Genomic DNA, 60,948 nt, shown 5'->3' on the forward strand with positions numbered 1-60,948 from the left:
AAAGAGACGACACTGGTTGTCCTCTTTGATACAAAAGAGTAGAAAAATCCCCTCTGAGTCAAGCGCCATGTCATTCCTCATTGTCCAAGAATCATCGCAAAATCCAAGGGCCCAGTTCCGACAGTTCCCCACATCCACCTCCCAGTAATGCTGACCACAGATAAATGCCTGGGCTCCCCATGCCAGAAAGTATTTTGATCTTGTTGCCTTAGTGACAACGTCAGGATGATCGCGACTGAAGAGCCAACGTCTCAGATCTTCAAACAGCGGCATGTGACAGGTCGTTGTTTCATTTTCAAAAAAAATGGGCACTGCAGGAGGAAGGAAACAGTCACATTAACATGGAGTGTTACCAATTCCTGGTGGACGTGGGCTTTATATCGTGTCTGGGTTTCTAGCTTTCCATGGAAACAAGGGCCAGGGCAGTGAGGAAGCTCTAGAAATCTACTGTATGCCAGGGCCTGTCTTCATAATGAGCAAATCATTAATGAGACAAAATAGAAGACATTTATGAATTTTCTTAAAATGTATAAAGAAGAGGGATATTGCTAAGCTCTGGTTTTTTTCCTCTGAAACTTTTAAAATTGGGACACCATTAGTAATTCACAGTAACAGAAAGCAGTAGCCAACTTCTCTTCTCAGAAAATAAGAAAACTCTAAATAATAGTAATTCCTAAAGAGTGGTCACTTTGCCTCATATTTAAGTATTTTTTACCAATATATATCAAGATAAAATAACTGGAAAGAAAAATCCATGTCTTTTACAAGTAGAATGTTTGTGAGAATTTTCAGCAAATGTAATTTTTGAGAAGAAAATTATGCAATAAGTGGTTAGCTTACTTTGTGGGGTTGTGTAGAAGTATTCATTTTCTGTTCTTAACACTATTGATTTATACAAAGTATTTTTGTATTATGTGAATAAAGGATGTACCGTGTAAAGCGCCTTTATTGTGAAACATTCTAGAAAACAAAACTCTCTGCTCATCTCACAGCCAGTAATCACCACATAACCCGAAACCTGGAATATACTGAATGTTCGTGCAGATTTACATGTTTCATACAGTTAACACCAAGTCTCAGCATGATGCACACATCAACTATCTTTTCCTATTGCTTACTTCCAGGTAGCTTATCATAAACTATCATACTGGGTTTTTCTCCAGATATTATTTGTTGGTCCACATATATCATTTTTCCACAAAGGCAAATTGGGTTACAAAATGCCCAGATATGAAATCATCAATTGTACAATGGAGCAACATAACCCATAGACACTAGCTGAGGAGAACGTACGGCTATCCCACCAAAGGGCGGTCTATTACCAAGAAAATGGTTGAGTCTCTCTATCAGCCCCGTGATGGGCCATGAACTGAGCCGTGGATCCACAGGTTGGGGCATGTGCAGCTGCACTGACTCACTCCTACAAAAAAGAACAGTCAGTTACTCTTTCTGAGTTCATTTTCATGACAATGGTGATATTTAATCTACGTCCCAGTGAAGATGCTTCATTAAAATCCTCATAGTTAGCATCGTAAATAGTTATGAATGTAACTCCACAAACTAGGAAACTTAACAAATATCCATTTATTTTATGAAGAGCAAACTAAACCCAATTCTACCTCCTAACACTTTGATCCTGGCATAATATTTCAGGATCTGGTTCTTCACAGCCAAGCAGGGGTTCTGCAAAATGGCTCGAAACTCAGGACATTACAGAAGGGCACTTTGATTTTTAATCCACACTGGTCACCACCGAGATGCTGTGTCCATATAAGCACAGCAAGGGGGTGAGGAGCTTAGCCCGGGCAGAGATTCTGCTCCCAGGTCCCAGCTTCCGTAAGTGCCACAGACAGCCTTTCCACGTGAAGCTGGAGTCAGCCACGTGCTACGTGGGAGCCCAAACCCTACATGGTCCTCCCCCCGCCCACCCCGTGGCTTTCTCTCCCTTCTCCCACTTTATGCTTCTCGGAAACACCTATTTCTCCCACATAAGCCTGTCACAGCTTTGGGCCACATCCTCAATGTGTTCTTACGTTTCTAAGCATTAAAATCGCAAATGGCGCTTTGTCTACACGCAGCTTGTGCACAGAACTGCCAACCGCACGGGCTTCCACAGAGCCCTGTCCAGCTCCACCTTACACAAAATGACAAACGCGTCTCTACCTTATGAGACATGGAAAAATAAATATATTATAAAATGGGTTCTATTATCATAATAAATTATGCTCCTATTTCAGCACCAATAGCCTGATTACTCTTAAACAATTCTCAAACTTTTAATATAGGCGTAAACTTACCTTTTTAAAGTGTTTTCAAAATGCTGCAAGAGAAACAGAAAAAAAAAAAAAAAACCTCAGTATATGCCGCAAGATTCGCAGTAGAGACCTCATTACTTATTCCCAAGAGTGGGTAAGCCCCAATTCCAGCAAATTGTATCATGTACACGGAAACAGAAAGAGAAAATGAACTGTATAGATTCTGAAATTTCTCATTTTTGCCAGGTCCACATACAAATCCAGAGTCTTCAAACAAGCTTCTCGGGGCTGTCCATCAGTAAGTGAGTGTATATGACAACTTGAGAAGGAGGTATTCTCTAGGATTGTTTTTAACCTGCTTTTTCAGACTTGGGTTCTTATGTATGGCAAGAATACCCTTTGGACTTCTGCATCACCGAGACAGGTAAAACCGCTCCCACAGCATCACAAAGCATCACTGCCAACGCGTGACGCGTGACGGTAGACGAAGAGATTGTGGACGTTCTCCAGGCAGCCCCGTGACTCTCCTCAGTCCTTACCTGGAGCAGCTCCACGTCTGGTTCATGACACGTTTTCTTGAGGTCCTCATACATTCCACTTAGGACTTTTCCCTTTTGGTCCATGCTGTCCTCACTTGCTCTGAGTTGTTGTAAAATCTCGTTGCTTTCTTTCTCCATTCTCTCTAAATAACGTCTCTCTTCCTCGTAAAGCAAGTGGTACACCTTCCGATATTCAGCACGGATCATCTCCCTCCGCAGAGACACATAACCCTGCGGTGAGTGGGTTGTTTAGATCACAGAGCAGGCTCTCCCTGCTTATCATCTACTGTTTCTCCTCTGACATTTAGCAATTTGGTGCTTTCTTGAAAACAGAAATTTAGGGACATCTTTCTGCCCTCTGATCCCCTTTTCTGCTCATTTGGTTATTTTTTGGCACTAGAAGTGAAAACTTGACTCTAACTCCTTCCCCCAAATATCTATGTTTTCTTAATAATAGGTACTTGTGACTTAATAATTGTCCTGCCTAATATGCTAAGAATCCTCATTACTAAATCCATTTCATCTCTTGTATGCCCAGATATTTTAGCTACAGACTAACTCGCTTTCTGAAAATAATAGCAAACATTACTTCCTAGAATAAGATAAGACCTTTCTAAAATGTTTGCTTCCATATCCACAAACTGCAAGCAGACCAGAACCTTGTGTGTATGAGTGCAGCTTAACTCATCCTGCCCAAGGCTCTACACCCCCTTTCTTAGCTGACTTCCACATGTCCTTAGAGACATTGGTCAACAGACAACCACCTTCCAGTATTAATTCCTCTCTTCTCACTTTTTTTCACTTTATCTTTCCCTATTGTCCTCCCAACATTTAAACGTGGTTTGTTCATGCACATAGTTTTGAAATTAAAACAAACGTACTCGGTTGACCCGATGTCTTGGCTTTTGTGGTGTCATTGTTACTCCAAAAAAGCCTACTTCTTGTTCACAGGTATACATTCACTGGACTTGTTTATGGAACTCTCAATCATTCTTCCAATCAGTGAAATCTCTCTTTTATTCCTGTTTTAATGAGATTGCTCTTTATCTCCCCAGAACCTTCTTTGCTGAATCCACATGAGTTGTTACATGCACGTTACAAAGTTCTTTATATTTCATCAGTCCTTCTTGCTATAAACCCTGCATACCCTGGGCTTCAAGGAAATCCCTGTCTCCTGGTTTCTTTCTAACAATTTGCCTTCTCCAGCTACTCTTTCCCAGCTGGAGTTACTAATACAGGGATTTCCCAAGTTATCTTTCCATGTGAAAACTTTTTAATTTTCCTTCCAAAAATTCCCATGTGAAAACCCTCTGCTCCAATGCCTAAAATTTTCCAACAATTGTGAAATGCCCCTGTCCCATCCCAATCTTTCACATAGACTCCAACCTTACGCATCCAACTGCCTACTGCACATTTCTTCTAGGATATCTCACAGGAACTTACAGTGGCACATTTCTCAAACTAACATTATCTTAACCCAAACCAGCCATACCTTCTCCATTTCTAACCTTGGTGATGTTCCCATTTCAAATCAAAACCTGTCTCATTTTTAAATTTTACCCATTTAACATTCCACACTCACATCACATTTTCTGGCATTTCTCTACCATAAAGGCTATCCCTTGAATCCCTCTACTTCCTGTTATCTGTGGTCAACTCATTCCTGATCTTTCCTTTCAGGATTCCTGAACAGTCTCATATTTGCTTTCTTGATGTTCATTTTGAGGTCTTCCAGTCAGTATTGTCTTCACCTTGCAATCTAAATGAGCTTTCTAGAAAAGAATTGCGATAATACCTCTTCTTTGCCTAAACCCCTTTAGAAGCTTTTAATTGTATTCAATATGCTTCAACTTCTAAACATATATTAGATGAACCTTCAACAAAATGGTACCTAATTATCTGTGCCTTTTTCTGTGTTTCACTTGTATCCTTCTCATTACACCAATCATATTGACCTTCTGTATTTTAAATGAGTTTTTATTCATTTTACATGCAGTCCATCCACTTAACATGCTTACTTCAACTATGCTTCTCATAAATAGGTCACACTTGATTTTTAGATCTGACTTCAAATATCTCTACTATCACTCACTTTCCTTGATTGTCTGCACAATGGAGAAGTACAAGCACGTGTGGGGAAAACCTAAGTTTAGTTTGAGATGTGTATAATTACCTCTTCCTAAAAGCTATTTCCCTGAATAATCATATACCTTGATTTCTGACCTCATGCAGGTGTCTGGCCAAAGTGACCTTCCACATTGTCTTTTCTGATCGTCATATTGAAAATTCAATTTTGTCAAAGCTACTTTCCTTATTTATTTTACTACTGTATTTTTCTTAAAAACCCTTATCATGATGATTCATACTCTAAGTTTTCTATTTTGACTTGTTAAATACCTTTCCCAACTGCCTCATGAGCTCCTTGAGTGCAAAGAAATCTGTTGCTTTTGTCTATTTCTATATTGGCCTGGAACAGTTACTGAGATACAGTAGGCACTGAATATTTCAAAGGAAAAATATCCTTAAGGATACCTTTAAGTAATGAAGATAATTTTGTTATATCACCTTGTCATTCATACAGCTCCATTTTGATTCCTTCAAGGTTCTTTAACAGTGTTTGTTTATATTTCCATTAGGAAATCTTTACTTCCTCAGAAATATGGATAAACTTTGTTTCACGTCTCCTATTAGTAGAGTTTGATCCATATTTTTGAATCCACAAATGATAAATCTACCTTCCTCTCTCATTCATTAGGTCACATTTTGAAGTAACCAATGTTACATTTCCAGCCATCTCTCAACACTGCATCTCTTATTTGTTAACCAATATGAACTTTATAGGACCTCAACATCTTCAGGATTCTTCTAGTTCTAGGCTTCAACCTTCACATATTTATCTTCTTGATATCCTCATGAATTTACAATTTCAAATTGTCCAATCATTGGAATAATCAGATAATATCTTCTAGACAAAGATTTTTTTTTTTTTTTTACTTTTAAGAAACCCCATATTTATCTCATGTACCAATTACTGTCTCTCATGATGATAGTGATTTTCCTATACCTGTTGATGTGTTATGGTGTTATGCAGGAAATAAAATCTTTTAGCTGGATGTTTTGATTTTAGGAAGAAACTAACAAAATGACATACTTCCCTGTACGTGGTTAGGTGGAACTAGTTTGCTATTGATTACCCACTCATGGAAGACTATTAACATTATTATTTTAGCTCAAATTTTTATTGTATAATCACTGTGTTAAAAGCAGGTACTAAAAGGAATCCCTTACTTATGTCCCCTGTTCTGAAGTTCCTGTTTTCTCTTTTTTGATTTCTCCAATTTTCTTGTGTCTTTTCCCGCACAGACCTCATTTCTTACAGGAGCTTTTGCTACAAAAAGACCATGAATGTGAGCATAAGAAAAGCTGTTATTGAAATTTTCATCTCCTAACAGATGGAGAGGGGCAGGGAATGCAAGATACATGATTACTGAGAGGGTAAAGTGTCAGTACCTTTCATTGCTAAGCCCAATGTCAAATATGGAGGACTTTTATAACCACAGAATAAAGCTACAGTTGGAAAGGGTGTCTCACCATGGAGGAAACTGGCCCTCAAACTTTATGTCATTAATACAATTTTAATTAATTGAAAACTGTCTCAGATTTTAACTATCCTGTTCCTAGTTATTATCTCCTAATATCTTATTATTTTAACGAAGAGACAGTGTTTCTAAGTCGACTCCATTAGTTGAGGCTTTGTACAATCATGGTTATCATGGACAATAATCATTCCTGAAACTAACATATTTGTCCACCTTGGTCTTACATTGAATTGTCACAGTTTCTGTTCAGTATGATGCACAAATAAAAATTATCTTTATTTCCTAGCCTCTCAAATATCAGATCCCCCAGACTCTTAGCCATTACTTACCCGGTATTCCTCAGCAGTCCAGTCAGTGCAACAATGTCTGTGGGCCTCACGTTCCTTCAACTTACAGCACAGCAAACAGAGCAAGTCCTTCATAACCTCACAGAAGAAGTTCTTTGTTTTCATGTGTATCTCACACATCTGTTTTGCAGAGCTCGGTAAATGGTAAGGTCTTGCCCATCTGACAAGGAATACATGAGTATTCAAAACAATGTTGGTTTTAGAGTTCATTTGATGGGATGTTTCCCTGAACACAGGGTAGTAAGGAGGATGATAGGCTTCCTCCTGGAAGATAGAAAGATAAGGCATACAAAAGCTGTGCTCACAGCCTATAGTGACTGGGTCTATGAAGTACTTCACACATATGGAGCAAAGTGAATTAATTCTGGAAGATGTTGGAATCCATATTTATTAAGAGAGAAAAGAAAGTGAAAATTAGTTTGTCATGGGCTTTGAAAGAAGTGCATATTCAAAACTTTTAAAAATCCCAAGAGGCATAAGAATTATTTTCTTTGTGTATGTATGAATATCCTAGTATATACAGCAGGACATGCTATGTATTACATATACCAGATGATGAGGAACAGAGTCCTCATGATGTAACTTATTGATTTGTCAAACACGGCCTTCCTACCAGAGTTTCAACTCCCTTGTACAATTTCAGTTTTGTTTATTCATGTCCTCTTTTCTAAATGGACCTGAGAATGTAGTACAGATCCAATCACCAGCCACAGAGAGTGGGTCAGATTTCACCTAATGCAATCATCCTTATCCCTTTGCCAGGGATTCATTATAGGCCACTTGACTCTGTTTAGCTGATGAGATTTGAAGGAAATGCTATTAGAAGGATTTTGTAAAATGTTTATTGGCTCCTGAGAAGAAACATTAAGAAGAGTCAACTGTTTCATGTTCCTCTGGATGGTGTTTGAATGTGATGCATGAGACTGTCATTTTGTGACCACAGTGTGCACGTGCCTAGAGACCAAAGCATACACCCTGAGGATGACAGAGAAATGGAAGACCTGGGTGTGTGACAGTGTCATCAGGGCATGAAAGTAAGTAACTCTAGGATCGACCATCAATGCATGTAAGAAAAATTAAGGAAATAGAAAAATAACTTTACAGTCATCATAATTAATCACCTCTTCTGGAAAGAATCATAAATGGATATGAAAACCATTGGCTAAAGCAGTACTCATCCAAAGATTGTTTGTTAATAAGTTCCTCACTTTATTACCAACTAATATATTAAATCATTTATTGAAATTTTTAAAAGTATGTAATTTTAGTTACCATAAATTGTGACTAAATATTCAATTATATGGTTGCTGTTATCTTTCCCATCTGGAAGAATTTGAATGAGAGGGGCTGTATATATGGAAGGTTGAAAGCTTATTGTGGGTCCAAAATAGACATGAGGGGAGTTATTACTTTACTGAACAGTTATAAAACAAGCTTTACAATACCTCTTTGAAAAATAGGTAGCAATGAGACAGTGATGCCTACAGATATATTTATGAATAACAGTTTGTGGGAAGGGATTTATGGCTTTCTGCTTGATGAACACACAAGTTTCAGTGACATGGAACATAAAGCCTTCCCTCAAACCCCCCCATCTTGAGGAGATGGTTTGAGGGACAGGAAGAAAGTTGAAAGTTTAAATTTGCCCTGTGTAGAATGGCCTAGAAACTGGCCAAGAATTCATTCTAATATAATCGTTTCTAGATGGATAACATTAATGATAATATTAAAGTGATAATAGTAGAAGCTAATACTGTTTTCTAATTCTGGACATGACTCCTCTTACCTGGATTGCCTGTTTTAGTCTTCTTAACAATAGTAGTAACTTATTTTCTATTTTTACCAACACTTTATGAGGAAGTTGGACATAGCATGAGTAAAATAAGTTACTTGTCTAAAAGTCACACATTGAATAAATGATTGATCCCATACTCAACTATAGATCTTACTGACAGAAAATGAAAGAAAAAAAACCCCTACATTTTGGTGTCCAAGATGAACACTAAATCAAGAAACATTTACTCATCTCTGAACTGTACTGACAGTAATCTATTATAAGATATCATGATAGTGGAATTTAGGAAACAAAACAGATGAACCTATGGAAAGGGAAAACAAGAGAGAGAGTGAAACAAACCATAAGAGACAATAGAGAACAAACTGAGGGTTGATGGAGAAAGATGGTGGGGGATGGGCTAGATGGGTGATGGGCATTAAGGAGGGGACTTGTGATGAGCACTGGCTGTCGTGTATAAGTGATGAATCACTGAAACCAATACTGCACTGTATGTTATCTAAATATAATTTAAATAAAATTTTAAAAAGAAAAGAAGATAAGATATCATGATAAAATACACAATATTCTGGTATTCAGTGGATCAGAGTTTAAAGGATGATATAAAACAAGTTTTTTTAAAACAGTAAATTCTTTTAATGAGAAATGTGTAATGTGCCATGGAAACAGAGAAAAGAGAACCATCTGATAGTTCACCTTTGGTGACACAACCATGCTGCACGCATTGATACTCAGTGCGCACAAAGAAATTTACTTGTCTTAATGCCTAGCATATTTAAGAACATCTTCTCCTCACAGTCTACATTATTTTTATTTTCATTTATTTTTATTTTTATTATTATTTTTTAATGCTTAGCTATTTTTGAGAGAGACAGACAGACACAGGATGAACAAGGAAGGGGCAGAGAGAGTAAGACACAGAATCTGAAGCAGGCTCCAGGCTCCAAGCTGACAGCCCATAGCCCAACATGGGGCTCAAACTCATAAACCGCAAGATCACGACCTGAGCTGAAGTCAGACGCTTAACAGACTGAGCCACCCAAGTGCCCCAACAGTCTACATTATTTTTAATAAAAAAAAACTTGACCTACTTTATTATTTTTTAATTTATTTATTTGGGAGGGGGCAGAGAGAGAGGGAGAGAGAATCCCAAGCAGGCTCTGTGCTATCAGTGCAGAGCCTGACATGGGGGTCCATCTCACAGACTGTGAGATCATGACCTGAGCCAAAATCAAGAGCCAGACGCTTAACCAACTGAGCCACCCAAGTGCCCCAAAGTTGACCTATTTTAAAGTAAATGTTGTATAGTTTGTTTGGATCTTATCTACTACCTTCATTTTGAAAATTTCAAAGCAAGTCAATTTATCTCCTCCATCAACCCTAAAACATTCAAGACATTAATGATTTTAAAAAGAGACTAATAATGTACTCATAATTCAATTGGACTTATTATCTAGAACTCCAGTTCTCTATGAAATGATATATACCTCAAGTCAACATGATTGTCAGCAGCAAATGATGACTGTGTTTTAAGATACAGATTTTTCTTGACTTACTATGGGGTTACATCTGAATAATGCCACTGTAAATTGAAAATATCATAAATTGAAAACACATTTAATACCCCTAACCAGCTGAACATCATAGCTTAGCCTCACGTACCTATAAGTGCTCAGAGCACTTACATTTACAATTGGGCCAAATCAGCTAATACAAAAGTCCATTTTAGAATAAAGTGTTGGAGCATCTCAGTGGCTCAGTTGGTTAAGCCTCTGACTTAGGCTCAGGTCATGATCTCACAGCTCATGTGTTGAAGCCCCGCGTCAGGCTCTGTGCTGACAGCTCAGAGCCTGAAGCCTGCCTCAGATTCTGTGTCTCCCTCTTTCTCTCTCCCCCTCCCCCACTCACACTCTGTCTCTCTCTGTTTCTCAAAAATAAATAAACATTAAAAAAAAATTAGAATAGGGGCGCCTGGGTGGCTCAGTCGGTTAAGTGTCCGACTTCAAATCAGGTCACGACCTCGCGGTCCGTGAGTTTGAGCCCCACGTCGGGCTCGGGGCTGATGGCTCAGAGCTGATGGCTCAGAGCCTGGAGCTTGCTTCAGATTCTGTGTCTCCCTCTCTCTCTGCCCCTCCCTCATTCATGCTCTGTCTCTCTCTGTCTCAAAAACAAATAAACGTTAAAAATTTTTTTTAAAAAATTAGAATAAAGTGTCAAAAATCTGCTGTAATGTATTGAATACTGTACTGAAAGTGAGAAGCAGAATGGTCGTGTAGGTACAAATGATTTAAGGGCATCAGAGGTCAACCGTCACCGTCGCTGGCTGACTAGGAACTGCGGCTGCCTCTGCTGCTGCTCAACGTCACCAGAGAACCATTAGGGCTCCATTGCTGGCCTGTCAAAAGACCAAAACACAAAATTTGAGGTTCAGTTTCTACTGGATGTGCAACACTTTCTCATCACTGTGAAGTCAAAAAATCATTTGGTCCCACCATCTTAAGTTGGGGACTGTCCATAAATTGATTTGGCTGCACTCAAGAGTCCTTATTTTCGTGTTCAGTGGATGCAGAGAACCTTCCCGTATCTAAACTTCCTCATAGGGAAAAGTAACAGTCTTCTCTAGGTCACTCCAGTTCCTAAACACTTGATAATCTCCCTCTGAAAACTGAAATCCAAGTCTGAAGCTGAGAACATTAAGAGACATTTCAAACACTCAACCTCACAATGAGTGTTTGTGGGATAATTCAGCACATTGAATCGACCGGCATTTTAAACAGACCTGAGATACAAACATGTACTTAAATATGCACATACACAGAGCATAACATGAACAGCTTGGTGGGCATGGATAGATGACTTAGTATCTACAGAAAAATAATACAATTAGCATATATTTATTGCTTTACCTACCAAACTGCAAGCTATCTGGTGCCAAATTATTTTCTGTACCTCACGATTATATATGAATAATCAACGCACACAAAAATAACAGAGGAAAAATAATCATACTAACTCAAAAAATAAATACAAAGAGAAGAGGTTGCATCCTCATAATGGACTAAATTTAAAGTAATGAAACAATTTCTACTATTAAATTCTTTGGAAACAACCTAAACAAACAGACATGTGGATTATCGTTCCTAATTTTAAGAGAAAATAACAGAAGTTGCTTTCATGAATATGAGTACTCACCCGTGGTTACTGGTAATGGAGATTTCCATTCTTCTTCAGTAAGTGATTCTGTTAAAGTCGGTTCAAGGATTAGGCGCTCACCTTTCAGTAGCAGTAAATTTCTGAAGCCAACTCCAACTCCAGCCAACTCCAAACACAAAGATTCTACGAAATAATGAACTCGGCCCTTTGCCTGATGTTTTATAGTCTTTGAAGACCACGCCCATTTACCCAAAGTGCTTCAGTTATTGAATCTTGGGAAAGGTGTTGGGTTACATGATTCGATTTTTGCAGCCTGGTAAACACACCCTGAAGATTATGGCTGATTGGAAACCTTCTTAAACCAACTTATTCAAACTTCCACATTCGATCTCCAGTTAAGAAGCCACACCTTGAGTTAACCTATGTGATCCATATGGGTCTGTTGTTTTTAAAATAAATGGATCCCCAAAATATATTCTTCCTATCTGCTTTTAAGAAACTATATTACAATCCTAACTGCACCAACCCATTACTACACACTGTATTTGGTTATCTGTGTGAATCTGTATGCATTCCTTTTTTTTATGTCAACAAGTAATAGTTGTTTTTTTTTTTCACTACTTTCCTGATATTTTTTCAGAAAGAAACTTTATCCACATTTGGTTTATCAGTACAGTGTGATCAAGCCCCTGGCCAATAATACCACTTGCTGGTCTGGCAGAACTATCCTTCTACTGTTTTATGGATCGTGCCAACCTCCACTGAACTAAAATTCTCTGAAATTTTATATTTTTCAGTGAGTCCTCCACAAAATTCTTCCCTTTTAAAGCTTGTTTTCTTTTTGGAAACACAGTACTGTTTTTTTTTTTGTTTTGGTCTAAAACTGCGCACACAATAGCTTTTGCTGGTTTTTCTTTAAGACTCTGCTTTTTTTCTTATTACCTCACATATTTTCTCATATACTCCTTTTAATATTCAATACATATGCATAATTGAAAGATTTATGATCTTTTGTGGATTTAATGATCACACAGTTGGTGTGTACTACATGATTGACTCCTAGAAGGCATCATACACATTTTTTTAAATGTTTATTTATTTATTTTGGGGAGAGAAAGAGAGAGCACAAGCAGGTGAGGGGCAGAGAGAGAGGAGAGTGAGATATAGAATCCAAAGCAGGCTCCAGGCTCTCAGCTATCAGCACAGAGCCCAACTCGGGGCTCAAACTCACGAACTGTGAGATCATGACTGATCTGAAGTCAGAAGTTTAACCAACTTAGCCACCCCAGGCACCCTAGGCATTATAAACATTTTTGTAAAAGAAATGCTATATTTTCTGGTAATTTTAGGCAACTATCAAAGTTTTCTCCATCTTGACTAGACGTGCATCCTATTCAGTCTTTTAAAAACATTTTCATGTTTAGTCAATGATAGATCTTGGTGCTTCACCCAGGGTAGGATCTTAGAATGAAAACACTCTACTTTCACTACATCAAATGATCAGTTATCGCAAATCTGCTCTTCTAATGTAGGCCATGGCTAAAAAAGCGAATTATAGTCTTCAGATTCCAAAATGTTTTTCTTTAATATTATCTTCTCTTGGAAATTACATATCAAAAAACAAAAACCATTTACCCTTGACACCCCTTCATTCTCTTGTCTACCCCTGCACATACAGCAGTATAGTAAATGCTTTTTACTTAAATGTAAGTTTCTTGAGGAAAAGATCATGAATGATCAACTTTTGCAGTGGTATTACCCAAAATATCACCAGGTCTATAGTGGGATGTGAAACCCTTTTTGTTGCCACAGTTCTATGGCCTGGGAGTGTGGAGGGGGGTTAACTCTGGGAGAAATCCTGCTTTCAAGGCTTTATTTTAAACAGTGTAAAGTAGGACCAGAGAAAAAAATTTTAAGTTTATTTATTTATTTTGAGAGTGGGAGAGAAAGAGAAAGTGTATGCATGTGTGCGCAAGTGGGGGAGGGGCAGAGAGAGATGGGGAGAGAGAGAATCTCAAGCAGGCTCCGCACAGTCAGTACAGAGTCCCACGGATGCTGGTTTGATCTCACAACCTGTGAGATCATGACCTGAGCCAAAATCAAGATTTGGATGCTTAACCAACTGAGCCACCCAGGTGCCCTAGGACCAGAGAAGTTTTTAATCTAGGCTGAATCTACCCCCCTGCAGTGGGACAATACCCTTCTGAGTACTCTACCCTATATCCTGTGTAGTGTAAGGACTTTCTGCTGTGGGTGAGGGGAACATCAACTATTCCCAGCCCTGTGAGAGCTGCAGGTATTGTTTCGTGGGTTTTGTCATCTTTTCTTGATCAACTATTTTCCTAATATGACTTAACTGATCTGCACTCAGCTATAGATTCTAGCTGTGTGCCCCTTTACAGATCTGTGTGTGTGTGTGTGTGTGTGTGTGTGTGTGTGCAGCTCTCTTTTCAACCAGTACTCAGTCCTGGGAACTCCAATCACCTTGAACTCCCTGAACCCACAACTCCACTCAGGATTTCCTGTCTCAACACTGAGGTCTAGAAATCGCCAGGAGGTAGGCATGGATCTACACTGGATCGCCTCATTTCTTTCTTCTCTGTGCTGCCTGTTGGCTAATGTCTGAAGGCTGTTGTTCTACAGCTTTTTGTGCTGTTAATGTTGTTATTAATTGAGATAAAATCGGAAAGAAATGTAAGTGATGAATCACTGAATTCTAATCCTGAAACCAACATTGCACTACTAAAATTTAAATATAAAAAAAGGAAAGAAAAACAAAACAAAACAAAAAACATTTTTTCAGAGAAAATAAATATAAAAATAGGAGAGGCAATAAGGTTCCCACTACTCCCTTTTGCTTAAACATAAGTCTGTGGGAAGACTTATAAACTAAAATTTCAAATTTTTTAATGGATATAGAGGGTTTATTTTTATAAAACATTTTTGAAAATGTATCAGTTTTTATCTTCAGTGAGTGTTGGTATTGTGTCTCTTTCCTTCCTTCTTTCTTTCTTTCTTTCTTTCTTTCTTTCTTTTTCTTTTTAAGTGTTTTGGTTTTTTGAGAGTGAAAGCACAAGAGGGGGAGGGGCAAAGGGAGAGAGAGAATCTTAAGCAGGCTCCACACCCTGCATGCAGCCAGAGGCAGAGCTCAATCTCACAACCGTGAGATCATGACCATGACGTCCTGACCTGAGCCAAAGTTGTGAGTCAGATCCTTACCTATCTGAGCCGCTTGACCCACGGAGCCACCCAGGCACCCCAGGTATTGTGTCTCTTTCATCAATATTGCCCATTTCATCTAAGCTGTCGAGTTAGTTGGCACAAATGTGCTTCTAATATTACCTTCTTTTCATTAAGATGTCTGTTGATCTCCACCTCTTTTGATATATTTTAGTGTCTTCTCTTTCCCTCTCCCCTCCCCCCCTTCCCTCCCCACCAGGGTGTGTTTGTGTCTGTCTGTGTGCTTAGAGCTGCTAGGCTTGAGAAACAATGACTCCCTTTGATTTTTACTGTGTATTTATTCTCCTGAGTGAGTTAGGTAAGCAGGCTTTGGCAGTGGTGGAGTGGGGCTAGGGTCTTGCATAAGAGTTTCTGGAAACTAGGTTCTAGGCACTTATAGTGTTGTAAGCACTGGGCCCCACTACAAGGTGTCGGGGTATGTATGACAAGTATCTCCAATATACACATTATTAGGAAGTACCTGATGGGAAGAGAATCCAGTATGGGTCATCACTAAATACCAGATTCTACTCAGAAGGGAAAGAAACAGGGAATGTACAGCTTTTTGAGGATAAAAGGGGCAAATGTCAGGCCTTTCAAGAAGAGGAGGCCAGGAATCTCCAAGCTCTTGGCCACACAGGTCCATCATGACCCTGTCCCCTGTCTCATCTAGTGTACCCTCAGGTGTGAGACCCTCCCATGCAGGGAATGAGTACCCCTGGCACAAAGCCAGCTCCCACCTCCCTTGTTGGGGGCATCAGGAGCTCCAAATCGGACCTGTCAAGCATGTCAAGCAGGTACTGCCCAGAGCCTTTGGTAAGAGTTCTCAGATTCCTTTGAGTGCTGCCCATTCCTAGGGATTCCTGGGCCCTGTCGGGGGGGGGGGGGGGGGGGGGGGGGGGGGCTGGAAATACTCTCCCCAGATTTCACTGATCTTTCTTGGGTGTGGAACATCCCCCACTGTACCCCAAGTGCCAGGGGTCAGTTCCCCTAAGGAGAATTCATTCTGGAAATAAATGCGACCTAAGCCTTTAAAATCCTCGGGGCGCCTGGGTGGCTCAGTCGGTTAAGCGTCCGACTTCAGCCAGGTCACGATCTCGCGGTCCGTGAGTTCGAGCCCCGCGTCAGGCTCTGGGCTGATGGCTCCTGTTTCCGATTCTGTGTCTCCCTCTCTCTCTGCCCCTCCCCCGTTCATGCTCTGTCTCTCTCTGTCTCAAAAATAAATAAACGTTAAAATCCTCAAAGGGCCAGCCACCTGATGTCTGCACTGTCACTACCAGACATGTGGCAAGGTAGGGACCCTGGTTTTGGCCCAAAGCCCAGCACAGCCCTTGGGTAAAGCCAGGGCCTGGGCTCCAGGAAGGTGCCATCCAGGGTCCCGCATGTGTCTAGAAGATTCAGAAGTTAGGGCCACTGAGGCCAGAACACGAGGGAAAAATCATTTTTCAAATAGGTAACAGCAGGGTGTGGCAGGAACTGCAAGCCACTTCTCCAGTCTCCCTGCGGTAGCTTCCGGAATTGTTAAGAGAGCCTCCCTGCCTGTCCTGCTCAGTGCAGCGCCCTTGATGCCCTGTGGGGGGCGCGTGGCTCTGTGACTCCAGCACAGGCATGAGAGGCAGCCCTGGTCTCCAGCTTCTGGAATAGCCACCCTCTGGCCTCCAGCTCACCCTCTGCCTCCACGCGAGGTTGGGGAAATGTTGGACCCAGAGCACCCAAACCTTGCCTAGAACCCCCCCCCCCCACCATTGTAACCCCCCCAGACCGGTCCCCCCCTCGTCCTGCAAATATCTCTCATCTCAGCCAGGAGAGTTGCTTCACCTCATTACCAAAACTTAATATATTAAGTTTTAAATGCTTATCTGATGGTAGTGATTGTCATTTTAATTTTATGTCTCTAACTATGAATGAGGTTGAGAAGATCTTCACGTTTATTGCTTCTCCTGTGAAGTAACAGTTTCAGATGTTTTTCCTAGGGGGAAGGCGCTGTCTCTATTTTTCTTCCAGATTGGAAGGAATCTTTACATATTTTGGATATTCATCCTTAACTAGTTTTATGTCTTACAGTATTTTTTTCTCATTTTTTTCACTTCCATTAGGGTGTCTTTTGAGAACAGATGTCCTTAAAAGTTTTGTAGTTAAATTGATCAGTAGTTACCTTGTTTAAATTGTGTTTTTTGTTTCTTCACTGGGAAATCCTTTTCTAACATAACCAAAAAGAACCAAAAAGATATTTTCCTGTATTCACATCTTTTAAAATGATGAATTTGCTTTTTCATATTGAACGTACCTGGAATTAATTTTTTGAAGTGTCACAGAATACTCACTGGGAAGTTTCTCTTTTGTAATCCATTGGCAATGCCTACCTATTCAGTCAAAAATCACATTTCCATATAACAAGTGAGTCTTAGGTTTCCTCTTTGGTTTCTGTGGGTTTCTTGTCCATCTCTGTACCAGTGTCTCACCTCTTAATTGTGTGTCGAGACCATCACATTTGTCACTGATATCTCAAAATGCCTAATGATGTTTTGACCCATAGAAGAATGCTGCTGTATTATTGCCAACATCCATATTTAGTATAAAGTGTATATGCATAAGTATCTAGTATGTATTTGCATGTAATACATTGCGATCTTCTCATCACGTATTTCCAGAATTTGAAATACACCCAAAAAACAACATACCTAAAAATCTGATTGCAGTGTCTTTTTTGAGTGATCTTCAGGAAAATAAATTAAACGCACTACTTTTTCAACTACATACATAATTTTTTCAATGCTATGTGGTATCTGAATTTTCCAAGATAAAGAAAAAAATTTTTTCCTCTATTTAAGTAGTCAAGAATCCAGAAATATGACTATCCAACTTTGTTTTTGAAGTCCTCAACATTCTCTTTAGGATCTTAATCTCCACTATTATACTTTCTTCATTAAAGAATATTTAATCAATATTACTGAATCAAAGTGTGTCTAGTGATACTCTAGCTCTCAGGTGTAAGAAATTTACTCGGCCTTCGTATCTGTAAACAGCCTCATTCAGTGTTTCCCAAAGTTTGGCATTCATCTGAATTACCTGGAATGACTGATAAACCACAGATTTCATCCCCCCTCATGTAACATTTTTCATTCTGTAGGTCTTGAGTTTGAGCTCACAACTGGTATTTGAAACAAGGCTCAGGTGATTATGATGCTGAGGGAGCCGAATAAAATTTTGAGAACCGTAGACAGTCTCTTCTTAATTCCCTATTATCCTCAACATTTCATATCCTCTATTAATCTATGTCATTTTCAATGGTTGACAGAATTCCTTCTAATGGCTATTCTCAATTATTAGTCAGAAATGTGTGGAATCATATGTATTTCAGAACTACCTTTCAGATATGGACTATGGCAAACAGAGTATATAGTATGTAAACTGTACCAATTATTGGGTAGTATAGTGTAGTCAAACCCTGCTGCCAATAAGGCAATCATGTTACTCATTTATGAATTGGCTCATTCATCAAATATCTGTTAAATGCATGTTATCTCCTAGACACTAGGTTACCTGCTGGGGTAATGAACACTTTCTATATTTCTTGCAATTTCCACTACTGGAAAAGATACAGTCAAATATATTTGGAGTTCATATAAAGAAAGGCCTATCTTGGTCCTGACGGTTAGGGGAGATTTCCCCCTAAAACAGATTTTTATTTGTCTTCTGAGGGTGAACTGAAGTGTAGGACATACTAGATTAAGAGATGGGAGAAGAAGTTTCAGAATGACATGGGCATTGTAGATAACCAAGTCTGTCTATGATGGGCAAACTCTGTGTTCCTACTTTACACCATTGAGCTGGAATCACACACTCGTGTATTTTTGTAACTCCAGCAAACTCCCAAACCAGGTGTGCAACCACAGCATGTATTCTAGATAAGTGGGCCACAGAGATGATTTTAATTTACAGAAGATGGAACAAAACAAAAGATGGAATCAAAAGTCAAGGAACACATACCAACTGGCCCAGAGATTTCTTTCCTGACAAACACTGGGAAACTGGACAGGAGACTGTAACAATTATCCTTTCACACATAAAAGAAGAAATGTATCCTCAGATTCCATCAGTGGGCCATTCTTCCTTATCCAAGAATCCTTATAGACTCCTAGAGCTTACTCCCAACAGTGGCCCACATCCAGCTCTCAATACTGTTTTCCAGAGGTGAAGTCATCATCCATAATATGTCTTGATGTTCTCCACACAGGACAATAGTTAGATCTTTCAGAATTTAAAGATGCATCTTGACAGTCATGCCTACACCTCAAACTTCTCACACAACCAGTTTGATATCATGATCAGTTATTTTTTTATTGAAGGAAATCTCCACTATGGAAAGAAAAGAATATTCTAGTCAAAACCAGTTTAAAAATTCCCAGCCCATTTCTGAGTTGACTTAATATCTGAATTCATATAAACTATCTGTGATTTCAAAATTTAAAAGACAAAACATTCAAGCTTTTTGTTCTTGTGAAATATTTCTTCTCTTAGCACAAAATATTAATTTCTAAGTCATTTTGCTTCCAAGAATGCCCAGATCCAAGTGACTCCACTTTAAAACCTAAAAAGGGGCACCTGGGTAGCTCAGTCAGCTACACATCTGACCCTTGGTTTTGGCTCAGGTCATGATCTCATGGTTCATGAAATCAAGACCTGCATTAGTCTCTTTTGTGCTCACAGTGTGGAGCCTACCTGGGATTTTTTTCTCCCTCTCTCTCTCTCTGCCCCTTCCCTGTTCTCTCTTTCTGAAAATAAACATTTTTAAAAACCACCAAAAAAAAACCCAATAGATTTTTAAAAATTAAAAAAAATAATAAAACCAAAAGAAAAAAACCAAAGAACAGTTCTTAAAGGAATCAGGAAAAATACTAAGGAATTCTTCTACATATCAACAGTATTAATATGAGTCTATTACTAAAATGCCCCCCTCAAATTTAAACAAAGATATTTTTCCCCTTGCAATTTCTCTTGCAAATAAATCTAAATGATTGAGAACAGAAAGTTGTTAGTCTTACTTGATGGTGAAGTCATAGGTTATTCTGATAGAAAAATGTACATCATGTTTTAGTAAACTGTGTTTGTTGCTGTTGAGATAAGTGTCAATTTTTGGTCACCTGTAACCCTAACTTTAACACTCCCAAATTTTACTTACTATTTTAATTTTTATATTGTGAAGGTGCTAATAAGTGCATCCGCTCTAATGAAGTCAGTATCAGTTTTGTTTAAAATCAGTTGATAGTAGGGGCACCTGGGTGGCTCAGTCGGCTCAGCGTCCGACTCTTGATTTCTGCTCAGGTCATGGTCTCATGGTTCATTTTCTGGGATCAAGCCCTGTGCGCTGACAGTGCAGAGCATGCTTAGGATTCCCGCTCTGTCTCTCTCTCTCTTTCTGCCCCTTCCCCACTTGCACGTGCGTGCACACATTCTCTCTCCCTGTCTCTCAAAACAAATAAATAAATAAATATTTTTTAAAATAAAAAATAAAATCAGTTGATAGTAAAAACAATAAAATGGATAAAGAAGACTAAGATATAGGACAAAAAAAATAAGCTATAGTAGATGACAGGCATGAACGTATATTTGTATACACATATAAGATTTCTGTGCATGTTTTGGCCTAATATTTGTGGACTATTTATGTCACTTCATAAAGAGGGGCTCTTTGCAATAAGGCAAGAGGAACATATTCATTTCCCAAAAAAGGGGAGTGAGGGTTTGCCATTCAGTTCAGTAATTTGTTCCAAAATCCTGTTCAAGAAAGCACTCCTACTATGTGCAAACTAGCCTTATATTGATAAAAAGAGAATATCTCCTCTACTTTGATACTCTCGGGGCACCTGGGTGGCTCAGTTGGTTAAGCATCTGACTTCAACTTAGGTCATGATCTCATAGTTAATGAGTTTGAGCCCGAGTGGGGCTCTCAGCTGTCAGCACAGAGCCCACTTCAGATCCTCTATACTCTCTCCTCTCTGCCCCTCCCCCGCTCTCTGTCTCAAAAATAAACATTAAAAAAGAAAAGGAAAAGAAAGTTGTTTTAGTAACAAGATACTTTAGTCAGAAAGGCACAGATTACAAGAATTCCATGGTTTTAAGCATGTTGATAAAATTATTTGTTTTAATATTATTAAAGTTTTTGTAGATAAACAATTGAAAGCAATTACCGTAACTAAATATATACTAGGCAACTAAAACCTAACTTCTATTGCAGCTGCTTATACATTGACCCAATGGTGACCTAATTATCACATTAATTACCTTACTAGTTAAATCCATGCTTGCTAGTGATATGGGTTCCAGTTGCCAAATATATTTGTATACTTGCAATAAATGAATAAAATTCCTGTAAGAAAGCTTTGTTGCGTAACCAGCAGGCATAGGCCTTTCCAACCCTCTTCCTCCTGTATGAAAGAGTTTTGGTGAGTATTGATTTGTTAATTTCCTCCAAAAAGCATGCACTTCAGGACTTTGATCCAATCTATAGCTGCAGGGGTGAGTCCTGATTGGTCTGAAATATCAATCAATAATGTGACTAGCCAGTGATTGGTTTAACAAGGGCAGTTCACTAAGCTCATCTACTTTCATTTAAGTGTCAAAACCATCCAATCATGATTTCTTGTCTAAAATTACACTGCTACTAAATGTTGGAGCCAGAAATCCCACCTTTGACCCAATAAAATCAGTAAGCCATTACTCTCCAAGACACTACAATAGGCAAAAGCAAGCAATCTGGGCTTTCTAAGCAACTGAATTAATTAAATCAACAAGAATTTTCTGATAAGTTTACAGTTCCAAGAACAGTCTGTCAGGTTGGGGATATAATGGTTAGTAAAATAACATCATTATAAGAGATAATAATTTTTTTTTAATTGATGAAGAAATCTATACAACGCCACTCATCTGTATGTCTTCTGTCCCTCATCCATGATCCAGAAAAATGCCTTTATTGCAACCCATTGATTAAAATGCACAAAAATGTGCATACATAAGACAGTCATAAAACTAACATCTCCTTGATGTTTTTTATTTCAAACAGAATCTGTCACCAAAATCAATTTCTGAATATGAGTGTTAACAGGATTAATCTTTGTAAAATTGGACCAGATTTCAATTTGAATCTTCTTACATGAATATACTAAGTTTTTTAGTTTGCCTTCCTATCTTTATTACAAACACACTTGCATTGAAAACCAATTGTGAAGGAGGAGAGAATGGCAGCATATTCTAAGTCCTTAGGAATTATTACCAAGCATTCCTTGTCATGGTGAAAAGATTTAACAATCATGTAATTATAATCAGCACCATAAAACATATCATAATTTAAAATTTTTGTTTTGCAAAAACATTCATTCATTTCTGTTCCAAGTGAACACATCGTCCCTCTAATTTCTGACGTTTCTGCACAGTTACCAGTGTCACTTTAAGGCAAGCCCATTCATCTCTAACTTTATGTCAGAAAACTGACGTTTCTGAAATCATTTGTCAACAGTCAAATACAAGTTATTTTCCAAATTATCCAATGTGTTATCTACTTGTAAATTACCAAGTATTTCCTCTAGCATACTTGCATATTGCCATTTGTAGAACAGAACGTAATATATTTATACAAAGAAAATAAGATTGTCCTAACTCATTTTTACGATCTACAGAGAATAAAAAATTACAAGACTGGAAACTAATTTGTGAGTCTTTATAATCTATATAAACAGCCAAGGAATGAGTAAAACAACAGACCAAAACTTAAGCACCAAATTATTCCAGAAATATATAGCAAAATCAGATGACAAAGTAGCTTAAGTTATGAAAAAGATGAAGGAATGGAGTCATTTTTTAAATTTGAAAATGAAATGATTTCATAGAAACAAATGCACTTTGCTGGTACATTAAACTTATGATACTGTATTTGCTTTATTTTGAGAAGAGGCAGGAACTCCTCTCATGTAAACTGTGTTCACCAAGGGAATAGAGCTATTGTCTCACCAATGTTTGCTGTAGAAGTAAAACTAAGTCATTCTTGCAATCATGATCTCCTGATAGCCAATTTAACTTTGATCATATTGCTTTCACAAATCCTCTGTAGTTTTTGTTTAGAGATTACATCTCCCTAAACCCAGAATTCAGTATAACGATTCACATTTTGGTATCAAAGGTCACCTTGGCCTCAGTAGACTAAGAAGAACTTGAGCAGCACTAAAAGGATTTAGATAGCCTCCTGATGATGAGAAACTATCAGATCCTAGACCACGAGAAAACACTGAAATTAACACTGAAGAGAAGGACCTACATTCAAATACTATACTGAAAGATAGTCAGATGTGTAAGCAGGAATGGGAGAAGAATGTGGGGACCCAGAAACCCAGACAAAAATTTGCCATGTGCACATTGTTTAAAATTAATGGCAAGGATAAACCAACAACAGGAGGGTAATTTCAGTATATGGTTTCTGGAGACTGAGAATGGAATTATTCTAATCAAGGACAGAAAGGTACATCTTCCATTGGTCCTGCCTACTGCAGAAACCTAATCAGGGAAGAGCTTCAGGGATCCCAAACTAAAGGCTTTGCAAGGGCAAAGTAAGTTTGTTTTGTTTGTAAGTCTGTGAAGTTGGCTGGACTGTGGGAACTCAGAAAGTTACCCATTTTCTAGTAGAGAACCCAGAGAACACAGAACTCCTAACCCAATTGGGTGGATCTTCCTATAAGCATTGATGAGACCATTTACACAATCATTAGATGAGCACACCCTTGTTAGTAGAAGAATCAGTACTTTTTTCTTTAAAAATAAGTAATTTAACTATCAGCAGGCTTAAGACTTTTCTAAGCGGGTGTAATATGCCTAGTTAACAAAAATTATGTATGTAAGTCTTTCCAGTTTACTCCTGAGCTTTCAATTAATGTTATTGTTTTGACATTTACAAATTTATAAACTTATTTTATTTATTTTATGTTTATTGTATATATAAATGGGGATATCTAGAGGGAATGTTCTAGATTTCATGTAGTTTTATATTTGGTTTGGCCCTAAAACTTAATTGGAAAATCTTGTTGCAGTATGGTAAAAGGGACTGAGGCTTCAAGATGAGAAACACGGGGGTGCCTGGGTGGCTCAGTAGGTCAAGTGTCCAACTCCTGATTTCTGCTCAGGTCACAATCCCAGGTTTATGGTATCGTGCCCAAAGTAGGGTTCCTCGATTAGCATAGAGCCTACTTGAGTCTCTCTCTCTCTCTCTCTCTCTCTCTCTCTCTCTGCCCCTCTTTCAAGTTTCTGAGCTCTCTCTCTCTCTCTCTCTCTCTCTCTCAAAAACAAAGCAAAACAAAAGAAAAAATGTGAACATAAATTTCAACTCAGAAGTGGGCAATTTTCCATTTCTGTTTCCATTTACATTGTTACATTGTTTACATCGTTAAGGGTGATTAAATTATGGGGGGCGCATATCCCAAGTGGGTTGTAATTTTCTCAATCATTGCTTCTCTCTCTCCTCAGAAACATGGACCTCCCCACACTTTAGGACTTCCAGAAATAACTCACGTGCTAAGCCTTGAAAGTGAGAAGGTTTGAGCTCCTGCTGAAGTTTCTGAACTGCTAGGACCAGATAAGTGCCCCAAGAACTAGAAATGGCGTTGTCTAGAGGCCGAGGTCACTGGTCCAAAGAAGACATTGTGAAGTTACTGGACCGCATGGAGACTAACCTTCCCTCCAATGACAGCCACACATTCAAAACAACCCAGTCACAGATGGACTGGGAAAAAGTAGCTTTTAAGGATTATTCTGGAGAAATGTGCAAACTCAAATGGTTGGAGGTTTCTTATCACCTGAGAAAATTTCGCACTTTGACAGAATTAGTCCTGGAAGCCAAGGAACATGTTGAAAAGCCTGACAGAAGCAAAAAATGTAAGAAACATCCGGACTTGCCCAAGAAGCCCCTGACTGCTTACCTTCGCTTCTTCATGGAGAAGCGGCCTCAGTGCTCCCAGAAATATCCCAACCTGAGCAACCAGGAGCTGACCAAGGTCCTGTCTAAGAAATACAAGGAGCTCCCAGAGAAGATAAAGCTCAAATATATTCAAGATTTTCAGAAGGAGAAACAGGAGTTTGAGGAGAAACTGGCTCAATTCAAGGATGACCACCCTGATCTATTCCAGAACCCCAACAAATCGGATGTAACCAAGAGGAGCCCAAACGGGGCCCAAAAGAAGTTTCCGAGTCACGTGCCAGAAGTGAAGTCTCCCCTAGGAAGCTGTTTTTCCAAGAGGATGATATTCCGTGGAGAGCCCCGAAAGCCCCCCATGAACGGATATGAGAAGTTCCACCGGGATTTGTGGTCAAGTAGGGAGCTGCGAGATGTGCCCCCAAGGGAGCGCAGGGTGGAGATTGGCAGGCGCTGGCAGCGAGTCCCGCAGAGCCAGAAGGACCATTATAAGCAGCAGGCTGAGGAGCTGCAGAAACAGTACAAGGTGGATCTGGATGACTGGCTCAAGACCCTGTCTCCTGAACAGTATGCTGCCTACAGAGAGGCGACCTATAGTAAGTGTAAAAACATGAGCATGAGGGGAGGCCCGGATCCCAAGGTCAGACGGACAGATCTGCAGTCGCCATCAGCAAGGAGTCTGCAAGAAGGGCTTGGACAGGAGTCAGGGCTGCAGGCTCCGGAGACAGAATCACCAGAGACCACTGGGGGCAATGCTCATGCCTCTTGGGGATCAGGAGAAGATGAGGAAGGGGAGGAAGGGGAGGAAGGCAGCAGCTCCTCAGACTCCAGCAGCGGGAGTGAATGCGAAGATTGTGAGTTTGGGGACAGTGGCTCCAGCACATCTTCCTTAGGTGACTCCTCTGATGCGGACCCCAACTGAGTTTTGTTCAGCCACTAAAGGGCGGGAAAGAGAACTTCCCAGCAAAAGTCCAAGGCATCTGTGTCAATTGGAAGGGCTCTTCTCTCTGTCCCTTTTCATTTCCTTCCTTTTTGCCTTTCCTCCTCAATTCAGAGGAGGACTGGTTGGAAAGAGGGGATCTGGTGCAGTATTTTCTGGCTCCCCTCTGTACCCCAGATCCACCCCCTAGAAACTCCATGCACTGAGTGCCCTTGGAATAAACAATGAGATGACAGAGCAGTGAGGAGAACACTGGATTAGACTGTTTCCTGAAGTGAGATGTTTTCCTCTCATCTGCATGCCACAGCTGGCAGAGGACGCCTAGGAGCCTGGGTGACCCTGACATTTCCTGTGGAATCGTGCCTCAGGACTCCTGCACCTCATCTGTGATGAGGAAGGGGTAGGAGGCACATATGTGTATGTATATCGAACTCCTATATCTCCATGAGGCTTACTAATATCAAAAAATAAAAATAGGGAACTCAAGACAGAAACATTCCTTAAGATAACTGTCCTTATTAAAGGGAGCATGTCACTGGCTGTGATGGATATGGACACTGTATTTCCAGAGAATACCAAAATTCTAAAACACTTAAAATTGCCAATGCTTGCAAAATATATATTGTTTTATTTTAGCCTCAAATATAACTTCGTGATTTTGCTGCCATTTTGCTTTCAAAACTTAGTTGACTAAGTTTTAAAATGTATTTTCTAAAAGTAGCCATGAGTTGATCATTGTAATGGTTTCATGATCAGTTCAGTTTTCTCTTCTACTTTTGTGAATATTTAGTTTTTTTCTATGAATAAAATATTGAAAGCAGAAAAGAACAAATCTATATTTTTTTAATCTTTGAAAAACTTCATGATTTCATTTGAATGAGTGCCTCTATGGACTCAAGGAATTATGATTTGGATCACCAATCCTCTAGGTGGTTTCTGCATTCGTTCCTGGCAGAAGCCTAAACTCCTTCCTCCTGTTCCAGGCACAGGTGAGTCTCAGCTTTAACATCCAGGATAGATGGATGGATGATGGATGGATAGATAGATGAATTAGATAAATAGATAGGTAGATACATACATACATGGATAGATATATGGAGACACAGACATAGATGTATATACTCTTCTCTTCTCCTGGCCTTTCTGTGAATTCTTGTCTCAGTATTATATTTTTGTCATTATTTATCTTATGGTTATGTTTGGAAATGTATTTAAGGCTAGTGTCCTCTAATTATACTCTTTTCTCCCTGTATATTCCTGGATGTTTCCATATTGTGTTCTCATGAATATTAGTATCATAGAATTAGTCATATTGTTTTATATGAAAACCATTAAGGCTTGAGGGTTTAGGTAACCAGGTGCCTTAGTGAATTTTTGTTAAGGGATTTTCTAAGTAAATGATATTTAGAAAATAAAGGCAATAATTACAATTTTATACCTCTAATTCCTCTTTCTGAATGTGTTGGTTGGAATATCCAGAACAATGTTAAGTCAGAGAAATGTATGCCTGTCTTACTTCTGAATTTCAAGTTGATAGAACTTGCAATGACAATTATGCTGACTAATATTTATTTGAAATAACTATAATGTATTCAGAAAATGCATGTTTACTTACATTATTGTTCTTCTTAATCCATAATGTTAATCACCGTTTAAAAAATCACTCATCTCATGTATCAGTGTAATTTTTCCATGGCTATATTCATACTGGGAATTGGGTTATTGAACTAACTAATTTTTTTAAGCTTTAATTTCTATTTTTGAGAGAGACGGAGAGAGAGAGAGTGGGGGAGGGGCAGAGAGAGAGGGAGACTGAGGATCTGAAGCAAGCTCTGTGTTGGCAGCAGAGAGCCCGATGCCAGGCTAGACTCACCAACGGCGAGATCATGAATTGAGCTGGTCAAACACTAACCGAACGAGCCACCCAGGTGCTCCAAGTTAACTGATTTTTAAGCCCACATCATATTGCAGACACCCACTTTTGAATACTGTGTTAAAGATGACTACAGTTTAGGCACACTTCCTTTCTTATGGATATTTACACAAGCTTCTGGGTATTTATTCACTTCACCAACGCTTTTTCATGATCTAGATTTGAATTCATTGTTTTTCCAGTTTAGTAAGATCCAAGTGGGTGTGGGAACAGGATTCATTAATTATTACATCAAAGCTGAAGGAATTCCCTAGGCTCCTCCCTAGAAAACTGAAACAAAATGTAGTTAGGGAGAAGTACCAGGGAGGAAAATCTCCTCAGAACTGTTGCAGACACATAGACTGGGCTGGATTAGCACTTAGGCTCTTTCATTTTGCATAAGTTGGACAAAAATTGAATGGGAAATATCAAGGAGTCACCTGTGTGCTGTCATGTGCCTGGAATCTGAAACACCAGAGGAAGGGCGCATATCTCCTCATATCAGTGACGCTTGGCCTGAGTCTCAAGGGAGCAAGTCAAAGCAAATCAAAGGGAGGCCAGGAGATTGTAGAATTAGTTGCTTCCTGAATTTACCACCCTTATCATTGGGCATTCCTTTCTTTCAAGTACCATAAATTCCTGGTTTCCCTTCACTGCTGTCTCTGTCTTGGAAATCTACATATTCTCATGTAGCCTATATGCCTTTCCAGCATGAACCCATCATGTCCCACGTGTCTATCTGTTATTCTCACATTAATTAAGTCCATATATTTCTGCAAAGGTCGTACCACAAAATAATGATCTCATTGACATCTCCATTACAGTTTTCCTCTGGCACACCATTCTTCAAGTGTCAAAGACAGAATTCATCCCAAACCCAAAACCTGCTCCTCTCTTGAGCAATGATCCCACCCATCATCCAGTTGTCCAAATCCTTCCGTTCTATACTCACCAATGATCTCCTGCTTCATTTTCACCAGCACAGAGCAGGTGACCCATCTTCTCAGCACACAATTGTAAATGGGAGCTCCAGGAGGCCTGCTGAGCTCTAATGGAATTTTCCTAAATTCTCTTGGCTGGTTCAAACTTCTTCAGGTTCTACCAGTTGTCACACAGAATGAGATATGAAAGACTCAGATATGCCGCTGGGAACCACAGGGCAGCTCCAACACCTCGTCAGTGATTTAAAGTGCAAGCTTTTGGGGGAGGTGGCTGGGTGGCTCAGCTGGTTGAGCATCTGACTCTTGATCTTGGCATAGGTCATGGTCCCAGGGTCATGGGATCCAGTCCCTGAGTAGGGCTCCATGATGAGCATGGAGCCTGCTTAAGATTCTCTCTTTCTCCCTCTAGCCTTCTCCCTGCTTGTACAAGCGTTCTCTCTCTCTCTCTCTCTCTCTCTCTCTCTCTCTCAAACAAACTAATTAATTAACTGAAGAGAAAGGTTTTGGACTTGGGCGGTGACTCAAGTAAGGCAGCCACTGGGAAGTGGGGAGGGAGGGAACAAAGGGCCAAATGATTTGATCTTTGCTCATTACTGGTGGGAAAAACCAAACAAGAACAAAAAAAGATGGAGGCAGAGGATGTCTGGGGTCATCTTACCCTGGGGGAGGGGACAGGATGCTGTACAGAAGGCGGACCCTCCCCTATTCCTCTAGGGCTAAATGGTAGGGAACTCTGGTCATTGGGACAGCTCCAGTGTCAGCGGAGAAATCCTGACATCAGAAGGTCCTCAGGGACAGGGTGGGGCTCAAACTTCTTCAGAGCAGAGACTTGTTTCCCTTGTTAATCCACGGCCCCAGGATTAAAGGGGATTCTACATCCTCTCTGCGCGCTCCCCTTTGTGTCTATGAAAAAGGCAGTGCGTGGGTGAAAATGTGTGATCTGAAACGGACTGCACAGTTTTCGAGAAAGTCATCTGAACCACCTACAGAGGAAGCTGGGGTTCCGCGGGGCCCACCTGTCGCCTACCCTGGAGGGAACGGGTCCCACTGTCCCCAAGGCTGAGGCTTCCCAGTTCATACTCCAGGCGCCTAGAGAGCAGTGGAGGGCACTGCAGTGGAGGGCACCCTGTCGCCAGGGTGAAAGAAAAGCCTAGAAGGCCAGGGTCCCTAAACCAACACTGCAATTCGCGGAGATTCAAACTGGATCTGAAATCCCCCAGGCAAAGGCTGAGCATCTCTACCCCTTTCCCGCCAGGGATGCAGGACGGCGGCGACCACACCCACCACCGCGCAGGGCCGGCCCCAAACGGTCCCGCAGCCAAGGCCCCTTTGCACGGGGACTCTGCGGTGCTCGCTCGGCCTACTGACTCGTCCCGCTGAGGCCGGGAACCTGCACCGGGAGACTAGGGGTAGTGGCGCGGTTTCCGAGGGAAAAAAAAAAAAAAACATAAAAGGGAAGCGGAGCCTCGGGAACAGACCCAAGGGGCGACAGGACGGGGGTGGAAATAAGGGCCCACAGGAGGGAGCCCGAGAGCGAGCGGGGCCGGAGGGACTGGAGCGAAGAGGCGTCGCCAAGCGCTTCCAGCCTCGGGGCCCCTCCGGGCTCTGCGCACCAGCCTTAGGGGGAGACGGGGTCCGCGCAGCCGGCCTCCCGGCCGGGAGCCTTTCTCTGGGTGCTGAGGTCAGGGGTGACGTAGAACAGGTGCGGGTGCGAGTGCGGGTGGTGATTGCATTCGGGTGGGAACGCGACCCCGGGACGTGGCTCAAGACCCGAACGGAAGCCGGGAGATCGCGGGAGGAATGCGGCGCGGGGCGTGGTCAAAACAAAGCGAAACCCACTGGAGTCCCTGATGCGGCTCCCCCCTCCCCATCCCCCCGTCCCCACGGAGCCTCTGCTCGGGATTTCCAAGACCTCGTAGAAGGCGCGGCCCAGAAGCGCGCCAGCTCCCTCTGACCTCATCCCACCCGCGGAATTAGGACGAGCTCACTGGTCCTCACAGCTCCTCACATTTTACACGAGGAAGTGCATGGGCTTCAGAAGGATTTCTCCTCCTCCTGGGCCTTTTGGGCGCTCGATTCCAGCTACTGGGTTGAGAACACGCAGGATTCCACCTTTGAGGTCCGGCGGGGGAGAATAAAACGAAAGGATGGAAGGACAGAAGCCACAGAGGTACTGTGGCCCCGCTGGCAACGTTTTTGATGCAAATTCTCTAACAAATACAGGGGAGAGAATGACTGGTTCCTCTAAGCCATAGGGAAAATAATAAAACTGCCAAACAGGGAAAGGAAAACAGGTCTGTTCTCCAAGAGGCAGATGCAGAAGCCTGGATGGTCTCAGCTCCTGACATCACCAGGTGTTCCTGAGAGTCCATACCTGCTGGGCTGGAATTTCCATCTCCTTTAGCAAAGGGCTGAAGATCTTGCAAAGACTGGATCAGAGAGAGAAAGAAGAGACAACAAGATATTATAATACGAGAGGAGAAAAATAAAACTGAAGAGACACTACACAAAATATGCAAACCTTCCTCACAAGTCTTCGCAGACTCTCGGGCTGATGGGAGGAGGCAGGCTTTCTCCTGCACATCTGGAAAAGCTGCACAACTGCTGTTCACTTCTATGAACACGTGCCTCTACGGCCAGCATCCTTCATTTTCATATTATGTATATCTGAGCCAAGAGTCAGATTCTCAACTGACTAAGCTACTCATGCGCCCCCAGCATCCTCCTTTTTACAAAATTTATTTTACCAACTTGAAAATTGCAGAAAGTCCAGAATCTCGTAGTAGCCCTGAAACGCTAATACACTTGCTCTCTATTCTTTCCATTTTTTCTGCATCTTCATTCTTTTGTTCCCTCTGTATCTTTATTCTTATGTTCTCATACATTTTTACTGTAGACACATGCTTTTTGTTAGCTTTTTTGATGCATAATTTACATATCATTTAACCAACTTTAAGCATATACAATTTTTTTGGATTAGTTGTTTTTTTATTTTTATTTTTTTAAATATGAAATTTATTGTCAAATTGGTTCCCATACAACACCCAGTGCTCATCCCAAAAGGTGCCCTCCTCAATACCCATCACCCACCCTCCCCTCCCTCCCACCCCCCCCAACAACCTCAGTTTGTTCTCAGTTTTTAAGATTCTCTTATGCTTTGGCTCTCTCTCTCTCTCTCTCTAACCTCTTTCTTTTTTATTTTTTTTTCTTCCCCTCCCTCATGGACTTCTGTTAAGTTTCTCAGGATCCACATAAGAGTGAAACCATATGGTATCTGTCTTTCTCTGTATGGCTTATTTCACTTAGCATAACACTCTCCAGTTCCATCCACGTTGCTACAAATGGCCAGATTTCATACTTTCTCATTGCCAAGTAGTATTCCATTGTATATATAAACCACAACTTCTTTATCCATTCATCAGTTGATGGACATTTAGGCTCTTTCCATACTTTGGCTATTGTTGAGAGTGCTGCTATAAACAGTGGGGTACAAGTGCTCCTATGCATCAGCACCCCTGTATCCCTTGGATAAATTCCTAGCAGTGCTATTGCTGGGTCATAGGGTAGGTCTATTTTTAATTTTCTGAGGAACCTCCACACTGCTTTCCAGAGCGGCTGCACCAATTTGCATTCCCACCAACAGTGCAAGAGGGTTCCCGTTTCTCCACATCCTCACCAGCATCTATAGTCTCCTGATTTGTTCATTTTGGCCACTCTGACTGGCGTGAGGTGGTATCTGAGTGTGGTTTTGATTTGTATTTCCCGGATGAGGAGCGACGTTGAGCATCTTTTCATGTGCCTGTTGGCCATCTGGATGTCTTCTTTAGAGAAGTGTCTATTCATGTTTTCTGCCCATTTCTCCCTGGATTATTTGTTTTTTGGGTGTGGAGTTTGGTGAGCTCTTTATAGATTTTGGATACTAGCCCTTTGTCCTATATGTCATTTGCAAATATCTTTTCCCATTCCGTTGGTTGCCTTTTAGTTTTCTTGGTTGTTTCCTTTGCTGTGCAGAAGCTTTTTATCTTCAAGAGGTCCCAATAGTTCATTTTTGCTTTTAATTCCCTTGCCTTTGGGGATGTGTCAAGTAAGAAATTGCTACGGCTGAGGTCAGAGAGGTCTTTTCCTGCTTTCTCCTCTAGGGTTTTGATGGTTTCCTGTCTCACATTCAGGTCCTTTATCCATTTTGAGTTTGTTTTTGTGAATGGTGTAAGAAAGTGGTCTGATTTCATCCTTCTGCATGTTGCTGTCCAGTTCTCCCAGCACCATTTGTTAAAGAGAGTGTCTTTTTTTCCATTGGATATTCTTTCCTGCTTTTTCAAAGATTAGTTGACCATACTTTTGTGGGTCCAATTCTGGAGTCTCTATTCTATTCCATTGGTCTATGTGTCTGTTTTTGTGCCAATACCATGATATCTTGATGATTACAGCTTTGTAGTAGAGGCTAAAGTCAAACATATATGATTTAATGTTTTGATAAATCAGTGGAGTCATGTTGAAAAGCACAGGACAAACCAGCTGATATTTAAGTAACATCTAAAGGTTATTATCACTTGAGAAGGAGCATATTTATGAAATTGGCTTGAAAACTTCATGTTTAATTAGGAAAATAAATGTGTATCACAAAGGAACAAAATAATTAGAAGAGATCTGTTGAGGTAATCATGAATCCTAGAAAATGCTGTTCACTGAATGTAATTTATGGATCATGTGGGGTTCAGAGGTCCCTGAAATCCATAAGGCAGAAAATTATATATGAAGGAATATTTGGGAACATAGTGAAAGTGCACAGTTCCACATTTCTGACTCAAGAATTTATCTTCCTGCCCAGAGGTCTGTAAACATTATGAAACATGATAAAGGCATTGTCAAAGGAAAGATGCATTTCATAACACAAAGTAAAGATACTCCCACATCTGGGTCTCAGTATTGCCTACCCTTTCCCAACTCTAACCCCTTCTCCCATAGAGGTGACCACATCCTAGTGATTAATATATCCTGACACTATCATATTTTTGAAATTTGTGTAAACTCAATCCCATAACACATGCTCTTCTGTGTGTGATTTCATTTGTTTAAAATTATGTTGGTGAGATTTATCCCCCCCACCAATGCATATAGCAATCATTTTTTAAAATTTTGTTTCATAGTATTCCATTATATGAGAATACCATCATTTACTCATTCTACTACTGATGAAAATGTTCACTTCCGTTTGGGTAAGCATAAATACCCCTGTCATGAAGAAATTGTGCATGTCAAAGATTATTTGTCTAGGACCACATAAGTTATCCAAAATATAATTGCAATATCATAGCTTCTCTAAAGTGAAAAATGTGACCATGAATATGATCATATGAAGGCAAGCCTAAGTCAGATGCTTCAGACTGTGTAGACAGCAATAGCACAGCTGATAGTAGCTGTGTGAAAAGCACACCCTTTCCTAGGATGACACATGATTTCAATAGAAGGGCACAGGCATTTTAACTGTACACAGCTGACCTTCTGGTAATGTGATTGCTACCCAGCAGTGACTCTTCTCAGCCTTCAATGTAGATGCTATTATTTTCTTCTTTAACTCACTGTTACCATTTCTACTTCTAATAATATAAAAGTGGTTTCTTTACATGTTCAAATACACTAGCCATGTAAACACCTTTCAAATAAACTCACACCAGTGCGAACGCCTCCACCTGTTAAGTGTAAAAACGTGAGCACATACATCAGGTGTTCACCTTCTGCTCTGTTAATCCATAAGGAAATCCTTTTGTCTGTTACCCTTTTATTTGTCTTCTGTCCTTTTAACCTTTCTGATATATGTCTTGCATTCAGCATGGAATTGAGTTTTGCTTTGTGATTTAATTTGGCAATACCTTCTTTTAATAAGAGTTAAACCATTTACTTTTATTGATATGAGAATTTTGTGTGGTTTTATTTTGGTTATAGCATTTTCAATAGTTGTATGCACATATCTGTCTTTCACTAACTTATTTGTATTCATTGCTTTTGTTCTGGTGTGAAGGTTGGATAGGAAGGCTGGATTTTGTTCTGATGGCTTCCTGATATAATTTGCTAAAGTAATCTTTTTCTTTAGACATTGTCTCCAAACTAAGACAACATTAGCTTGTATTCTCTTTCTTCCCCTCCCCATGCTCTCCTTCATCCTCCACTTTGATATCATAATACTAACATTAAGGCTTTTCCCTTTGCAGTAGTAAATATGCCTACAGCCTACACCCATGTCTGCACACAAAATCCTGCGACTCCCGGGCATTATAGATGAGGTGGTCCATAAGCTCGTTCTATGCAATGCCTTTCTTCCTCCCCTTCTCCCATCTTTCTTAGTCCTCTCATTTCTATATTATCAGAGCACCTACTAATTAGATTCCTTTCTGTTCATTTGTCCTGCACATGTTTTTGTCTTTGAGGCTAAATATATTCTGTGCTCACCACCACCACCACACTAAAATTAGAAGGTTTAAAAAAAGTGCTGGAGAAAGCAAACAAAAATGTATCCTCTGGTAAAATCGAAGGCAGAGAGAGAACGAAAGAGAGGGGATGAGAATGAAAATGTTCATTCTGGGCGGGGAGGGGAGAATACACTAAGCACTGTCTCTATGATAGCAGGATTTGATGGTTGACTGGGAACAGGTGAAGTTTATAGCTTTTCGTGGGAGCAGGGAAGCCCTGCCCCTTATAAAAAGCTGAACCGACTCAAGAACCTGTGATGTTTCAGAGCAATGTTTTGACCCACAGGTAGGAGTTTGAGAACACTCTTTAGCGTTTATTTCCCAAGAAAATATTTAGATATGATTTGCTGAGCGTCTGTCTGTATTGTGATGGATTTGAGTAGAACAGATACTGACTAGATTAGTAAACAGGGCCAGAAGATTCAATCAAGTTGAACCAAGCCTTCCTATTTTACCTGCACAGCATCTGGTATTTCTGGAACTAGAAGGTAAAGAAATTATCTGTACTTGGAGTTGTTGAGACTGGCCTTCTCCTCCTATATATCTAATCTTTTTTGGACCTCAGTGTCCTTGTCCAGCTCAAATTATAATTAGCTTCCTGAATTTTCTCCCCAGGTCAGCGCTTTGTCCTGGAGGTGGTTAATTTGCTGGATTCACAGGGTACAGACCACTTCCTCCTTCAGCTCTTTCCATCCTCACTGTCCCCTACAGGTTGACAGCAGGGGGGAGTCTGCTGCTCTAGGTTATGGTTATGCTACTGAGCTCTTCGCACCAAGCAGGAATCTCCAGCTTTGGGGGTGCCCATCTGTTACCAATTGGGTTTCTAAGCTTTCCAGTACTTAGTCTCTGGAAACACTGTTGCCTTTCTTTCATGCTGTTGGAGACAATTGGTGATTTTCTCTGTATCCTGGTGGTCTTGCTCCTCTTGCTTAACCTGGGCTTCATGGGGTTACCTCCCTCATCACGTTGTTTAGTCATAGATTTTGTCTTGTTCTCCTTCTTGATCTGCTGGTTCTTGTGGTGGACTCAGGTATTGAAAGTATGCTGTTGCTACTAATATCTTGCTTATAAGTCCTACTGATTAAAATGTTTCATATGCACATGATTTAAAGCTGTTTTAATTCAAAGTTACTTGACAGAGATACAGGAGAGCCTCCTTATATTTGTATCTTTGAATAGATACAAATAGACTAGGAAAACATAAATTACCAAAAACTAAACCTACCCATCAGCCATTTACCATAAATTGAAATGCTATGCAGCTGTTACAAATGAGGGGATACAAACTTACATGGGGTAACTATATGCTAAATTTTTAAAACATAATTTACTCATGTGACTGCTTTATTAAAAAAAATGCAACTATACGTGCACGTATCCTCAAGCAAATGGATACAGACATTAAGAAATAACTAGATTGAGTAAATAGTTCAGTAACTTGAATTTATGTAATTTTATGTTCTGTGGATATTTTGTTTGCTAGAAGCAGGCATTCCTGTTTTTATCTTATTCTAACTTTGAGATAACTTTAGATTCACATGCGGTTGTAAACTATTGATACACAGAGGTTCCTAATGGCCTTCACCCATTTTCCCCCCAGTAGTAGCATCTTGCATGACTATGGTACATTATCACAATGTGGAAATTGACCTTGATACAATTCACAGGCTTTATTCAAGTTTCACAAGCTTTTTTTTTTTTTTTACATTTTTTTAAAATGTTCATTTTTTTTTGTGAAACTGAGAGTGTGTAACAGTGTGAGGTGGGGAAGGGGCAGAGACAGAGACAGAGGATCCCAAGAGGGCTTTGAGCTGACATCAGAGATCCCAATGAGGGGCTTGAACTCCCGAACTGTGAGATCATGACCTGAGTCAAAGTCAGATGCTTAACCGACTGAGCACCCCCCGGTACCCCCAGATTTCACAAGTTTTACAGTTACTCCTTTATGTGTTCAGTTTCTTTCATTATATGTGTACGTTCATGTAACCATCAACACAATCAAGATGCAGAACATTCTACACAAAGATCCCTTGTCCTGTCCTTTATAGCCCCCGCCAGTTCCGTCATTCTTCCTGTCTTTAACCCACACCACTGACCAATTTGTTCTCCATCTCTACAATTCTGCCATTTCAAGAACCTAATGAATGGGATCATATGTTTCAAAACCTTTTGAGATCAACTTTTAAAAGCCTCATAATTTCTTTGGGATCACTTCAGATTTTTGCAGCTATTGCTATTTTGTTTCTATAGCTGGTTTTATTGTTGAGTAGTATTTCCTGGTATGGATGTACCATAGTTTGTCAACCATTCACCCGCTGACAGATTTAGGTTGTTTTCAGTTTAGGGCCAATATAAATACAGCGTATACACATTCATGTGTATGTTTCTGTGTGAACATAAGCCCATTTCATATCTCTAGGACAAATGCCGAGAATTTGGTTGATGGCTCCCCTGGGTAGCACATAGTTTTGTGAGAACCTACTACACTCCTTTCCAGAGTTACTGTACCCTTTACATTCCTGTCAGCAATGTATGTGTGATTTTGTTCCCTTGCATTCTTGCTAGCATTGGTGTTGACACTTGATTTTAGCCATTCTGAAAGAATGGTGATTTTCATTGTGGTTTCAACGTGCACTTCTGTAATGGCTAAAAATATATGAATATGTTTTCCTTATTTACCATCTGTACATCATTTTCAGTGAAATGTCTATTTATGCCCTTTGCCTATTTTCCAACTGGAAAAGTTTCTTTAAAACTGTTTTAAGAATTCTTTATTGTGGATATAAGTCCTTTTTCAGATATGTGGTCATTTACATAAATGATTTCTTGCAATATGCAGTTTGTCTTTTCATGTACAGCTTCTTCCCCAGGGAGAAGTTCTAACTTTGATGAAATTCAGTTTTACAAATTTCCTTTTTTGGGGATTGTGCTTTTGTTTGTCAGGCCTAAAAATTCTTTACTGAATGCCAAGTCTCAAGAATTTTCCTCCTGTTTCTTTCTGAAATTTTTGTAGTTTTACTTTTATGTCTGTGATGTGAGTCAATTTTTGTAGAAGGTGTGAATTTAGGTCAAAGGTCATCCAGTTGCTCTAGCGCCCTTAGTTGAAAAGGTTTTCCTTTGAACTGCTTATCCACCCTTTAAAAAAAATCATTTTCGGGGGGGAGGGGGAGCGCTGGCGGGCTGGCGGGACTGGCTCTGTCAGTTAAGCATCTGACTTTGGCTCAGGTCAGGATCTCATGATTCATGAGTTCTGTGCCGACATCTCAGAGCCTGGAGCCTGCTTCCGATTCTGTGTCTCCCTCTTTCTCTGCCCCTCCCTTGCTCATACTCTGTCTCTCTCTCTCAAAAATAAATATTAAAAATTTTTTTTAAAAATCAGTTGGGCATATTTGTTTGAATCCATTACTTTTTAACAAAATAAAAACGATATTCATCAGCTATGAAAGTTTAACTTTTTTTTTTTTTTTTTTTTAGAAGACCTACTTCTGAAAATAGAATAAAACACTTCACTGGTCAAATCAGTCAATATGCATAGTACCCTTAAAAATATTAAGATGAAAATTAATCAAGCAACTGAAATGATAGCAGACTGTAAGTAATTAAGGCAATTTGAATTAATAGGTTTTTTCCATACATTCGAATGAGTTCAGAAAGGCCTGTGTTAGCCTTAAATAAGAAAAGCTTAGCTCTTGCGATTCAGAGACTGGAAATGATGTGTTACTGCCCCCTTGTGGAAGCTTTCTTCCATTAAGGCTATTCTAAAAAGGAATGAAAGTGTGTAATCCTCGCAAGAGCCATTTTCTGCTTTCCCAATTTCTCAAATATGCAACTTTAGAGAGGCCTTTTCTCCCCTCTCTTAAAAATAGTTGTAGATATTTGCCTCAAGGAACTTCGTTTGTGGTAAATCTGTTAAATGCGTGCCAGATAATCTGATTAAAATCTACACTAAAACCAAGCAGGGTGGTTTTTTTTTTTTTTCTTTTTCTGTGAAAAATGAAAGTTGATTCTAAAAGTTAAAAAAAAAAAAAATCAGGGTGTCTTGAAAAACACACTTTGAAGGACTTGTACTTGAGATCACTTACTTTAAGAATGAGTCCCACTGGAGTTTTTATGTTGGGACCAGTGCTTCTCCAAATTGAAGTACACTTAGGTCACCTGGTGTGCTCTAAAACTGCTGTCAGCTTTCTTTGACTATCTCAAGTGACCTCAAGGAGATAACAAAAACAAGAAGAACTGGAAAGCCAGTTAAGTAGAGGCATGCAGGCAGTGATTTTGAAAAATCAGGTATGATAGAAACAATGTATTAAGATGACCTAAGGGTCGTTCATGGGTCTATGGAAGTCAGTTAAACCTTAATATTGACAACCAGGCAAATTATACCTTTTGATGCACAAGTATTTGGAGAACTGCTTATAAGCCCATATATCCCTTGCCCATTTTGCATATAATCCCTTGTAAACTAACAAACTTCAGAGCAATCTGAAATACTGTCTCCCAGGCTATACTCCTCAGTAATACAACAAATAAGGCATTTACTAACCTATTTTGAGATTGGCTTTTTTTTTTTTCAGTCGACATTACCACGTCAAAATGAGTAAATTTGACAATGAGTAAATCAACAATGAATCTGAGAAGGCTCACAGGTGATACTTAGGCTGCTGATCTTGACCAAACTTCGTGTAACAGGTTATGGACTAGCAGTTTGCAGTCCTATCTGCATATTCACCTTGGGAGCTCTTAATTTTATCAGTACCCAGATCAGATCAATTAAATTACAGTCTCTGGGATTGGGATTTAATCATTAGCATGTTTAGGGACACCTGGGTGCCTCAGTGGGTTAAGTGTTTGACTTCAGCTCAGGTCGTGATCTCATGATTATTGAGTTAGAGCCCCACATCGGGCTCTGTGCTTGCTGACAGCTCAGAGCCTGGAGCCTGCTTGGATTCTATGTTTCTCTCTCTCTCTCTCTGCCCCTACCCTGCGCTCACTCTCTCTCTCTCAAAAATAAAACCTTAAATCAATCATTAACATGTTCAAAGTTCCCTGGTGATTAACAATTTCATTTAATGTTTATTTTTGAGAGCGAGAAAGACAGCACGAGTAGGGGAAGGGCAGAGGGAGGGAGACACAGAATCCAAGCAGGCTCCAGGCTCTGAGCTGTCAGCACAGAGCCCAATGTGAGGCTCAAATTCAACAAACCTTGAGATCATGACCTGACTCAACCTCGGACATTTAACTCACTGAGCCACCCAGTCTCCCCTTACTAATTTTTTTAAAGTTTACTTTTATTTGAGAGAGAGCAAGCAGGGGAGGGGCAGAGAGAGGAGACAGAATAACAAGCAGGCTTCAACTTAGAAACCATGAGACGACCTGAGCTGTGATTAAGAGTCAGACACTTAACCAACTGACCTAGTCAGGCACCCCAAACCTCCCTGGTGATTCTAATGTGAAGTCATTATGGTGCAAACCTAAGAGATCCAATATCTAGGGAGAAGCAGACCTCTGGAAATTAAAATTATAAGCAGTAGCATTGTCTTTATCCTCTGCCTGGAAATCTGAAATTAATGTCAAAGTTGAGACAGAGAGTGGGGCGCCCGGGTGACTCAGTCAGTTGAGTGTCTGACTTCAGCTCGGGTCATGATCTCATGGCTGGTGAGTTCAAGCCCCGCGTTGGGCTCTGTGCTGACTGACAGCTTGGAGCCTGGAGCCTGCTTTGGATTCTGTGTCTCCCTCTCTCTCTGCCCCTAACCCACTCACATCCTGTCTCTGTCTCTCTCAAAAATAAACAAACAAAAAAAAAAATTTGGAACAGAGAAACCATACAAAAGTGATCCTGAAAATACCTAACATGAAAGGTTATTGATAAACATTTATATACAACCTGATGCATATGGCATGAGGTCAGTTTCCTTAAACCATTAAGAAATGAAACAAATGAAAAGATGTTGTGTGTTCATGGTTTGGAAATATTGTTAAAATGTCAATACTACCAAAAGCCATCTATAGATTCAATGTGATCCCTATGAAGATTTCAATGGCATTTTTTTCAAAAGTAAAAAAAAAAAAAATCTAAAACTTACATGAAACCACAAAAAATCCTGAATAGCCAAAGCAATCCTGAAAAAGGACTAAACAGTAGGGATTATACTTCCTGACTTCAAGCTATATTACATAGTTACAGTCCTCAAAATAGTATATGGTACTGCCATAAAAATAGACAAATCAATGGTATAGAATTGAGAGTTTAGAAATAAACCCAAGCACAAACGGTCAGCTAATATGACAAGAGAGCCAAGAATACTCAGTGGACAAAAGAAAATCTCTTAAATGGTGCTGGGGAAATTGGATATCCAGATGTAGGAGAATGGACCCATATCTTACACTACTAAGAAAAGCTAGCTGGAAATGGATTAAAGACTCAAATATAAGACCTGAAATGATGAAATTTCTGGAGGAAAACATAGGAAAAGAGATCCTTCACCTGGATTTTGGCAATGATTTTTTGGAAAACACATAAAGCATGAATAACGACATAAAAAGCACGTGGGACTACCTCAAACTGAAAAGCTTCTGCACAGCAAAACCATCAACAAAGTGAAAAGACAGCCTACAGAATGAAAAAAAATATTTGCAAACCATTTATCTGCTAAGGGGTCAATATCTAAAATATATGAAGAATTCCTACAACTAAAGAGTAAAAAAATAATCCAATTAAAAATGGGATTTTTTTATATCTGAAACCTAAATAGACATTTTTCCAAAGGTATACAAAAGGTAAACAAGTACCTGAAAAGATGCTCAACATCACTAGTCATAGGGGAAATGCAAATCAAAACCACAATGAGATATTATCTCATACCTGTTAGAATAGCCATCATCAAAAAGACAAGATAACAAATGTAGAGGCACATGTAGGGGAGAAGGAACCTTTCACTGTTGATGAATTTGTAGACTGGTGCAGCCACTGTGGAAAACAAAATGGAGGATCCTCAATAATTTAAAAATAGAACTACCAAATGACCTAACAATTCCACTTTTGGGAATATATCCAAAAGAAAAACCACTCAAAAAGATATCTGCATCCCCATGTTCATAGCAGCATTATCTATAATAGCTAAGGCGTGGAAACAACCTAAGTGTCCATTGACAGATGAATGGACAAAGAAGTTGTGGTATACTTAGGCAATGGAATTTTTTTTTAATGATTATTTTTGAGAGACAGAAAGAATATGAGCAGGGGAAGAGCACAGAGAGAGAGAGGGAGACACAGAATCTGAAGCAGGCTCCAGGCTCCGAGCTGTCAGCATAGAGACCAATGTGGGGCTCAGACCCACAAATGGTGAGATCGTGACCTGCGCCAAAGTTGGACACTTAACCAACTGAGCCACCCAGGCGCCCCAGACAATGGAATGTTATTCCACCAAAGAAAATGAGGAAGTCCTGCCACTTACAACATGCGTGGACCTTGAGAATATTATGTTGAATGAAATTAATGAGAAAGGCAAATACTGTGTGATCTCATTTATAAGTGGAATCTAAAAACCCAACTCCTAGACAAAAGGATCGGATTTGTGGTTACCAGAGGCAGGGAGTGAAAGGAGGAGGGATTGAAATAAGGTGGTCAAAAGGTATAAATTTCAGTCATAAGATAAATAAGCACTTTAGGAGTGCAATGTACAACGTGATGACTATAGCCAACACTGCTGTACAATATATAAAGAAGTAAAGAGAGAGAATGAGAGTTCTCATTCCAAAGAAAAACATTTTTTTTCTTTTTTTGCTTCCCCGTTTTATTGTATCTATGTGAGATGATGGATGCTACATAAACTTAGCACTGTAATTTCATGAAACATGTTAGTCAAATCATTATGCCATCTACATTAAACTTATCATAGAGTGATATAGGTCCATTATATCTCAATAAAACTTACAATAGAGTGATCTATGTCAATTATATCTCAATAAAAGTTGTAGCAAAGGATAAAAAGTTCTATAAATCTGTTTCAATATTTTTCAAAACATTGTTTTGTGCTAACCAATTTTTTAATATTTGTTTTTTGAGAGACAGCAAGCATGCATGAGCAAGCAGGGGAGGGGCAGAGAGAAAGGAGACACAGAATTTGAAGCAGGCTCCAGGCTGTGAGCTCTCAGCACAGAGCTGGACACAGGGCTTGAACTCACGAACTGTGAGATCATGACCTGAGCCAAAGTTGGATAATGAGCCACTCAGGCGCTCCTGTGCTAACCAATTCTCAAACACGATGTACATGATGTATTCTTCTGATTGTTAAATAAAAATGTGTTTCTGTAAAAATAAAAAGACTACCTTTTGAGTAAAGCAAGTTCTTATCCAGTCTTGCTGGGGCGCTGGTAAACCCCATGCTCAGAGACCATGTATTTGATGACATGGTTTTTGTGTATAGGACAGATAAGAATTTTCTGGATATCTTGTACCGAGTAGGAATCAAGATTTTTGAGTAGAGAAGCAGGAAAAAAAAATCACTGTTGGTCCAAGAGGAATAAAAATGTACTCTGAACTTTCTTACTTGGATTCTGTAAACTTAAGCCTGTAATTTATTGTGTCTTATGTAAATATAGTAAGTGTTAACATAGTAATTAGTCATAATATTGCCAATATATGAAAGGGAGAAAATGCTATTTTACCTGTAATACTTTTGGGGAAATAGAGACTCATGTATAAGTCTCAACTTTCAATTAATCTTTGAGGTTACTTTCAAATCCATTCCATTAAAAATATGTGTATGCTAATTGAGATATAATTTCTAATGTCTATAGAGGAAGAAAGAGGATGTTGGTTGAGTGTAGTTTCTGGTTAAGTAACTGTGTCTGAAGTTTAGGAAAACAATGACTTCTTTATCTTTTTTTAATCAAATTATTGAAATATAATCAACATATGATAAACTGTGCATCTTTAAACTGTGCAATTTGGTAAGTTCTGACCTATGTATACACGTCTAAAACTGCCACCCCGATCATGATAATGAACAACCATACCCAACAGTTTCCACCTGCCACTTTTAAATCTTCCCAACTGTCCAGATTGCTCTTTTCTAGGCAACCACTGATCTGCTTTTTGTCGCTAGAGATGAGCTTGCGTTTTCTTTCTAGAATCGTGTATGAATGCATTGCATAGTAGACATTTCTTTTTGCCTAGTTCTTTTCATTCAGCATTTATTTTGAAATTCATCTTTGTTGTTACGTGCATAATTTTTATTGCAGAATACTACTAGAGTAGATGTAACATAGTATAACCATTTATTTGTTAATGAAAATATTGTTTTCAGCTTGAATGATCTGTAAGGATAAAATGGGTGAACTTCAGGTCTCTGCTTGCTGACAGCATCCAATTAGAGCAAACCTCTTTTTCCTTAGATTCTAATTCGAATCCATTAGCCAAAGCTCAAATCCTATAACAGGTACTTTTTAATGTTCTGTTCCTGAGATTCCCTCATGGCTCCCCTTGGAATATGTTTTCCCTCATTGAAAGGAGTTATAAACGCAACTTGTTCAACTACAAGTGTGTTCCTGGTGGTCTTTGGCTAAAGTTCCTTTCTAGGGTCTTTTCTATGTCCTCTAAGTTGCCTAATTTATTGGCAGAAAGTTGTTCATATTATTTTGTTACTATTTAATATCTGTACAATCTATGCTGCTGTCACTGAGTTTACCAAGTTTATTGATCTTCTCCAAGATCAATAGGTTTGTTGATTTTCTTGTTTTTCTTTTCTATATCATTGGCATCTGCTAATATTATTTCTGTGCTTCTGTTTACCTTGGGTTTAATTTTCTTTTTTTTTTTTTTTTATTCTTAAATTGAAATCTGAAGTCCTGGGTTTGAGACCTTTTCTTTTTTTCTAACTGCAGAGGATTTTAGTGGTAGACATTTCTCCCTCAAGTACTGTTTTACAGGCATCCCGCAGATTTTGGTTATGTTGTGTTTTCATTTTAATTGAGCTTCAAACACTTTTCAATTTCACTTTATATTTCTTTTTTGAATTATAAGCTGTTTAGGAATGTTACTTAGTTTCCAAATAATTTGAGATTTTCCAAATCTTTGATATTTATTTCTAATTCAATTCCAGTACGCTCAGAAAATCTACTTTGTGGAGATTTTCATCATTTCAAAGTTGGTTAGATTAGTTTTATGGCCTAGAACATGAACTACCTTGTTAAAGGTACACAACTGAAAAGAATGCATAAGCTGCTGTGGTGTGTTTCCCAAATGTTAATTAGCTCAAGTTGGTTGATAGTGTTGCTTCATCTTCTATACATATATTTTTAAATATACTTAATATGAAATGGTTCTCAAACTTTAGCATGACCAGAATATACCCAGAGGATTTGTTAAACACAGATTGCTTAGTTTCTAATTCAGTAGTTCCAGGTTTGGCCTGATGATTTGCACTTCTAACAAGTTGCCAAAGTGTTAGTCTGGTGACCTCACTTTGAGAACTCTTTCTCAGTACTCTACCACATTTTCTTCTGTCTGCTTAGAGAAGGAATGAGCAGAATCTTGTTAAGTGTGAAAATTATAAAACTAACTTTCAGTTTTGTGGTTTTTTTTTTTTTTTTTTTTTTTTTTTTTGTGGGTTTATTGTTTTGGTGGGAGGAGATGTAGCTAAAGGAAGAATAACCTACATGAATGTTGGGTAGGCAAAGAATGGACCACATGATTATTTGTTGACATGTTTTTGGTTATCTAGTATTTGAAACCCTCATCTATGTTCATGGAACATTCCACTCTGATTATTCATGGTTGCAGAATTATTGTTAACTAGAGAAGCAATAAAGTCTAGATATTTATTTTCCCTGACGGTGAAAGCTAGGGCACAGACACATGATCTAAGTGTTTTCGTGGTGGTGGTAAGGATGGTCTCCTCAACAAAGTGTTACACAGCAGTAGGGTTAGTGTGATCTGATGTTCTGCTGCTACAGCCACACTATCTCTGCCTTATTGCTACTATGACATAATTTTTGCCAACACTGGATGCCTTGATTTCTGCCCACTTTATTTATTTATTTTTAATTATTTAAATTCAAGTTAGTTAGCATACAGTGTAGTATTGGTTTCAGGAGTAGAACCCAGTGAATCATCATTTACATACAACACCCAGTGCTCATCCCAGCAAGTGCCCTCCTTCATGTTCAGCACCCATTTAGGCCATCCTCCTGCCTACCTCCAGCAACCCTCGGTTTGTTCTCTGTATTTAAAAGTCTCCTTCGGTTTACTGCCCTCTCTCATTTTATCTTTTTCTTCCTTCCCTCCCCCTATGTTCATCTGTTGTTTCTTAAATTCCACATATGAGTGAAGTCATATGATATTTGTCTTTCTCTGACTTATTTTGCTTAGCATAATACACTCTAATTCCATCCACATTGTTGCAAGTGGTAAGATTTCATTCTTTTTGATTGCCGAGTAGTATTCCATTGCATCTATATACTGCATCTTCTTTGCTCATTCATCAGTAGGTGGACATTTGGGCTCTTTCCATAATTTGGTTATTGTTGATAGCACTGCTATAAACATTGTGGTATATATGCCCCTTTGAATCAGTATTTTTGTGTCCTTTGGTTAAATACCTAGTAGTGCAAGTGCTGGGTCATAGGGAAGTTCTATTTTTAATTTTTTGAGGAACCTCCATACCGTTTTCCAGAGTGGCTGCACCAGTTTGCATCCCCACCAAGAGCACAAAAGAGATCCTCTTCACAGCCTCGCCAACATCTGTTGTTTCCTTAGTTGTTATTGTTAGCCATTCTGACAGGTGTGAGGTAGTATGTCATTGTGGTTTTGGTTTATATTTCCCTGATGATAAGTCATGTTGAGCATCTTTTCATGGGTCTGTTAGCCATCTGGATGTCTTCTTTGGAAAAGTGTCTATTCATGTCTTCTGCCCATTTCCTCACTGGATTATTTGTTTGGGGGAGGAGTTGAGTTTGATAAATTCTTTATAGATTTTAGATACTAACCCTTTTTTAAAGATTTTATTTATTAATTTTGAGAGAGGCTGAGGCATACATGAGAGTCAGGGAGGGAGAGAGAGAGAGAGAGAGAGAGAGAGAGAGAGAAGATCCCAAGCAGGCTCCACACTGTCAACACAGAGCCCAATGTGGGGCTTGAACTCATGAACCATGAAATCATGACCTGAGCTGAAATCAAGAGTTGGGAAGTTAACCTCCTGAGACACTCGGGTGGCCCTGGATACTAACCCTTTATCCAAAATGTTATTTGCAAATATCTCCTTCCATTCCATCAGTTGCCTTTTAGTTTTGTTGATGTGTTCATTTGCCACACAGAAGCTTTTTATCTTGGTGAGGTCCCAATAGTTCGTTTTTGCTTTTATTTCCCTTGCCTCCAAAGACATGTCTGGTAAGCGGTTTCTGTGACTGAGATCAAGGAGATTGCTCCCTGTTTTTTCCTGTAGGATTTTGATGGTTTCCTGTCTCACATTAAGGTCTTTCATCCATTTTGAACTTATTTTTGTGTGTGGTGTAAGAAAGTGGTCTAGTTTCATTCTTCTGCATGTCACTGTCCAGTTTTCCCAGCACCATTTGCTGAAGAGACCATCTTTTTTCCACTGGACACTCTTTCCTAATTTGTTGAAGATCAGTTGGCCATACATTTGTGGGTCTGGTCACTTTAAATAATTTTTTATTTTCTAATATCGCCAGAGATTGTGAGCTACTATTGCTTTTCTGCTAAAGTTAGTCAGTCAGTGCATATAGCTTGCAAAACAAAACCTGATCAATACCGAAGACATGGGCTGGTAATGATGTAGGTTACAGATGATCTGGTTCAGTTTTATTGCTTGTTTTCTGATTGGTCTTTTAAGTTTCTTGTCTTGCATAACTGTTCTGGCTATGATTTCCAACTCTGTTCAATAAAAATGACAAGAGTGGGCATCCTTGTCTTATTCCTGAGCTTACAAGAAAAGTTTTCAGCTTTTCACCATTGAGTGTGACGTTGGCTGTAGGCTTGTCATATATGGCCTTTATTATGTTGACGCACATTCCCTCTACAGTTGCTTTGTTGAGAGTTTTTATCAAAAATAGAAATTGAAATTATTTTTAAGTAGGCTTCATTCCCAGTGTAGAGCACAACCCCAAGAGCTGAGATCAAGAGTTGAACACTCACTTGGCTGAGCCACCCAGGGGCCCTGTGTTTTGTCATGATTTTTCTGCATTTATTAAGACTGACTATATGATTTTTATCCTTCATTTAGTTAATGTGGAGTATCATCTTGACTGATTTGCAGATATTGGACCATTCTTACATCCCTGGAATATGTCCCACCGCATCATGATGAATGATCCTTTTAGTGTATTGTTGAATTTGGTTTGCTAATGTTTTGTTGAGGATTCTTACATATATATTCATCAGGAATATTGGCCTGTAGTTTCTCTGGGTTTTGTTTTTGTTTGGTTTGGTTGTTGTTTTTTTTTTGTTTTTTTTTTTTTTTTTGTAGTGCCTTTGTCTGGTTTTCATATTAGGGTAATAGTGGGCTCAGAATGAATTTGAAAGTATTCCATCTCTTTTATTTTTTGAATCGAGTGGAAAGGATAGGTAGTAATTCTTTTTTAAATGTTTGGTAGAATTTACCTATGAAACCATCTGGGTCTGGGCTTTTTGTTTGTTGGTAGGTTCTTATTTTCGTTTTTTACCAATTCAGTTTTATTGGTAGTAATCAGTCTATTCAAGTTTTCTATTCCTGATTCAGTCTTGGAAGATAGTATTTTTCTAGAAATGGATACTTTTCTTCTAGGTTGTCCAATTTGTTGGCAAGTAATTTTTCATAGTAGTCTCCCATAATCCTTTGTATTTGTTATGTTGATTGTAACCTCTCTTTCATTTCTGATTTTCAGTCCTATTTTTCTTGATGATTCTGGCTAAAGATTTATCAATTTTGTTATCTTTACAAAGAACTAGCCCTTAGTTTCGTTGACCTTTTCTATTTTTTTGAAGTTTCTATTTCATTTATTTCTGTTCTGATACTAATAACTTCCCTCTAATGACTTTGGGCTCTGTTTGTTATCTTTATAGTTCCTTTAAGGTGTAAGTTTAGATGGGTTTATTTGAGATTTTTGTTTCTTGAAGTAGGCCTGTATAGCTATAAAATTACTTCATAAAACTACTTTTGTTGTATCCCAAAGATTTTATACTACAGTGTTTCCATTTTTGTCACCAGGCATTTTTTTTTTCCTCTCTTCTTTAATTTCTTCATTGACCCATTGGTTGTTTGGTAGTATGTTGTTTAGCCTTGACATGTTCATGTTTCTTCCCATTCTTTTCTTGTAATTGATTTCTAGTTTCATACTATTGTGGTTGGGATAGATGATTGATAGGATTTCAGTTTTCTTAAATTTATTAATACTTGTTTTGTGGCCTAACATATGATCTATCCTAGAGAATGTTCCATGTGAACATTGAAAAGAACACTTGAAAAGATTGTATGTACTCTGCTGTTTTTGGATGGAATGTTCTGAATATATTAAGTCTAATGTGTCATCCAAAGACATTGTTTCCTTATTTTCTGTCTGGATGATGTATCCATATTGATGTAAGTGGGTGTTAAAGTCCCTACTATTATTGTATTACTGTCGATTTTTCCCTTTATGTCCGTTAGTATTTGCTTTATATGTTGAGGTGCTCTGATGTTCAGTGCATAGATATTTACAATTGTTATATCCTCTTGTTGGAATTATCACTTTATCATTATGTAATTCCCCTCTTTGTCTCTTGTTACAGCCTTTGTTTTAAAGTCTATTTTGTCTTACATAAGTATTGCTACCCTGGCATTTTTCTGCTTCCGTTTGCATGAAATATCTTTTTCCATCCCTTCACTTTCAGTCTGTATATAGCTCTAGATCTGAATTGCAACTTGTAGGTAGCATATAGATAGGTTATTTTCTTTATTTAATTTTTTTAATTTTAATTTTTAAATTAAATTAAATTTTTAATTTTTATTTTATTTTATTATTTTTATGTTTATTTTTATTTTATTCCATTCAGTTACCTTATGTTTTTTGATTGGAACACTTAGTCCATTTACATTTAAAATAATTATTGAACATTTAAAATAATTAGCTATGTACTTACTGCCATTTTGTTGTTTTCTCATTGTTTTTTTAGTTCTTTTCTGTTCCTTTCTTCTCTTGCTCTCTTTCTCTTCTTATGCTTGCATTTTTTTCTCTTTTGTATGTGTGTTTCTGTATCTATTATAAATTTTGGGTTTGTGGTTGCCATGAGGCTCATATATAACATCATCTGTATATAGGATCCTGTCTATATTAAGTTGATGGTCACTTAAATTTGAACACATTCTAAAAGCAGTACATTTCTACACCTCCCTCCCCTCTGCCTTTTATTTATATGATATCATATTTTACATTTTAAATTTTGTGTATCCCTTACCTAAATTGTGTAGATAAAATTAGTAACACTACTTTTGTGTTTAAATAAACATTCATATTAGCTTTATAAGTGATTGATCTACTTCTGTGTTTGTTTCTTCTAGTGTAATATTTTTCTTTTCATAATTTTCTTCCATGTATAGCCTTTTATTTTGCACTTTAACATTTCTTTTTCTTTCTTTCTGTTTTTTTTTTTTTTTAACTGTTTATTTTTGAGAGAGAGAGAGCTTGAGCGGGGAAGAACAGAGAGAGGGAGACACAGAATCCAAAGCAAGCTCCAGGCTCTGACCTGTCGACACAGAGCCCGACATGGGATTGAACTCATGAGCCATGAGATCATGACCTGAGCTAAAGTCAGATGCTTAACCAACTGAACCACCCAGGTTCCCCTGCACTTTAACATTTCTTGTAAGGCCCATTTAGTGGTAATGAATTTAACTTTTGTTTATCTGGAAAACTTTCTCTCTCCTTTAATGCTGAATGATAACCTCGCTGGGCAGGGTATTCTTGGTTCTGGAATTTTTTCTTTTAGCACATTGCAGGTCAGAATGGAGTAGCATAATATATTCAAAGTTTCTGCTGAAATTTCAACTGATAGCTTTATGGGGTTTACCTTGTACATCACCATTTGCTTTTCTTTTGCTGCTTTTAGGACTTTCTCTTTATTTTTAATTTTTCCATTATAATTATTATGCCTCTTGGTAGGGACCTTCTTGGGTTCATTTTATTCAGGGACTTCTCTGCTTCTTGGACTTGATTATTCCTTTCTGAGATTAGGGAAGTTTTCAGATTTTTTTTCTTATTTCTGACAATATTTTCTTTTTAGTTGAAATATTATGTTCATGTTTTTTTTTTTAATTTTTTCTTTTAACGTTTATTTATTTTTGAGACAGAGAGAGACAGAGCATGAACAGGGGAGGGTCAGAGAGAGAGAGGGAGACACAGAATCTGAAACGGGCTCCGGGCTCTGAGCTGTCAGCACAGAGCCCGATGCGGGGCTCGAACTCAAAAACCGTGAGATCATGACCTGAGCCGAAGTCAGCCGCTTAACCGACCGAGCCACCCAGGCGCCCCTATGTTCATGTTTTAATGTAATTACTTATATATTTAGGATTAATTGCCCACTATTTTCTTTATAGATATTTTAAAATTTATTATTAAATATAATTGATATACAATGTTATATTAGTTTCAGGTAGACAACATAGTGATAAGTGTAGTCCCCATCTGTTACCACACAACATTATTACAGTATTATTAACTGTATTCCTTATGCTGTACTTTTCATCCCTGTGACTTACCAGTGACTGGAATTTTATACCTGTTAATCCCCTTCACCTATTTTACCCATCTCCCTCAACCACATCCCTCTGGCAACCCCAAGTTTGTTCTCCGTATATAAGAGTCTGTTTGGGGTTTTTTTGTCTCTTTTTTTTTTTAAGATTTCACATATAAGTGAAATCGTATAGTATTTGTTTTTCTCTGACTTATTTTCACTTAGCATATTATCTTCTAGGTCCATTCATATAGTCATGAATGACAGGACCTCATTCATTTTATGGCTGAGTAGCATTCATTGTACATATATACCATATCTTCTTTATACACTCGTCTATCAGTGGACACATTTGTCTCCCTATCTTGGCTGCTGTAAATAATGCTGCAATAAACATAAAGATGCATATATATGTTCAAATTAGTGTTTGCACCTTTTTTTTTTTTTTTTTTTTTTTTTTTTTTTTTGACAAATACTCAGTAGTGGAATTACTGGATTGGATGGTATTTCTGTTTTTAACTTTTTGAGGAAACTCTGTGATGTTTTGCATAGTAGTTACACCAATTTACATTCCCACCTACAGTACATGAGGGCTCTCTTTTCTCCACATCCTCATTAACACTTGTTATTTGTCCTCTTTTTGATACTAGGCAATACTAGGCGTTCTGTCAGTTATGAGGTGATATCTCATTGTGGATGTGATTTGCATTTCCCTGATGATTAGTGACGTAAAGCATCTTTTTATGTGTCTGCTGGCCATTTGTATATCAACTTTGGGAAAATGTCTAGTCAGGTACTCTGACCATTTTTTAATCAGATTTTTTTTTTTTTGGTTGAGCTCCCTAAGTTCTTTATATATTTCTTATTTTAACCCCGTGTTAAACCTATCATTTGTGAATATCTTCTCCCATTCAGTTGGTTTCCTTTTTGTTTTGTTGATGGTTTCCTTTGCTGTTCAGATGGTTTCTATTTTGGTGTAGTCCCAATAGTTTATTTTTGCTTTTGTTTCCATTGCCTGAGGAAACATATCCAGAAAAATGTTGTAAGGGTGATATTCAAAACATTACTGCCTCCATTTCTTTTTAGGAGTATTATGGCTTCAGGTCTCCCTTTTAGGTCTCTGTTTTAAGTTTATTTTTGTGTATGATGCAAGAAGGTGGTCTAGTTTTATTCTTTGATATGTAGCTGTCCATTTTTTCCAGTACTATTTGCCAAAAATATGGCCTTTTCCCCATTGTATATTCTTGCCTCCTTTGTGCAGGTTGACTATATAAGTGTGGAATTATTTCTGGGCTTTCTATCCTGTACCATTAATCTACGCATCTATATTTGTGCCAGTACCGTACTGTTTGGATTATTATAGCTTTGTAGCACAGTTTGAAATTTGGGATTGTGATACTTTCAACTTTGTTCTTTCACAAGATTGCTTTGTTATTTAGTGTTTTTTTTTTTGTGGTTCTATACAAATTTTAGAATTACTCTAATCTGGTAAAAATGATTTGCTATTGGTATTTTTGATAGAGATCACATTGAATCTGCAGATTGCTTTGGATAATATTGTATTTTTAACAATATTTATTCTTCCAATCCATGGTATATCTTTCTTTTGTTTGTGCTGTCTTGAATTTCTTTCATGAATACCTTACAGTTTTTAGAGGACAGGTTTTTCAGCTTCTTGGCTAAATTTATTCCTAGGTAATTTATTATCATTGGTACAATTTTAAGTGGGATTGTTTTCTTATCTATTTCTATTACTTTGTTATCAACCTTTAGAAACAACAGGTTTTCTGTATATTGTATCATGTAAACTGACTGAATTCATTTGTCAGTTCTAATAGGTTTTTGGTGGAACTTTAGGGTTTTCTATATAGTATGTCATCTACAAATAGTAAAATTTTACTTCTTCCTTATCCATTTAGATGACTTTTATTTCTTTTTATTGTTTTACTGCTGTGACCAGGACTTTCAGAATTATGGTGAATGAAAGTTGTGAGAGTGGACATCCTTGTCTTATTCCTGATCTTAGAGGAAAAGTTTTTAGTTTTTCACCATTAAGTATAACATTAACTGTAGGTTTTTCATATGTGGCCTTTATCATGTTGAGGTGTGTTCCCTCTAAACCAACTTTATTGAGTGTTTTTATCATAAACAGGTGTTGTATTTTGTCCCATGCTTTTTCTGCACCTATTGAGATGATCATGTGGGTTTTATCCTTTCTCTTGTTAATGTGATGCATCACATTTGACTGATTTGAGGATGATGAATTACCCTTGCCTCCCTGGAATAAAGCCCACTTGATCATGGTAAATGATCACTTTAATGTATTCTTGAGTTCAGTTTGCTAATATTTTGTTGAGGATTTTTGCATCTGTGTTTATCAGAGATATTTGCCTGTAATTTTCTCTTTTGTAGTGCCTTTGTCCTGTTTTGGTATCAGGGTAATGCCAGCCTCATAGAATGAATAAGGAAGTATTCCTTTTTATATTTTGTGGAATGTTTTAAGAAGAATAGGTATTAACTCTTCTTTAAATGTTTGGTAGAATTCATCTGTGCAGACATCTAGTCGTGAACTTTTGTTTGTTGGGTTTTTGGTTTTGGTTTTTTGATTATTGGTTCAATTTTGCTACTAGTAACTGGTCTGTTAAAATTTTCTACTTCTTCCTGATTCATTGTTAGAAGCTAGCTATTTATCCAGCTGTTATTTCTTCAAAAAAGTTTTCTCCCACCTTCTCTCTCTTCTCCTTCTGGAACCCATATAATGTAAATGTTATTTACATATGTTATTATTGATTTTGCTGCAGAGGTCCTAATCCTCATTTTAAAATTCTTTTTCTTTTTTGCTGTTCAGCTTAAGTGTCTTCCAGATTGCTGATCCATTCTGCATCCTTTTAATCTGCTGTTGATTTTCTCTAACATATTTTAAAATTCCAGTTATTCTTCAGCTCTGATTGGTTCTTTCTTATATTTTCCATCTCTTTGAAGTTCTCCCTAGGCTCATCCACCCTTCTCTCAAGTCCAGTGAATATCTTTCAGACCATTACTTTGAGTTATTTATCAGGTAGATTGCTTATCTCCATTTTATTTCATTATTTTTCTGTGATTTTATCTTGTTCTTTTGTTTGGAACATAGTCTCTGTTTCATTTTGTCTCTCTGTGTTTATTTCTATGTTTTACATAGTTCAGCTACCTTTCCTGGTTTTGAAAGTGGTAGCCTTATGTAGAAGGCATCCTATGATGTCTTGGAACACAAAACCCCCTGGTCACCAGAACCAGGAGCTCAAAGAGTGTCCCTTGTATGCTCTGTGTGTGCCCTCCTGTTGTGACTGAGCCTCAACTCTTTGGATGCGCTGGTGGGCAGGTCTCTGTCCCCTGCATGGCTGGCTGAGAAGCCCTGCTGCAGCCCCAGCAGGTGTGCTGGTGGGTGGGGCCAGCCCTTATCCCAGCTGACTGCCATGATCAGCTGTATCTGCTGCTGGTGCACTGGTGGGCAGGGTCTGCTCCTGGCCCAGCTAGCTGAGAGGCCCAGCTGCAGCTACTCCAGGCACACTGGTGTGTGAGATTAGCTTTCCCATCCTTTTGATGGGACACTAGTCCCAGCGGAGGCCACCTGACCAGTGTTGTGGGGGCAGTAGTCGCTTTGGAGGGATGCCAATCGTGGTGAGGCTGCCTGCTAGGTGAGGCAGGGCCGGCGTGGTTCGGAGGGGTTGTCTGCTGAGGTAAGCAGATTGGGTGGGGCAGGTCTATAGGGGCAAGCACTGGTATCAAGGTAAATGGAGAGTGTCAAAACTGGTTCTGCAACCATTGGTGGTCTAGGCTGAAGGAGGAGAAGAAAAATGGCACCTGCCAGCACTCCTGTTTCCAGAGAAAGCTCCCACAGATCCCTGACTCTCTGGCACATGTCCTAAAATTGTCCATAAATCTCCTTCATGTATAACTCAGGTGCTACTCAAACTGCTTCTGCACTGGGTCACCTGCTGAAATGCATCTGTGATAGGTGGTGACTCAGGATCATTCTACTCTGCCATCTTCCTTCTCTCACATTTTCTTCATCTATTCATCAGTGGACGTTTAGGTTGTTTCCATTTCTTGACTATTGGAAAATGCTGCAACGAATATAGGGGTGCATAAATCTTTTTGAATTAGTGTTTTCAATTTCATCAAATACTCAAAAGTGGAATTGCTGGATTGTTTGGTAATTGCATTTTTACTTTTTGACTTGTTTTAAATATAGATGCTTCCCGATGCCTACAGAGCAAGTATCCAAAGCAATTTTTTATTTTATTTATTTTTAAACATTCACTTATTTAAGAGAGAAAGTGTGAGCAAGGGAAAGGGTAGAGAAAGAGGAAGAGAGAGAGAATCCCAAGCAGGCTCTGTGCTGCTAGCACAGAGCCCAATGTGGGGTTTAAACCCACAAACCATGAGATCATGACCTGAGCCAAAATCAAGAGTTGGACACTTAACTGACTGAGCCACCCAGGTGCCCCCAAAACAATTTTTAAAGTGTAAAGTAAATAGGAATTACCTCATTCTAAATTTTGTATTTATAGATTAGTTTTTAAATTTGGTTTCACCAAAACTAATACATATAAGAAATAGTATAAAAATTCATGAAAGCTGAGTATCCACTAGGATTGTCTCTCTCCTTGGCTGTATTTTGCCTGGGGGCAGAGAAGGGGATCATGTGTCTCTTGAGGCCAATAAATTTCAAGGTCAGTCTTCTGTAAGCAATATGCAAAACACAGTGTTTTGTTATTAAGAAGCTGGCTTTATAGTAAGCCCACTCACCACACCCCTTTCCTTCAAAAGATGGCAACAGGAATGACCAGAATGATGGAGTTGATATCTGTTAATCTTTCCAAGTTTATCGAAGTTTAGTGCTTCCTAAATCTTTTTGAAGAAAAAGTCATAAGAATGTCTTGTAATTTTTCATGCATTTTAAGTCCAGTTTTATGTGTTTAGTTCTAGGGGCCTTTTTCGTCTTCTGCAAGATGTAAGCTACATTTTGTTCCAGTGTAAAGTAACTTTTATAAAGTATTCTAATACCATTCTTATTTAGGAAAAGAGGCTTTAAGGAAAAGTAAATAGAATGTCTATATTGGTTAACAAATTTAGTGTTGTTGTGTTAGGATGACCTGTGTTTTATTATGTTTTTTAATGTTTATTTATTTTTTGAAAGAGAGAGACGGAGTGTGGGCGGGGGGAAGGGCAGAGAAAGGAGACACAGGATCGGAAGCAGCCTCCAGGCTCTGAGCTGTCAGCACAGAGCCTAAGGTGGGGCTGGAACTCACAAACAATGTGATGATGATCTGAGCCACCCAGGTGCCCCTCCTAAATAGTTAGGATAGATAGGTTGTTAAAATTTGGGTCTTTGTGAGAGCCAGAGAGCACTCACGGAAGCAGTTATTTCACATCCTTTTGAACCACACCATGGTTCTTTTACCCTTTGTCTCTTCTCCCCCATTTGACTTTACTTTTTCACCCTCTTTCTATGTGTGAGCCAAAGTCTATAATAACTTCGCCACTCAATTATCTGAAAACCTCTTTCACTTACTCCTGAATAGCCTTGCTTGTCTGGGTCTAATAAGGCATTCTACATGAAAGCCAGTAGTAGTGAAAAGCCTGGCAAATGTCTGGATGACTTTCTCGGGTTGGTCTGAGATTTAGCAGAGATTAAGCACCGAGTCCCAAATACCAGTAATGCAGTTTAGAAACTATAGGATTGAACTTCATTATGGCTAGGGCTTGCAGAATAGTGATTATTTTGTCATTGTGATGAATCGTATTGTCCTCAGTCAGTTTGGGTGCTCAAGAAGAGTTATCACTTAATTACAATGGAATGAAAACAAAAAATGTTAGTTTTTCCAATAACTGCATCCACTTCTAAAATTGTTGAATACCCTTTTCTTGCTGTTTTACCTTGTTAGGGACCCTTTGGACGATACTGTGGAAGAAGGCCAGGAACTTTCTTGGCCATTTTCTGTTTACCAAGCCTTCTTCATTTGTAGGCATATGGACATGCTACACCATCACTAGGAGAGCCATAGTACCCCACGCCTCCCTTGATTGTCTGGTTCTTTGTGATGCTGGTGATCTCTGCTGATGCGGTGGTTTCCTGGTTTCTATGAATTTGGTTTGGATGTGTTTCCTTAGTGTTGTCTTACTTTGAAGGGAGGGGAGATTTAAAAGCTAGATCAAGTGGGTTTGGTTGCCCCTCTGAGTCTGAATTTTGTTTTTAAGTTTAATGAGAAAACTTTGAAGGATAATAACGCCATCTGATTGCTAGTTTAGGAAGAAAACTCCGCTAAGTCAGAGATGGTCTAAACAGGAGTAATAGTGGAGGTGGAGACCACTTGGGGGCTGATGCAGAAGTCTGGATGAGAGATGATTGTGGCTAAGATTAGAATACCGGTGAAGCAGCTGGATTCAAGCGATATTTTAACTGCTGAGCCAGCAGAACTTACGGGTGGATTGGATACAAGTGTGAAAGAAAATAAAGAGTGAAGGCCCAGAGGTTCACCCAGAATCTACAAGGAAACCATTAAAACCACTGCCAAAGGTGAGAGAACTCATTGGTGTTCAACTGGGGCCAAGGATGAGAATAGGAAGCAAATGATGTAATCAGAGGGTAGCAACTTCAAAAAAGAGACAGTGGAATAATGGTGCCGAACAAAGGTGCATCCTTCCTCTCTGACCCCGTGAGTCTCCATGGGACCCATTTCCACTTCCCCATGAAGTGGAAAACTATCTGGTTTGAGGAAAGTGGTATCATCCACCGAAAACAGGTGTCAGGTAGGATAGAATAGAGAAAGGGCTGGAAGGAAGATAAAAAATCTAGAGAGATTTATTCATAATTAAATGATACTGAAGGCACACAAGGATAGAGGCTATAAATGAGGCTGGATGATGCAAGTGTGTTGGAAGATCTTAGCACTATTAGGTAAAAGCTGTCATGGAAAATGGGCTGAAGGCACATGTTAATGATACAGGGAAAGAAATACTGAGCGGGAAAATTTGCTTTAAAGGCCAAATGATATACTTACCATTGCCAAACCTCTGTCTGGAATGTTAGCATCATGGTTACACACATCCTGTGTTGATGAGAAGGCATGCGTAGGGGCCCTGTCTCTGTTTTACACTTTAACTTGATGGGCCATTTCTAATTTCTACATTTACTGTTGAGTAATTGTGACATCAGAAGAAAGTCATCCAATCATGGTTTTCTGCTTTTCTTTTCAAATGTCTTCCCTCTTTTATTAGTCTTGTACCCTTTTCTCACTATCTGTACTACTTCTCACTTCTCACTTGCTTTATAGGTTATGGTATACTATATAATGTACCGACATTCTAACATCTTATTTTAAGTTTGAAACTGATTTTTGGTGTTTTTTCCACCAGGAGTTTGAAAATACTCAACTAGGATGTATCTCTTGTCACAAATCTCAGCCATCATGATATCAACCATTCTTTTATTTATTTATTTTTTTTGGAAAGTGAACCTTGTTGTCTGGATGACCAGACATCCTGTCACCTTGAGACATCATTAATGGCATAAAGTCCATATCTGTATAGTTAGCATCTAGGTGATCCCTCTCATGTGAAACATAAGACAACATCATCATACAAAACATGAAATGTGTGACAAAGCTAAATATTGTTCCTTCTCTATCAAATTTTAATTACTGGTATGTTGATGACTCTACATGTACCACCTTATCAGTACATGTCACACTTTGTTTTCGAATCTCTCTGTGACTCGTTTGACAGGATTTGAGGTTTGAAGTTATAAGATCAGCTCTTTTAGGATGGGAGACAAGGGAGGGGAGAAAAGATTATATAAGAGCAACTTAACAATGAAGTTGTATTTGTATCAACAAAAGGCTAAAGACTTGCTAAACCAGCTAACCAGACTTTTATACAATGGATTGGCAAGATAAAGATGGCAGATCCCACCCACTGAGGCAGCGACAACGTTCAGAGTTAAGGTAATACTGCTTCTTCTTAGAACTGTTCACATTTAATTACATATTCAATATTTGCCTTCTCCTTGTATCCTAGGCTTTCTAAAGGCCAGGATCATATCCTCGATTTTTCATAATGTCTGGCATGCTATAACCTGTCAAATATTGGTTTTATAAATAATTTTAATTTGGGAAGATTAATCACATTGGGAAATTGTGCTGGTGAATACACTGATTTCTTCTCTTAGTCAAACTTTAATTAGCAATAAAAGTTGAGGTCGGAGTACAAAAACAAATTTCTCAAATAAGGCCTTATAGTCATTAGTTTCTACCTTCTCTTTTGCCAACAAAGAGATGAGAATGATGTAGTCAATAGCAAATGGTACCATGGATGAGATAAATTATGTAAGTCCTTAAAAGGTATACGCATAGCATATATTTGTGTATACTGACACATAAAATGTTTGATATTGTTTGTGACCTAGAGAAGACCCTTGTCACCCCACTGTTAAAACAGAGACTGGAAGGGGCGCCTGGGTGGCTCGGTCGGTTGGGTGTCCGACTTCGGCTCAGGTCATGATCTCGCATCCTGTGAGTTCGAGCCCCGCGTCGGGCTCTGTGCTGACAGCTCAGAGCCTGGAGCCTGTTTCAGATTCTGTGTCTCCCTCTCTCTCTGACCCTCCCCCATTCATGCTCTGTCTCTCTCTGTCTCAAAAATAAATAAACGTTAAAAAAAATTAAAAAAAAAAAACCAGAGACTGGATATTTATTAAAATTCCAATACTTTTTAATGATGAAAATAATTATAGATGTTCTAGGAAAATGTTTCTTAAATTATGAGGAGTACAGCTACTTCATTGGCTCTTGCTTCTGTTTGAAGAACTTCATTCTAGTTAGCCATATACGCCGCTGCCGTGGTGGGGGAACTTGTTACGAAAACGTCTTTTTGCAGGTGTTTACCTCTAAAATAGAAAAGCTGGAGGCATCAGTTAAGGTATGTCAAATGGGTGGAAGAGCCTGGCTCTATCATGTTAGGGCTTTTTAGCAATATAGAAGTATTCTAAAAATCTTTTTTATTGAAATATAGTTGACATACAGTGTTATATTAGTTGCAGATGAACAACATCTATATTCAAAGACTCTATACAGTACTCAGTGCTCAC

At 38.9% G+C, this 60,948-nt stretch overlaps 2 protein-coding genes and 1 long non-coding RNA gene across 3 annotated transcripts in view; 1 reads left to right on the top strand and 2 right to left on the bottom strand.

Annotated features, from left to right (window-relative positions):
* Positions 1–2,613, bottom strand: part of LOC109267049 (tripartite motif-containing protein 77-like) — a 2,959-nt gene extending 346 nt beyond the window's left edge. The window contains exons 1-3 of the mRNA XM_019449554.2: positions 2,298–2,613; positions 1,323–1,420; positions 1–311 (exon numbers count right to left, since the gene is read on the bottom strand). The exon at positions 1–311 is cut by the window's left edge and continues 346 nt beyond it. Of these exons, the coding sequence (XP_019305099.2) occupies positions 1–311; positions 1,323–1,398 (387 nt within the window). The 5' untranslated portion in view covers positions 1,399–1,420; positions 2,298–2,613. The remainder of the gene's footprint in view (positions 312–1,322; positions 1,421–2,297) is intronic.
* Positions 2,614–24,536: 21,923 nt separating this feature from the next.
* Positions 24,537–25,784, top strand: UBTFL1 (upstream binding transcription factor like 1). Its single transcript, XM_019450063.2, has one exon. The coding sequence runs from the start codon at positions 24,549–24,551 to the stop codon at positions 25,782–25,784; it is 1,236 nt and encodes a 411-aa protein (XP_019305608.1). The 5' UTR covers positions 24,537–24,548.
* Positions 25,785–30,826: 5,042 nt separating this feature from the next.
* Positions 30,827–58,955, bottom strand: LOC109267335 (uncharacterized). The gene is made up of 4 exons (XR_002080035.2): positions 58,868–58,955; positions 41,982–42,086; positions 39,205–39,327; positions 30,827–31,084 (listed from the first exon to the last, which is right to left on the bottom strand). It is a non-coding gene; the product is annotated as an uncharacterized LOC109267335 (long non-coding RNA).
* Between the last annotated feature and the right edge of the window lie 1,993 nt (positions 58,956–60,948).

Source organism: Panthera pardus, unplaced genomic scaffold (genome assembly GCF_024362965.1).
Source record: "Panthera pardus isolate Hobbes unplaced genomic scaffold, ASM2436296v1 HiC_scaffold_12, whole genome shotgun sequence".
NCBI classification, from domain to species: domain Eukaryota; kingdom Metazoa; phylum Chordata; class Mammalia; order Carnivora; family Felidae; genus Panthera; species Panthera pardus.

Excerpts from the sequence above, each read along its gene's own strand:
- UBTFL1 (XM_019450063.2), top strand. The coding sequence starts at position 24,549 with ATGGCGTTGTCTAGAGGCCGAGGTCACTGGTCCAAAGAAGACATTGTG.